Here is a 72089-nt window from a genome sequence, read left to right as displayed (position 1 = left end):
CAGACCCTAGAGAGCCTCTGCCACTCAGAACAGATAATGCTTAGCTTCGTGGACCTGTGGTCTGTCTCAGTGGAAGGCAGGTTCTTACATCCCTGTGACTGGCATGGCAAGTGGAGGGGAAAAAACAAGGCGTAATAAGGGGTGGAGCCAGGACTGGTCAAGTAGTGGTGAAGGTGCAATGAAAGACAAGGGAGGTTCAGAAAAGACTCATTTAGATTTGCATGCTTGGCATTTTGAGTCTCACACTGGCAGCTTAGCAGACACAGTGTGACAGCAGTTGTGATCCCCACACCTCTACAAGCTATATATTTTATTCTATGTGGTCTCTCAGTAAAGAAAAGGTTGTATTGTATTGCATTCCTCATGCATAATTTTGACCATTTCACGTGAAGCTAAATGCTGTTGGCAGGAATCAGCATCAATATATGTAGCATTTGGAGAATTGTGTTTTAGATCCAGGTAGATACAAAGCATATTATGGCTACAACAGAAAGATCTGTCCTCAGGCATTCATAGTGATTACCTACTTGTTCATAATGGGCTCCTGCAATCAGGGCAGACAAGAGTCTGCCTAGATTGCATAGACTTCAGAATGGTTTGGACCAGGGCCTTTTTTCAGCCGGAACTCAGTTCTGGCACCTTTTAGGTAGGTGTCACTGCCATTATAAGAGAACAAGAGAGGTGTTCATGGTGAGTTCCAGCACCTCTTTTTCTAGAAAAATAGCACCGGCTTGGACCAGCATCTCTACAGAATAGCCACTTCGGAAACTTCCAAATCAGAGTTTATTATGCAATCAGTCCTGCTCATGCATGGAAGGTTTTTGCAGTGTCCACATGATGTCATCTTCAAAACGCAAGTTCATTCTTCTTCTTTTTTTTAACACATTTAATCTGGATTTCCCCTTACCACAGAAAGCTCATCAAGAAAAAATAACCTATAAATCCATCTTTAGTTACTACTGGTGTAGAAGCTTGTCAGTGCTTTTTTGGGGGGGTCACATGTGTGGTTTTGTGTCATTGGGTGGCCTCTATCACTACACTCACCTGAGCACACCTGAGTCATTTTGTTTGCGATGAGACTGGCTACTTCCACTAACTGCTAGATGCTGAATGCACATTCAGTTTCAACATGGTTAGGAAGAGCTGTTCTCTCAAGCTCTCAACAGAGATTACCTTATGAACTGAACTTCATAAATCTGGCTTTAAGTGTAAGTGTGTGTGTGTGTGTGTGAGAGAGAGAGAGAGAGAGACTGTGTGTGTTATTACAAAGGTCTTGCATAACCTCTTTCTCACTCTTGTGCAAGCCTTAGTCAGGTAAATGTCACTCTAGTTGTGCAACACCTCAGCATTAAAAATTCAAAGCAACACAACTGGAAATTTACATCGCCCACCCCCTAAAAGCACAGGCCTCCATCTTGCATTGTGAAATATGTTAACTAAAGCTGACAACTTTAGTTTGCTCTGGCACACTTCCTGGGATTTTTAAAAAAGTTGTGCGTGTACAGGTAAAGAAATACCTCTGCCAAGAACAAAAGAAGGGAGTAGAGGGTGGAGGAGAAGTGACTACAGGGAGTGACAAACTCACACAAAACACCCCTGGACACACCATTACTGGTGTGGATGGCAAGCAGCACAATAGCAATGGACAGCCATGACTGAAAAAGTGGGAATGTGCAGAAGCCAACATGCCAATGATGCACATAGGAAAACTGGAGCTGAATGACTCCTACCCGAAGCACCCTTTGTTTCAGTTGCTATGTAAACACCTGCAAAAGGGCTGTGTCTGAGCTGCTTTTCTTGAAACGTTTTGCTTTCATACATAGTTCAGAGTACTTCCCAGTATAAATCTTGCAACACTTCTTAAAACTAGTATACTGTGGTCCTCCAAATGCTACTGAACAACTCTCAGCATCTGTATTCCATAGCCCTAGCTAGCACAGTCAATCAGGATTTGGACTCCAACAACATCTGGAGGGCACCAGGTTCCTCACTCCTATTGCTTACCATACATTGTTACTGATATGCTGCTGCAGTGCACACTTCAAGGTAAAGTGGAGTTAAGTGATTAAAACAAGCTTTGGCTAAAAACCAAGACCCTTTGCTCTGCCTCTTTGTGCCCACAGGTACTGGGGATCAATGGTTTCTAACAAAGGTAACACAGAAACTGCAGACCGTGAAAGATTTCTTTTCATATTTCTTGTTTGTTACGTACTACTAAATATAACTCTGCTCAGAGAGGAAGTGAGGTGGGGGTATAAATAGTTGCTGAGAAATCACAGGATATTGTTAGGTGCTGTTGCTGTGTGCATGGCTATTCCGCATTCATTATCTTTATGACTCCCTGAACTCAAGAACTTGAGCTGCTTCTCTTAACTAGACGGGGACATTTCTACCAGTTTCAGGTGGAACTCCAATTAAAGTGTCCACAGGTTGAGATGGATGGGGCTGTTGCTGCTCATTTGCTTCCTGCAAGAACAAGTGTTCACCCTGTTTCAGTCTGTACTTCTAACCGAGAGTTGTAATAAATCAGAAAGCCTTCCAACTTTTTGCTAGGGGTGCTGCCTGGTTGCTAAAAAGCCGGTCCAACATTTGTCAGGGTCAGGTTTCACCTCACCTACTTGTCCCAAAGGATTTGCCTGCTTCAGGTCTTTCAGCTGCAAGACCCTCAAGCTCACAGAGAGCTTGTACCTGTGGTGCAGCAAAAGTTCCCCATCAGTGGGAATTTCAAAGATGCTTGAGTTGACATGCCCTCCTCAATTTCCCACCTTATACACAGGGGGCATTTCACTGATTTGGGGTGTGGGCTACATACAGAGATGAATTTACCACTTTCTGTTGTTCAGCACCTTTAAAAAAACCCACCCCAGAATGAAGACAGGAACCATTGCCCTCAATCTGATTTGGCATTATGGCGATGCCTCATCATAGCTGGTGAGATATGGTTATGTGATAACTGAGCACAAATCTGAGCAAGTGCCATCTTGTGAAATGGTGGCCAGCAGCAACAGGAAGCACGAGTTATGTGACCCCCAAGTGAGCACAATTCAAAGTGACCTTTAAAGCCCCAAACTGCCTCGGCCCTGTATACCTGAAGGTACGTCTCCACCACCATCGTCCAGCCCGGACACTGAGATCCAGCTCTGAGGGCCTTCTGGTGGTTCCCTCGCTGTGAAAAGTGAAGTTACAGGGATCAAGGCCTTCTTGGTAGTGGCACCTGTCCTGTGGAACGCCCTCCCATCAGATGTCAGATAAACAGCTATATGACTTTTGGAAGACATCTGAAGGCAGCCCTGAATAGGGAAGTTTTTAAGTTTGATGTTTTATGCTGTTTTTATATTTTGTTGGAAGCTACCCAGAGTGGATGGGCAACCCAGTCAGATGGGCAATATATTATTATTATTATTATTATTATTATTATTAAATTATAATTGCCACTTTCACAACAGAAACAGGTGCTGGTGAAAAAGACGACCAGAGAGTGAAGTTGTGAAGCCTTTTCCCACTCCATAAGCTGAAGAAGTTCACTAGAGAATTTCCGTCTCAGACTTAATTTGCATCAGGCAGCAGAAAAGCCATGCTTCTTTGGAGGTCAATCAACTGAAGAACAGGCAGAGATTTTTTTCCCCCGGGGGAGGGGGACCTAATCTAAGAACCTCTGGGCTTCCTGAGAGAGCATTGCATAATGAATGCTTCAAGAGCCTGACTGAAGACCCCTTAATGTTTATGGAAAGATCTGCACTGACATGAATGAGCTCAAGGGTCAGGCTCTATGTCCATTTCTGAATATGCTCATGCGATGAAACTTATGGGGGAAATGCTATAGACACATGTTCTGTTTCTGTCATGTAACCTAATCCAATGAGCCCCACAGGGCCCAATGGGAGGAAGTGTGCACATTGGGATGCTCAAGGTTTTTGTTTGGCTTTTTCAGCAAGCCAAACTGATTCATGCTTCCTAGACTATTATGTGGATTGAATCTTTTGGGTTTTGCAATTCTACAAATTTTGCAATCTAGTTTACAGCTCAAAAAAATACCAGAGTGCTTATTTTAGGGTAAAATGCATACTTGAAGGAAAACAGCTGTTAAAAATAATGCAAATTCTAATGGAACGAACACAGGAAAAAAGTGGCATAGACTGGAAATAGACCCATCAAGCCACAGGATTGCAGCCTTAGCATTTTTTCCATGTGCTTGATCAGCATTGTCACTGGTTATGACAGCATTTCCCTTCCACCTACTTGTTTCACTCTTCTCTCAGCCTGAATGCGACTTGGGGCAGATGGTTTCATTATAGCTGCATAGAACAGGTTACCTACTAATGAGCCACAAAAAGTATTTGTCTCCCTCTGGATGGATTTCATACAGTCAACTGCCAAAAGTGCACTTTCTAACTACAGCTCAAACTAGCATTCAACATATGCTTTCCCAAAATGTTAAACTTTGCTTCTGCAATTACATGGGAAGAATAGTGCAACTTTATTTTATGTCTTATCTTTGGGTTGTAGCCAACTAAGCCCTACTCACAGTATACCCATTGAAATCAATGGGTGCTAGTTATATCTGCTTATTTTATAGATTTACTCCAAGAATTACTCAGTTGCATACAATGTTTTGCGCTCCGAAATGCCGAAACAAAATAAGGGGAAAAGTTTGCCCAGTATTGAGTCCTGGATCAAAATGTTCCCTGCCAGTTTAGCTCGGACTATGCATCTCAATTCTGAATGCTCCCAAGCCCCACTCTGCCCAAATCTTAAGATCCTATTTGGAGGACCTGCTCCAACTGGAAGCCACCACATAGAGGGCCTCTTCAGTGCAGCACAGTTTTGGAAAACTGTTTTTTACGCACTTATAGCAAGACAGCCAGAGAACTTTATGTTACGGAGTGGCACACAAATGCTGTAAGTAAAATAAAACAAAGCAATATTCAGGATTGCCCTGTACTGCCAAATATACATTGTTTTGGCGGGGGCGGGGGACAACTTGTTTTACACTCCCAGCCACTACTGGGATCAGTGCTGTCAAGTATCCCGTTTTCCCCGGGATTCTCCCTTATTTCAAGCAGTTTCCCACTGCTCTCCCTTATTTTTTATTTCCCTTAAATTTCCCGTTTTTAATGGAAGCAGCTCCTCCCCTGCTGGCCAGGGACTGGGTGGGAAGACCTTGCCTACTTGGAAAGAAAAGCCTCAGCCCTCAAAGCAAGTGGGAGCCGTTTCCCGTGCTTACAGGGGGGTGTATTCCTCCCCCTGCATCAGCCCCTATCCGTTGCCGCCAAGCCTCTCAGCCGGCCAATAGGGTTAGCTGGTGGGCGGAGCCTGGCTGCCTTTGAACAGCTGCTGCTTCCTGTCCTGTTTTGATGGGATCAGACAAGAAGACGATGGGGCTCCATCGCGCGGAGCACATGGCTGCCCTCCTCTTTGCTCCGCTCCGAGCCTGCTTGGAGTTTACATTGCTGCTCCGCCCACTTTTGCTTCTGGCTCCGCCCACCACTGACATGTGACTGTCCCCGGGATAGGTGAGACTGCTGATCCCTTATTTTCAAATCCGAAACTTGACAGCTATGACTGGGATAGAAGTTCATTAAGGCAAACAATTCCTTATGTTTCAGTGGACAGCTTGTGATGTGCATGGTGTTCTCCTTCACCACACTCCCAACTTTGTATTTGCTCCCTGAGCACTACCCTGCCCCCCCCTTTGCTGATAGCCCCCAATACTAAATGAAGTGAGCATGACATTGGAGTGCATATTGGTTTATCTGGATGATCAAGCACTAGTGCTTCGATGTACAGGGATGAGATGGCTGGATGTGCTGAATCAGAGTGCCCAATCAGCTTCAAACGGACAATACTGGTCGCTACGCTGATTGTCATGACTAGCAGAGGCCAGCACAGTCTAGCAACGGCTGGCGCAGAGGAAGGAGGAACAGTGACCAAAGCATCAAACTTAGGGTAGACATATTTCAAAAAGTAAAAACCAGGATAACCCCAAGTTGTTGAGCCTTTTGTTACAAAAAGCTGCAATTATTTGATTGACTTGCCAGGACAAAGTGCCGTCTTTAGGAAATCCCCCCCCCATGTCAATTCCGCCTTTGAAATCCCAGTAACGTCCAGGAAAATCCAGACGTATGGCAGCCCTAACCAAACTCTACTAGGTTCCAGAAGAAAGTGCAGCCAACTCTCTGGTTGCTGGGAGAAGCAGCGAGAGTCTATTCTGTGAAAATGGGATGGCGAGAGGAGGGAGCAAGTTTTGCTTCAGGGACATAGCCTTTTACTTGAGTGGGGGGTGTGGAGTGCAGGAAGAATAGCCATACCGCTTCACAAACAACAGAAAGATTGTGTGCTGTAGCTGAAAGAAGGGGAAGCAAAGCCTCTGAAGGAAGCCACATGGGGAAGGCTGCTGCAATTGAAAACAGTGTGTCAGCCCAGACATTGTAACACGGAAACACGCAGCTGAATGAACACTCCCCTTGTGCTGTGAAGAAGAGGTCTGGGAAGCAGAGAATCGAAAAGACTGTGTTGGTGGCCAGTAGCTGGACTTCTGAGCATAAGGAAGTGGCTCAGAGGGAAATTACCCAGGGAAAAGTATTGTAGTTTGCTCCTGACAAAGGCAACATCCTAGACAAGATTGGAAACAAAGTGTGCATGTGTGTCCGCGTGCCAAACCATCCTTTTGCTTCATGCTCCTTTCTTTCTTTTTTTAACAGCCCCTGCCTTTTTCATTCCTCTAGCTTTCTCCTTTTCTCTTGAGCATCCTGGGGAGTCTGGAGACAAATAACAGGGAATTAACTGAAACTATTAGGGAACCATGAGGTATGTGTGCAAACAACTGGCCTTTAAACTCCCTACATTCTCTAACAACTGCTGCATCACATGTTCGCATGAGTACCAATTGTGCAAGAATCACCCGCTGCACAGGGAACAAAATATTGCTGGAGGGAAAATGTAACATGACATCCCTGAAAAGGAAACATGGAAAGTGCCTGAATCTTCTGCAACAAATGAAACAAACAATTGCAAATGCAAAAAACAAAAACACTTTTATAACCTACATAGAATCTTTGAAGTCTGACAACCTATGGCTATTGCATGAATATCACGTTTCTTATCCCCTGAGTGCATATGCCACTGGAGCAGTATCTAGGAGCTGAAAGCAGTCCAAGTGGGATAGAAAATATCCCCCTTTCATGAATGTGTTCAAGGCTGGGCTGGGAAGGTGTTTATGCCCCTGCTAGCATAAAACACAATTTTTCCATTTCTTGGATAAATTATGTACTGCCATCAGTTGGAATTTGATACATTAATGGTTCCCCCCATGACTGTACTATTTCCTATCATTGGGTTAAAGCAGCTTGGGGGGCACTGAACAGAAAAAAATGTATGGAAGGGAAAGGGTTAAGCAGTCCTCCTCCAACCCCCTTTAAACCTGCAACCTCCCAAGGCTGCTCTAGGTCTTTAAAAAGTCAACATGTGTGATTTCAGCCTTGTCCTAAGGAATTCCATGCCATCAAATGATTGACTTGAATTGTGGCAAAGAGAATGCAGTCAACAGACACACACAAGGCAGCAGGCACAAAGGAATCTAGTGAGATTCTCTCGCCACTGAACACACCATTTCTCCCAGCTCAGGAAAACTGCTGAAAGGACAATTTTTGTCAAGCACAAGCTGGTGGGTAAAGGAGGACTGCAGGAGGATAGAATCTCAAGGTTATTCTGCAATCCACAGCCCATTTGGTGCTTAATTTGACAAATGTTTAAGGCTGCCCAAATGTTCATTAAGGACAACAGTTGTAAGAAGTGAGCCAGTGATATTAGACTGAACTGAAAGTGTCCTTTATTTCCACTTCCTTGCAACCACAGTCATTGTGAGGAAATGTGGTTCTGTCAACGCTGCAGGTAGAGTACATGTGGTGTACACGATTGTTGTTTTAGAAATTTTTCCAGCAAAAAAATGTTTGGAAAGCCCTAGTTCCTCTTCAGTGGTTTAGAACCCAACTCATATCCTCTGCACAGCTCATCCTGTAATCCCCACTTCTTCCCACACACCCAGGACCTGCTCCCCACAACCATTCCACTCCCTGTTTCTTCCAGCCACAACATTCAGTCTTGCAGTGGTGTAGGGAAGTGAAAGTCAGTTGCAATTCATGCCTTCATCCCATACTAGAACTGTGTGCAAATGGTCTCTTATGCCCTGCCATAATTTGTGGGCAGAGAAATTGGGGGTGCCATTTTCACCTAATTTCTACAGGGCAGCAGAGAATTTCTCCAGTCATTTGATTTCTCAGCAGCAGAGTTCACAATTAGCAGAAGCAGTAGCACAGCTTCTCTTTCCCTAAAGTTTATGACTATTACAGTGGTAGGCAGGTTTTCAAACGCCGAAAACCCGGAAGTAAGTGTTCTGGTTTTCAAACGTTTTTTGGAAGCCAAACGTCTAATGTGGCTGTCGGCTATTGTTTCCGGGGCGCCTGCACCAATCAGAAGCCATGCCTTGGTTTTCGAACATTTCAGAAGTCAAACAAACTTCCGGAATGGATTAAGTTTGGCGCTTTTGTTTTTGCTGTTTATTTAGCGTTTTTGTTTTTGAGGCTTTTTCGGTTAATTTGTTTTTGTGACTGTGTGGAACCCAGTTCAGCTATTGATTGATGATTACTTGCTTGTGTAACTGCAGAAATGGATAAAAGCCCCCCATCCAAACAATGACTATCATCAGTGCAGGTAAGAAAAAAATAATTTTAATTTTTATCATCTACAATACTGTCTTATTTATTTTATAATACAGTACACTGATTATTGCTTTCATTTTATGGATCAATGGTCTCATTAGATAGTAAAATTCATGTTAAATTGCTGTTTTAGGGGTTTTTAAAAGTCTAGAATGGATTAATCCGTTTTGCATTACTTTCTTTGGTTTTGGAATGCTTTGGTTTTGGAACGGACTTCCGGAACGAATTAAGTTTGAGAACCAAGGTACCACTGTATTTAATACAATTCTACACTGACAGGAGACACACCTATCCCTACCTGGAGATGTTTAACCTGAGACTTTCTGCATGTAGGGCAGATGCTCTACCAATGAGCTATGGCCCTTGCAGCTGAAAGTTGCAGCAGCAGCAACAGAGGTGGCAGCCTGGTAACAATTTTAGATCATCCATAATACCCCAAATCTAGAGTCATTCTGAAGAACTGTTTGTGGCAGCTGCATTCGCCCCTCCTCCCCAAACAAAGAGAAAAGATGGAGAACACTTAGAGAAATATCTGTGAAGTAACCTTCTCTTTATGGAAAAATAAAGAAAATGTTACAGGAAAATGTTGTCTTGAAAAACTTCTGCTCAGTCTACCCAGTATACACAAGGAATCCTGTTCTCCTTGCTGCAAGGGGACTTTATTTCAGAAAGAACTTTCTCATAAAAAGCAATGAGAAGATGGCTTTCTGAGCAACCCTCCAACCAAGGAAGCACAACTGGCTTTGGAAAAGTATCAAATAAATCAGCCCCCTTGATGTTGGAGAACATACCTGAGCATGGTGGTTGCCACTATTTGAGGCAAAAACAAGGAGATGAACCTATCTTTGTTTTTTCCACCTGAGCAGAAGACTATCCTTCCCAAGATCTTGCTATGCACTTGAAAGGGCAAGGGTTAAATCACTTGTTAGCTGTAAGAAGCCTTTCTCTATACTACTCTAGGTGGCTGCTGAGCCCATTACTCACTACCTGAGAGCAGAGACGACAGAGCAGTCTCCCTGCCTTACTTGCTCATCTCTCTCCTTGCCTGCTCATCTCTCTCCACAGGACTCTGCCGCTCAGTCAGGGTCTTGACATTTCACTGACAAAAAGAAAACAAAGCTCCCCTGCCAGGTGGTCACATTCTTGTCTGCAAGAAGTCAATTGGCATCCTGCTCATCAATATGTCTCCTACAGCAAACTGCTAAAGCCGGAGATCAAAAACAATGTGAGTTACATGCAGTGCTCCCCCCCCTTAAAAATGCTATGGGGTACTCTCATTTTGACTCAAGAAAATCACCATTTTATGGTTCAAAGTGGGGGAAATAAATACAGTAAATGAACAAAAATACAAAGATTCACAAAATGTTTAGGAGGCATGCGTACCCCTGCGTCCCCCCAAGAAAAAAAGCACTGGCTACATGAAAGAAAAAACTTTTCTTCTGGGTTGCAGTAGCTTTTTGTTAGGCTGACCAAAATGGCAGAATTTGTCTTCTGCCCTATTTCAGCATAGTTCGAAATGGGACTATTTCCACCCTATCTATATCAAGGGTGGGGAACCTGCTGCCCCAGATGTTGTTGGATCAAAACAACTCCCGTTAGCACACAGCCACAGCTACATGGACTGAATGTACTTGCAGCTTCCCATTTGCCTGGTCATGCATTTTAGTACATATGTAGAAGAGTGGGTTGCCTTCTGGTTGCATCTGAGATCTCCCGGTGCTAAAAAAAAACAACCCACCCTACTTTCAAGTAAGTGGAAGTGACATACTTCACCACAAGTCAAGCAGCACAGAGAAGAATCCAAATGTTATGAAGCATACAGTATATGACACTTATTTTAGGAACTTTTGACCTTGAACCTGAACAGAATTTGGCACTTCAAGGGGTAATGTAGTCAAGGGCAACAAAGATAAATCTCAAGTCATTTGATCATATCAAAAGGGCATTTGCATATTTATTAAAGTTATTACCGGTAACTTTGCTTACTTTGCTGCCTCCATCACATCCACAAACAGCCAACCAGCAGAGTTTTTCCATGTGGTGAAGGGAATGTTGATGCCTGTCCACAGGAACAGAGTGCTGGGACTCTAAGAGGTCTGCTGTGACAAGTTTGCCAGAGACTTTGAGTGTGGTCACTCTTCAAGAAGTGTTACCCTCCCTGGAGTAACAACTATTGAAAAGTCACTAATACTCAGGCGCTTTTGGAAGAAACTCTTGCACAATAAACCTACTTTTGCCAAATACCAGACTTTTCGCAACAAGTAAAGTGATACGAAAATGCACTGGAAAGTGTGGGACAACAGTTGTTTTGATTCAACACTGCATACCTCCCCACAAGTGAATGTTCATTAAGTATCACCAATGTCATCTAACCTGCCTGCAAACAAATCAGAATAAATGCTCAGAATGAAGGTCACCTAGAGTCACCTTCTTTTATTGTCTCTCCAGACCAAAACAAAGCTTTTCTGATCAGGCACAGGCTACTGCGGCAAAAGTTGGATATTAGGCGTACTTCATAACACAGCCTTCTGAGCCTTTGCCCCATGCAGTGCATACAAACAACCAACAGTCAGCACAAGACAACCAAGAAGGCAGGGAAAGTAAGTGGTATATATTGGAAATTTCAGAATCACACAAGTAAAGGAGGGTGGGAAGAAAGAAGGAATCATATTCCATGAAAGGCAAAATTTTGAGTCTCATAATGACTGTCACATCCACCCCCAAAATAAACAAGAATCTAGCAACACCTTAAAGACTAAGAAATATGTTGCAGCATAATCTTCCATGAGCAACAGCCCACTTCTGTGGAATGTATAACAAATGCCAGAAGTATGAACCAGCTCTTACTGCAGCATGAGGAGCACACACACCTTTCGCCTGCCTTAGAGATCCCCTGGCCTTCATTCCTCACTTGTAATCAGATTCATCACTTGTGTCAACTTCTCTCCACCTGGGAATCCAAGCCTATTCTCTTCAGCTCAAGAGATTTAACAGCAACAAGTAAGTCTGCAGATGTTTTATGGGCGTTCCTTCCTTGTGCAGTAAATTGCCCAGCAGGAAGACTCTAGGCTTTTTTGCTGTTTTAAGAAGGGAGTGATCAAGGTTGGTGTCTTTGCGAGTGTTGAGTCTGGGATGGTGTACAGGCATGCCCAAGGCCCTTGAAGATGAGAGTCATTAATCTGCAATGAGGATGTGCATATAAGAAGCAAAGGAAAGAGCTTCACCTGGGTTTCATTGATGACCTAATAATGTCCAGTGATGGGAGCAGCACTATATAGCAGAGCAGAGGGTGCTGCTATTATTTTGGTATAATCACCTCTGCATAAAAAGAGAGAAACCAACAGATAGTGCAGGGTGGGTGCTATCTCAGACTAAGGCATTTCATACTAGCCTGACAAAAGAGGAGCAGCTCAGACAGAAGACACTAAAATGACAGTCATTATTTTTTTTAACCTCATTAAATGAATCTACACCAGGAATCAATTCTTTTACTGGACGTGATAAAATGCATCTTGTGTTTCCCTTGGCCGGATAACGTACTACTATGTGCCAGTTTGTCAAGTCACACCCCACTGCCCATGGCTTGTTCAATACCCATATTGTCTGCTTTCCTAGAGGGGTTCTTGTTGAACTGTAAAGAAGTTGGTTGTGTCAGCATTTTGTATGGTACACTCATCCTTTTCAAAGGATCACACGCCTTCAGCCAGTGTCAATCAGTGTTATCACCACAGAGGTTCACAGAACTACAGCAGCATCCATCAAGAGAGGGTAGAGGGATGATTTTTATAAAGCCACAGCACCACTCCTCCGCTACACATAGAGGTGTGATTTGAAATTTCCATCCTTCAGTCTTTCCGTATCGTAGGATTTTATTTTATTTTTTTACTTTCGGGCTCAAGCAGGGAGACTAAACAATGTTTTGAAAAATGAAATGTCATTTATGGACTATGGGGATGAGACAGCCTGCAGCAAGGCTTGAGGCAGTGTTTCTCAAACATTTTCAGCTCTGGACCCCCCCCCCCCATTCTAAACTTGTTCTGCTTACCCTGAGCACAAAGCCAACCATCCATCTGGAAGGGCAAGCGCGCAGTGATGCTATGCACAGCTACTCATATGCAAGCCTAATGTACTGCAAGTGTGCATATGGACCAGGTCAAAAAAGGCTGAAGGCTGAAGACAGAAATAAGATCAAGACGGCCCAGAGAGTGCTCATTATATGCTCTCTGAACTTACCTTCAAACCTGAACTTTCAGGCATGCCAATGAATCAATCACAGGTTGGAGCCACTCGCTCAGTCTTCCAAATATACCCTGCTAGATCCATTGCTTGCAACCACTGCCACATCATCCTCCAATGGGGAAAGTTAAAGAAGTATTCAAAAGATTATGGATTATGTTAACTGAATATGTTAACCAAACACTGAGGTGCATATGCACAAACCACAAATTGTATGCCTGTGAAAAGCCTTAAAATGACTTCTCCAACATCAAACAAGGTGATCTTGGCAGTGCATTTATTGACCCAATCTTGCCTAAATCTACACACATCCTCAAACCAAATCACTTGGATATTCTTCCCAGGCAATGAGTCAACACTGAGAAACACAGAAATGGTACTGACACCACAATAAAAAGTTCCCATACAGACACTGTAGGTTGGTGTAGGCTGGCTACTTCTTTCTTTCCCTTTCCTATTTTTAATTAGTGCTTTCATTATCTCTACATCCTTGCCACGCTCCAGTCCACACAGAGCTCCCAGGATCCCCAGAGTCATGAAAAGCCTATGACTGTTCCACTTCAGACATCCAGGATGTCAGCTTGCCATCAATCCAACCTCAGAAGAAAATAGCGGAGAGACGACTGCAAGTTAAGAATGCTGCCCTTTAGTGAGCAGAGGTTCTGCTACTTGCGACAGCTAAGACTAGCCATCTTACTTTTACTCTGCGCTGCCCTTAATTATTTCTTCTTAGTGTCATGTGGGAGCAAGTGATTAAAGCAGAGGGAGTGGGATCCAAGGTATCAGGCTTCTATTCCTGGCTTGGAAAGAAAGCGAGACGGAGCAATTAAGAGAAGCAGGTCTCTTGGGCTCAGTTCACAGCTCAAAGGAAAGAGCAAGTGTTTGGGCTAGGAGGAGGGAAAAGTGAATGAATGAATGATTCTCAGAGATGGGTTTACTTTGCAAAGCAAAACTAGAATATAAACTCTAGTTCTATGCTCTGCATACATTACCCAAGTTTGTATACAAATGCCAGATTATTTTACAGGCATTTGTACATGTCTGCTTCAGCTAGCAATGTTAAACAAGTGCCAGTGGCTGGAGGAGAGGAGCTATTTTTGCAGTCAGAAGGACTAGAAACGGTTTTTTTTTTAAATAAAAAACCCCAAACTAACTAAGAAATCAGGGCTGCACCCTTAGAAGTGGGAATTTCAGCATCCGGCACAACTATTAAAGGTGAGGGATCCTGTTCTCTTTTCCATCTGCCCACCGTAATCATAACATGTTATTGTTATCTATTATTTATTTAATGAAGCTGAAGCCATTAGCCATTAGAAAACAACACAGAATAAAATACATTACACAGTTAAAATAATTATTAAAACTTGGCATTCTCTCAAATAAAAAATTGCTGTGTTGAAGAATTTTACTTGGTGTCTCCACAAAGCTATAAACTGCCACTCTGAAGAAAAATCAGCCACCTTTTCAGAAATGTAAGGGGACCTGCCCCCCCCCCCAATAAAAAGTTATCAAGTACCCATAAGCATAACATTGATCTTCTCAGCACCAAAAATTCAAGCTTTCAAGGTGCAATTGCAGGCATGTGGATAACACACAGACCTACACATGATCTGGAATGATGCAAAGGGATGCAGGCTAAGGATAATTCTGGATGTTATATAATACAGGCGGAAAAGGAAATAGAATGGGCTGGTGCTTCCTGTTCTCCCTGCATGTTCTCACAGTTCCAATTTGACATCTTCTCTTGCAGTCAGATGTGACAAGCCACCTCCCAGAGGTTACCATTCAAGCAACGCACACATTCACAAAGTTTGTCTATTTCCCTTTAAGCAGAGATTGGATGGCAATCTGTCATTGATGTTTTAAGTTGAGATTCCTGCATTGTAGGGGGTTGGACTTGACGACCCTCAACTATGATTCCATGAACAAATTTGTGAGATGAACCTGCATGGTCCATTCTTGCTGCACCTTCTCAAGGTTGCTTATTCTTCTACTGGCACCCTATGCTTCATCTCTTGGTCTATCTTGGATTACTCATAGTTTTGGAGCAAGCAGAAAACATGATGGAGAAAATATTGCCAATTGTTTTTAAAGGCAGAATTATGAAGCCTATTCTGACACAAATCAGTCCTTCAACTCCTTCAGTTTCAAAAATACCATTAAGAAAAGCTTGTTTCTGGAGGCAGCAAACAGCAAGCATGCTTTATTTTTTTAAGGGGGGTGGGAATCAATAACAGTTCTCTTGTAGAAATATAATGCATAGCATTGTTATTTTGTTTTCACTACCCACACCAGAAACTGAAATGGCTACATAGAACAATTAAGGGGCTATTGTGACTATTCTAGGCATTAGTACAGCTTTGGGTTCTGAGCCTGATACTGGTGACCAGGGGCACACTGGACCAGATCCCACAGCAACAATGTCCATAGAACCAGGGGAGACACCCTCACAGGCACCCTTCCCATTCCAACACCATAGGGAGTGCACCAAGTGGGAAATCATGGAGCGAAGGAGAAATGTGGGTTTTTAGACCAGGAGGGTGGCCCTTTTCAGAATCTCTAGTCCTCCAAGGAAGGGGGTGGAGCCTAACAGATGGGCTGGAGCCTGGAGGCAGGTGCTCAATAGGCCTCAGTTCACCACCAGCCCCCACAGAGGCAAATTCCTAATTCTCCTTGCTGCCATGCACAGAGTGCTTCTCCTTGGGACCAGAACAGGGCAGCCACTAAAATGAACATTAGGCTGGTCAGATGAAAAATGATAGGGACCCAGCACCTTTAATAATTGCGCAGGGCAGTGAATTTTAGCATGAACCATCTGTCACGCAAGGAAGCTTCCCAATGGATCAGCCTTTATTTCTCTATCAGATGACCTGGCATTTTGCCCAATGCTCCCACAAGCCTGGGTGGGTGGGTGGGTGGAAGAGGAGTCCAACTTTGCCTTCCCCAGTAGCATGGGGTTAGCAGCCTCTTAAGCCAGATCTCCGGTTAAAGGCCAAAGGGTTCAATATTCCCTGGACTTTCTGCCTAGTAAGAAATCAGCAGCAGGAGCTGTAATAAAAGACGGCAGTTACCCCATTTTCTTATCCTGGCTTAATTGCAATAGGGGCAATAAATAATAGATTACTCTCAGAGGCTGGTGTAGCAGCAGTGCTGCTGCTGCATAGCACTAGCCGCCTAAGCCTCACTGCCGTGGGGCTCCAAATCTATGCTGTTTAAGGCTGCTACACAGCCATATCATACAAAGCCAGGAAACCAACCAGTTTGGCCCCCCTGTCAAAGGCTAAACTACTCTGTCATTCAATGTGGAAAGCAACTGTGCATGCATCCCAGTTGTGGATTATGCCTCCTCCCTTCAAGAGGTTCACCTGGGGCCTTTGTTATAGTCTTTGCAATGCCAGGTGCAGACCTTTGTACTCTTCCAGGCCCTTTAAATTTGAATAATACATTTTATTGCATTCTGATATGCCTTTCTCTTCTAAATGGCTTTCTTGTTGCTATTTTCATATTCAATTTTAACATTTATTTTAGGCTGGTCTTTTTAATGCTGTTTTGATAATGTTTTATGTGAGTTTTTGTGATGTCATCCCCATTCTATAATGCCACAGCATTTCAGCATTTGCTGAAATAAGCTGAATACTGCTTAATACCACAGTTTCAAAGCGGCATACAACAGAGATACAGCCCAAAATCAGGGCCCCTCCAGACTGTGTTTTTGAGGAGGGTGTTCTGCAATATGTCATTGACACAGCGATAGTGCATTAGAGGTGGAATTACAGAACATCCGTACACCTACACCATTTTACTTTGGTTGTTTTGCGATGCTTCACTAATGCTACCCCATTATGGCCATCTAGGGGGCACTCTTTCAGTATAGTACAACAAAAGCGGGACCACCCCCAGAGTCACAGGATTTCAGCAGGAAGCTATGGGACATGCGCTACTGGAAACGAAGCAGTATGACCAACCCAAAACTTTTGAAGGTCCGAACAATATTAAAAGGAGGGTTGTGTAGAACCACCCTGATGCCACCATTATCACAAATGATCATGAAAGAACAGTTAAAAGGAGGCTGGAGAGGCTCTAAGTTATATTTAACCGTAAGATAAGAAAAGCTTCCTTAACATCTCTACTGAAATAAAATAAATAAATAAAAGGACTTCACAGGAAGCTCAAAAGAGGGGCGTTGTACAGAAGGGTGCTCCTGTGTACTTACCTTTTCCGTCACGCCAAGGATCACTGCTGGAGTGCCCTTTCCCTCCGATTACTTATTGCCAAAGGCTCTCCTCTACGTGTGCTGCATGCTGTTTTACTGTGCAATAACCAGATCTGCACTGGATTCTGTAAAAAAAAGACAAAGAACCAAACAGCCTGTCATAGCCAGATCTTATTCATTTATTTCAGTTCTTTAAAAACATTTCCTTTTTTTCAAAAGTGCATAGTCTGCTTTGGGGCCCTCTATGAGTGTGGGTGGGTGTATTTAATTGGGCTGTACTGATAAAGTGCCATAATAAGGCAAGCTAGTCTGGAAAAGGGTTGTGAGAAAGCTATTTCAGGGTGAAGGAAGGATTGGTAGGATTGCAAGCAGGGGTCCAGAGCAGCATAGAACCATCTGACTTCTGCTTAGAAACCTCTAGTTGAAGGAGAATCCACAGCCTCCTGAGGGAGTCCATTCCACTGTCGAACATTATGTTTTGGATTTTAGACAAGTTCAAAACCTTCCCCCCCAAAAGATACATTTCAGGTCTAGTCAGTGATGTGGGGCAGAAAACTTTCAGTTGAAAATTTTCTGTTTCACAAGTCTGTTAGTAACAATGAATGTACGCTAATTGCAAATGCAATATTAGGCAAGCTTAGCAGCTTCAAGATGTTTGGCTTTGTTTAATAAATACAAGCAATATAAACATGCTAAATTGGATCACTGAAGGGGTTGCCAACCCTTTGGGATCAGTAGACGCACATGGAATTTTGAGAAAAGTGCTCTGGGCACCAGTCACAAATGTGGCATAACAGAAAATGGCTGCCACCTCAAAAAGAGTAGGGGGTGGGGGTGGGAATAGAAAACTACAAAATGGTATAGGCCAGGGGTGGCCAACTTCCAAGAGACTGCGATCTACTCACAGAGTTAAAAATTGGCAGTGATCTACCCTCTTTTGGGGGGTTCAGGTCCAAGTTGTTGAGCTTTTTTTTAGGAAAGAAAGCCCTGTTTTTAGAGCTTCTTTAGGGAGCAGGAAAGCAACATTGAGCTTTTTTTAGGAAGGAAAGCCCTGTTTTGGTGGTTCAGATCATTTTAGGGGTGCAGGGCAAAGACGTTGAGGTTTTTTTTAGGGGAGCCAAAGTTTTTTTGCTTCTTTGGGGGGAGCCACTGATCTACCGGTGATCTACCACAGACGTCCAGTGATCTACCGGTAGATCACGATCTACCTGTTGGACATGCCTGGTATAGGCATGTTCTCACCCCCCCAGTCAATGGGGGGGCACTTCCATCAGCACTTGCTCACAGAAAAAAGTTCATTGCACCTCTCCCCTGTTCAGAATGGATGGAAGGGAGGGTGCCCAATTCTGGCATCTAGTGACACAATGGGAAGATTCGAGGGGGGTGCTCAATGTAGAAATGGCTGAGCCAGTACAAACAGGAACTGAGCAGGGAGATTGAATAGTTTCTTGAGTATTGTGGATTTCTGAGGGCAGATTTCCTGAGACCTTTCAAGGATGACTTAGGAGATACTGGTGGGTGTATTGTGACCTTGGGCTAGTCACACTTCTCTGAAGTCTCTCAGCCCCACTCACCTCACAGAGTGCTTGTTGTGGGGGAGGAAGGGAAAGGAGATTGTTAGCCGCTTTGAGACTCCTTCGGGTAGTGATAAAGCAGGATATCAAATCCAAACTCTTCTTCTTCTCCCACTGGAAACCCCTGCTGTAGGGGTTGCTATGATGAAACCTGAAGGTCCACATCACTGGGCCTTGTCACAAGCTAAAAGCAGAAGGTCTCAGGTTTGTAAGGACTTTTTCACAAGTGGATTGAGAGACAACATAGCCCTAGGCTATAGAATAACAGGTGGCTGCCAAAACTGGTCTCCTGAGGGCACCTGAGGATCCCATTTCTTGTGTTAGACTGGAACAACCAGTCTAACACAGTCTAACAACCAGAAAATTTAAGGCGTAAGCCAAAATATGGCAACTATACAATATTCTGAAGATTAACATACATTTTACATAATTTGAATATCTGCTGACATGGGTAAACTATGTAATTGCAGACTTTGGGGAATGACAGACTTCAGCTACTAATTTGATTAAATCACTATGGCACATACTGCCTCTTAAATTAGGTTATCACTTTGAATATGAATCAAAAGGAAATATATTCTGAACAAAATTTCAGCAGAATAAAATTAGAATGTTCAGTCCTTAAATTTCCCATTGTTTTGCTGTGTCCCTTTCATTCATGCATTTCACTGCATATTTGTTTCACTATGAACTCACGGATATAATTTCATAAAAAGGTAGGAGACCTGTAATTGAAGACATAGTCATTGTCATTTCTGTTAAACATATTAAGGATTATTTGTAGAAGTTATAGAATAGGAGACATTCTCCTCCACCTCTGAGCAATTTACAATCTAAATAACTTGCTTATGTTCTCTTCCCAATTCTGAAAAAGTCATACAAGAGAAATACAATGGGACTTGATTATTCAGATATTCTGTACTTTCAGATCTGGAAGTTCTGGTTTCCTTATTCTGCCAAGCAATATGAAATTACCAGTAGCAACCCAGTGGGAACTGCATTTAGAATTCAGATTTATTTTATTTAGAGGGGGGGGGACCCAGTCTGATTCACATTTGACTCTATATGCCACTCGATGTCACTAAATGACTTATCATTTAAGCCCTGCTCAGTCATACTCTGAACTCTGAGGGGTAGTATTGTCCCCTAACCTGATGCAATTTCAGCACAATGCCTGAAAGAGCCTATATGCTGACCAAGTGTGCTTATGTAGGCTATGTCTGCACAACAAGGACTCTGCCTATTTCAAGGGTGCCAGGTTACTCACAGGCCTTCAGGTTCTTTCAGACATTACAATGAACATGCATCAATAACGGGATCAGCAGGCACTATCCCAACCCCCTTCTCTATGCAAGTTCAGGGAGACAATGTCTAACAGTGTTTCCCTATAGTTGACATGTGAACTACTTCCACTGAGAAGCAGTTTATCTGTAGCAATTTTTCTGCACTGGCTATTTTGCATATGCAAATTAGAGGTCCAGGGAGGCGTGGGCCACCTCCAGCTGTTGAGGCCTCTAGCCATACTAAAAATAAAAAAACAACAATGCACAAGAACAAAATAAGGCACGCATACAGAAAAATAGTTGCTTGTTTATATAATCAGCTGAGCCTACAGGACACATTCATCACAGTCTAATCTTGTGTCATCAGAACACATATAGTTTTATTAATATTTCCACCCATTTCTAACTCTTCAATATGACAAAATTAATATCAGTTAACAAAACAAAATTAATTCCCCCCCACACCAAATAACTGCTCTTACTAGCAAAAATTTGGAGCTCTAAGCTGATAATGTGTGTCACTTTTTGATGAAATCTCTTTCCATCACTCTATTTCAAATAGTTACCTCATCAGTCTTACCCAGTAGCAGCACCAGATTTAAGGTGGTGCAGGTGGCTATCCTGCACAGGATGCCAAGCCAAGATGCATAACAACAACAATATATATTTATACAGGTACCAACTGAGAAGATCCATTAAAAAAGCAACTGTACCAAAAGGAATTATTGTGAAAATAAGAAATATTTAGGGGCAGGTGCCAAATTTTGTCCTCAGTCAGGGTGCCATATTACCAAAGTCTGCCCCTGCCAGTAGCTCCTGCAACACACAGCCCACATTGTTCCAGGCAGTGGGATGCCTGGAGCATCATCTGCAATTGTCTCTGGGGAAGTTTCCATTCTTTGTTGAAAGCATGCAGTGTGGGTGGGTTTGCTCTACTTCAGTTGGAAGAATAATTGCTGCAGGCTTACCGAGGGATAGAAGGAGGTGGTGAGAAGTTATTAGAAATTAGTAGAGTTGTGCCCATTACTTTCCAGAACAAATTGGTAGGCAGCAAGGGAAATAAAAACCACAGCAAGCGAGTGAGACAGGCATCATGTTCCAACATCTCACGCACGCCTGATTGATTTGAGGCCGTACATTTGGTAAGAGCTCAGATGAAGTACCTATTTCCAAGCCAGGCTGAAAAGATCACTGCAGCAGAACAAACAGTTTCCTCAAATGAACTCCCTGAATGTTCTCATTTGCCCTCAATTGGTGGACATTCCTCAGGTTTGGTGAAGCTTGGCAAGACCCACCCTACTCTGTATTGGAGGCGAAGTATTACATGCTGCTAAAAGTCTACATTCCTATAAATTCTTTTACGTGAGTCTCTGTGGTTTCATGTCTTACCAGCCCACTCTGCACTTAGCTGAACTCTTTCCTTCATGCCGCACCATTAGTGATTTGAATTGAGCTACATTTGACCTTTATACTAGGGGCCCAATCCAAAGACAGCAACAGAGCAACACAATGCATATTTAGTCAGAAGTAAGTCCCACTGAATTCAAATAAAATGTGCAAAGGATAGAAGCCACACCATGCTTAAGTCCCTTTAATATAAACAGGATACAATTAACACAAGTGCTATGGAGATCAATGGGGCCTGATTAGCATTTCCTGGTTCAGGTTTGGAGCTTGCGCAAATGGCTTGCTCCTTTGCAGGTGGGATCCAGTCACATACTGACAAGTTCAGTTTGGGCAATTAATGTGGATTTGCCGTCCATGTGCACCAACCCTGCTTCCAAACCCTTCTTGCAGTAAGTAAAGTGTCTTCTTGCAGTAAGTAAAGTGATGAGAAAATGCACTAGGTAACAATATATTGATATGATCCTGCAAAGCTTCTCTGCAAACTTTGTGCAAGCAAATCAGGATGAATAAACAGGTCACCAGGAACTGACCAGACAGCAATTGACATCAAATTGTCCTTGTATAGAGCTAATTTGAAATTTCTGAGGAAAGTGAAGAAAAATAAATGCTTGCTTTCCAGAGTCAGTATTGTAGCCTTCTATATTCATTTGCAAGAACAGTACAAATCATGTAGTTCATTATAAAATGGAAACAGCAACCTTTTGGCATTTAGCTATGCTAGGGACTCCACTGGTATCTGTTGGCAGCACAGATGCTTAACTGTGAAGACAGATGTACTTGTGAACAGGGGTGAGTGGGTGGCTTTCGTTGCAGAATGAGCTTTGCTTTTCTACACCTTCCCTCTTGCAAAGACAGGTGTAAAGCCTGGGCATTAAATCCCAATTGCTTTTGTACCTGCTCAGTCCTCCCTGCCCTTCCTTCCCAAACTTCAAGGAGGTACCGGTAATACATTTTTGTATATGTTCATATTCAATTAAAATCTTTGTTCAGACAAAAAACAATTCAAAAATTTCTCAAAGGGGGGTGGATGTTTGCTTTGCAAGTAACATGAGGGCTAGCCGATCACTGCTGTGCAAATCTGGAAATTAGAAAAATAACTTAAGTTGCACCTGAGCCTAAACAGTGATGCATATGCATTCACAATGGGCCAAGGGATAAAGCTACGCATGTCCCTATTTATCCTATGACTAGACTAGTCTAATTTATGTGTTGCCTTTTTCACAAAATAAATTATGTTCAAAGCAGATCACAACAAAAACATGGTTTTGAAACGTGGTTTCAAGAACAATATTTCCAGTAAGAATATAACTAACAGTTCAAGACATGAAAGTATTTCAGCAGCAAATTTTAGGGGGGGAAACACAGCATCAGTGCAGTAAGTATCCATGTAGGCACATTTCAAGGCAAACACCCGAAGTGTAGGAAGCATTTTAGGGGACCAGAGACAGTTAGTATCTCTCTGGGACTGAACTCAAATCTGCACATATAAGATGCAACTAATCAATATGCTACCATGGCAACTTTGGGGCTAGTTTTAACATCTAACTAGCAAACACACACAAATGCATTCTAAAACAGGGGGGTTACTATATCGCAGCTGGGTTCCAGGCACCTGTCTCTTGGTCAAACACCACATGAGGGAGGTCTCATTGTATTCTCCTCACATCATCATTTTCATCAATTTGATTTATTAACCACCCTTCACCATAAGGTCCCATTATTCAGTGGTGTTTCTGATGCAAGGCGTGTTCATGTAGGGCCGGGCCCTACATTTTGCAGCATACCATGCAAGGTGCTGGTACTACATCTTAAACAAGTGAACAATCCAGTTCTCCAGTCCCAGGCTCTACTGGAACTGGCCCAATACATTTTGCTGCCTGAGGCAGAGCAACAAGTCTCTCCCCATCTCCCGGGAAGCGGCATATCTCCTGGGAAGCTGGTCATATTATTTTGGCAGCCAAGGCAGAAAATCTGCATGTGGTTTTCTCTGGCAGTAAAAGTGAGGTTACAGGGAACCAGGCAGAGGGCCTTCTCGGTAGCGGTGCCCACCCTGTGGAATGCCCTCCCATCAGATGTCAAGGAAATAAACAACTATCTGACTTTTAGAAGACATCTGAAGGCAGCCCTGTTTAGGAAAAATTTTAATGTCTGGTGTTTTATTGTGCTTTTAAGTCTGTTGGGAGCTGCCCAGAGGGGCTGGGGAAACCCAGCCAGGTGGGCAGGGCATAAACAAGTAAGGAAGTACAACAATAAATTAAATAACTTAGCACTTCCCTGCCTCATTCCAGATAACAGTAGGGTAACAGCCCTAGCTCCTTCATCCAAACAACTTTGCTTTGCAGTGTCCAGTCCCTCTCTTAGCAAGGCCACCCAGATGAGGCAAGGCAAGCTCAAAGTGAACAATGAACTGAAGGCTTTTATTCCTCCAGGGCCGGATGACCCCAGAAGATAACTTCCTTTCTTTCTCAAGGAGAAGGCATTGAAGGAGCAGACCTCTGACGTGGATCCTAACACTCTACCTCTTTCTGCCAATTTATAGCCTTACTTCACAGAGAATGGAGTACTTGACTTGCTTTTCCCACAAAAGAAGTAGTAGTACAGATCCAACTTCTGAACATCCTGATCCATGTCAGGTTGTCATAGTCTAATGGGGGCAAGATGCTCCTTTCTGTTATCATTTTTCTATAACACATGAAACAAATTGCTTCTGTAGGCTCAGTGCCTACGCAAGCCTTAGCTTCTTAATAAAGAGTAGCATACATGGCATTTTCACCAGCTTCCACAAAATACTGCATCCAAAAGTGCCAATAAAGAAAGAAAGGTATAGGAATACACAGCAAACAACAACAAAGCCCTGTGGATTCTGCAATTATGGACTCATAGTTTTCTGAAGTTTGATAGATTTTGAACCAGCATTCATACTATCCCTATAAAATCTGACCAGTAGCTGCTAAGAATTATCATCTAGAATCTGGAAATTTTCACAAGCTCAGAGAAACCACAGTTTCTGCCCTTGTGGCCTTCACAGTACCTCCCACACAGATACATACATCACTTCTCAGTATGCAATTCTTTGCAAATGAAATGTGCTGCAAATTCCGTGAGTAGGTCAACTTTTGATGCTAAACTTACGCTATTTAAATTCATTTGAAAAGGACCCTTTCATAAGCAGCTGTAGCTTATTCAGATATCCTTACTGCAGATAGGGCCTACTGTTTCTACTACTTATCACCATCATCGCCAGGGCTAGGGAAATAATACTGAATTCATGGAAATCTAACTGCAATAAATAAATAAAAACTAGCATATCAAACTGGCAACACAAAAGTGGGGAAAACATGACCTACGACTGAATATGCCTACATTCATGTTCCAGGGATACGTCTGCATTTTGACAATTTGAGTTCTCCCTGTGACTTGGCAATTCTTACACTGCCATACTGAAGAGTATGGCTACCCCATCGAAAATCAGGTGAACAGAGTTGAGTTGATAGTTAGGTGACGCAGCAGAGATCTAATCACATTAGAAGCCTCTTGTTGAGTAGGCCTAGTGCTATCATGCACTTTTAAAATTCCTTCCATGCAGAGATGGCTGTTGCCTTGATATGCAGCAGGAGAGCACAGAAAAGTTCCCTATCCTGAAAACCTAGGAATACAACACAGAATCACTATCATATTTACACATAAGACAGGGAAGAGCAAGTGAATGATGTGCCCAAAGCCACACACAGAAAAAGTGTGTATATGAGTCACCTGCCCATCAGTGCAACCTACTCATATTCTTTGTTGGACCTGATGCTTTTCGGCAGAACAAGAAGGGCAGCAAAACCTTGCTGTGCATCTTTCTTGGAAATGATTGAACACCCTCTCTACCTCATGCTGTGTTCTGTCATCACCCCAGCTTCCCCAAGTTCACCCCCTTTTCTCTCCCTCTTGCTTTTGAAAGTGTTGCTAATTTCTCAAGGGCACCAGAATCAGAGTTACTTGCATGCAGAGAAATCTTCAACCTGTGTGGGAGATTGAACGGCTGCGGCTGCCTCAGAACAAGAGATCCGAGAGTTTCAAAGAGGAAGAAGAGTGGGTGAGTGGAGTAGACCAAGCACAGGAACAAGATCTGAATACATCTGAGGTGGGGAAGAATACAAATTTTAATTCACTCTGTATTTCTTACAAGTTCTCAGCACTGTTCCCTTTGTGGGGAGGAGTGGCTTATGTTTTGTGACATACATATCTGCAAATTTATCCATCAGCTACCGTATATACCCGAATATAAGCCAACCTGAATATAAACCGAGGCACCTAATTTTCCCACAAAAACCTGGGAAAGCTTATTGACTCGAGTATAAGCCGGTTCACCTTTGCCGCTGTGGAGGAGGAGGAGGAGGAACGAGCAGCCCGAAAGCAGCCCTTTGGGCTGCTCCTTCCTCTTCCTCCTTTGCCAAGTTTGCATTTATGCGAGCAGTTCAGGAATGGAACAAGCAGCCTGGGGAAAGTAAAGAACCGCTGTTCTTGTACGCTTCTTAAGGAATGGTTGACTGGGGAGAGCGGGTGGTGGCACGAGCGGAGAGAAAGGGCTTCTTTCTCGCCGCCCCCACCGCCTGCCTCACTCAAGTATAAGCCGAGGGCAGCTTTTTCAGCACAAAAATTGTGCTGAAAAACTAGGCTTATACTCAAGTATATACAGTACACAGCTCCTTCCATGGGACGTTGATGCAGCTCAAGTTGACTCTCTGAACTGATGGGAGTGGGGAGGGCACATTCCCAGATCAGCTTAGGTTAAATCACTGTTTTATAATAATGGACATCAGAAAAGGGCTACCCAGTAAGATGTAATAAATGGCTATTTGGAAAAGGTCCTTTACAGTGGTTTTGGAATACTCTCCTTCAAAAAGCCTTGCTCGGCATCTGCTCAGATACCTTTCTGACATCAGGTGAATATATTTTGAACTACAGTCGTACCTCGGGTTACGTCCGCTTCGGCTTACGTATTTTCGGGTTACGTACTCCAGTAACCCGGAAGTGTTTTGCGGCGTGCAGATGCTTCTGCACATGTCCACGTGGTCTGCACATGCACAGAAGCGCAATATCACACTTTGCACATGCGCAAAATAGACGCTTGGGTTGTGTACTTTTCGGGGTGCAAACGGCACCCCGGAACGGATCGTGTACGTATCCCAAGGTACCACTGTATTATACTTGGATTACTTTTATGCTGCATTTATAAATATGCTGTTGTTTGCAGATTACTTTAATATATTAGTTATTTAATTATGCTTTTAATAATTTTAGCATAAGCCACTATGATATTTTAAGGGCAAAGTATACATCTAAACATGTGGCGCTGTGGTCTAAACCACAGAGCCTAGGGCTTGCCGATCAGAAGGTCGGCGGTTCGAATCCCTGCGACAGGGTGAGCTCCCATTGTTCGGTCCCAGCTCCTGCCAACCTAGCAGTTCAAAAGCACAAAGTGCAAGTAGATAAATAGGCACTACTCTGTCAGGAAGGTAAACAGCGTTTCCGTGTGCTGCTCTGGTTCACCAGAAGGAGCTTTGTCATGCTGGCCACATGACCTGGAAGCTGTACGCCAGCTCCCTCGGCCAATAAAGCGAGATGAGCAGCGCAACCCCAGAGTCGTCTGCGACTGGACCTAACGGTCAGGGGTCCCTTTACCTTTTATACACCTAAACAAGAAATATGCGAACCATTGAACAGTTAGAAAAATAATTTGTGTGTGCTGGATACACCATTATAGGGCAGAAACCTGCCCCATTAACTGATATAAGTGTTGTACTCTTTAGGTGTTTTGAAATGCCATGAAAGTGTCATAAGGCTGACAGGAGCACCAGCTATCGACACCTTCCTCCTAAGCGCCTACCTATTATGCAAAGGTACAGTGTTTTCACAGAAATCAGGGTAGAGTCTGGGTTATTGGTTGCATCAAATGCCTGAAAGTCACTTCAGAAGCATCCAGCCTCTAGATTATAGAGCAACATTAGCATCGGTGGGTACCTTTAGGGCCCCCTGAGTGTGCATTACTGGGAAGCACATAATTCTACTATGTACTTAGAACCATAGAATTGTAGAGCTGAAAGGAACCAAGCCCAACCCCCTTCGGTGTAGGAATATGCAGGCGGCCTATATGGTGATCGAACCCGCAACCTTGGCATTACCAGCAGCATACTCTACCTAATTTGAGTAGGCACATAAATCACCTACAGATCAGTAGCAGGCATTGCCTCAGCAGCATGAAGTAGAAATCACTCTCCTCTTGTGTTAAAAAAAAGCCTCTGGGAACAATCATGCAACATGCAATTAGCTATATCCCCACATAGGATGGCAACAAAGATGCCATTAGCTCATTACCATAACACTACTAATTGTATAAATTAATCATTCATAATAGGAGGCTAGGGTGGATTAAGAGCTTAAAACGGAAGGCTGCTGGGGTGGTTCATTTCCCAATGGCTTGTTCTCAATCTCTAACAGAAAACACTTTGAGGGAATCTCCTTTCCTGCAGGAAGGCAGGGGAGCTTAACATTTAAAAAGAGCTCTTTCACTGTGTTGCACTGGATTTCTTTCCACCTCAGCATAATTCTGTGCTGGGTCCCAATTTGAGTGCCCGGGGGGGGGGGGGGGGCACATTGCTTGCACAGCCAATGCCTTTAAAGCGTCACAAAGTACCGTAACCACAGCTCTTTAGAAACTGTGCAACAACAAGGCCCATGGACAGCATTAAGAAAAATCTCACTGCTGCACAGAAAAGTGCTGCTATTGTTCCTGCCCAGGGGCCCAAGGAGATTTATTGATATGCAGGGAGGGAGGTCCATATATGAGTCAGGAGAGGAATTAAGGTAGAAATTTGCTGGGCTGGGGTACTTATTTTCATGCTAGAGATAATACTGCTTGCAAATGGGGGTGCTCCTCTTTCTCTAAAGAGAAATTCCTTTTTCATAAGAGCAACAGATTACTTCTTTCAAAAGCTCAAAAGTATTTCCCCTTCAAAGTGCACCCAAAACATATGACTACCTTCAGAGTGCACATGTGTGGGTTTGCCATCAGAGCTGGAGGGATCTCTTCAAACTCAACTTTCCAGGCTTCCAGCCTTACATTTGCTGGGCGTTTGCTTCCCCCTCGACTGAAAAGCCCAGGATTAAGGCAGCTTCTGCAGTTTTCATCTAAGGCTGTCAAGTTTTTGTCCTGATGTCATCGCCTCCTTTATGTAAGTACTTGAGATCTTGGTTTTACTTTGCATCCAAAGCAGCCTAGAGCCCACATAAGCAGGTTGAATGAGCCTTCTCTGTCCCAGTTAGAAGAGCGAAGATAACCCACATGCCTTGGGGCTGGGGGAGGTTAGAGTCAGGCTCCCCTGCTCCACACATCAAGAAAACCTGTCTTTTGAAATTGAATAACCATTTTTTTAAATCAGGGACAGAAATTTAAAAAAATATGAATGGGAGCCTGTGAGGAGAGGAATGCATTCCTTTTGTCTAGATCTCCCATTATAGCCCTTGCCTTTGTTTTCTTTCATTATCCCGGAAGCCTCTGATTAGGCAACAACATTAAGGACTGTAAGTAAAAAACACTCCAGAATATACCTGGCATGGAAAAGTATCCATATTCATTCCTGTTGTGAAAAAAAACCCACATTCATCCTGATCACTAGTTGTCAAACAGACAAGTCTCCTCTGTGGCCCATCCTGTGGACATGAATTGACAGATTCAAAGTACTGGAGGAAAAACAATATACATCTGTCACTCAGTTAAATCAGGGTTCTTCAATACTGGGTTCCAAAACATTGTTGGATGACAATGCTCATCATCCTCAACCAGCTTAGCCAATGGTCAGCTGCAGCAGTGGTAGACCATGGGGTCTAAAATTTCAGCGACACTCTGTGCAATGCCAAAATTTGGTGCCCCCCACCTCGTGCACTCCATTCCTAATAAGAGTTGTGGTATCCCTTTGGGCTCTGTGCTCAGTGCAACCAAACTGATTGTACACCCCTAAATCTGCTACTGGCTGCAGTTCAAAAACATCTGGGGACTCAAGGCTGAAGAACATTGCATTACAGAATTCTGAGTACTGGCAACAACCGTTTTGCATGCGTTCAAAGCATGTGCGGTTGTGCATGTACGCATCACCACAACCCGGAAGTGGCTGGAAAAGGGGGTGAGGCAGGGGTGGGGCAGGGGGCATAATGGGGCAGAGCAGGCATACAATGCTCTGCCAATGTGTGCAGGGGTCAGGAACACAACCCCCACTCAAAACATTCATTGCTTGTAAAAGAGTTTCAGAAGAATGTGTACTGGTAATCCACTTTTATTATTGTAAAGAACACTGCTGATGTTCTAAAATCATTAAATCATTAATGCATTATAGCCACATATGTATGTGCTACACTGTCCAATTGGTTTAATTATAGATTTAATCATAGAATTGTAGAATATGCAGCTGTCCCATACGGGGATTGAACCTGCAAAGATGGCATTATCAGCACCATGCTCTAACCAACTGAGCAATCCAGGTGGTGTATGGCTGAATATACTCAGACCATAACCTACTACAATGCAGAAAGCGAAATCAGGCCTTTTGGTTGGATCTATGCTATGCAACTTATTAATGAGGAACAGAGGATTCAATCTGGAGTGCATTTTCAGTTCATGCTGGGTGCTGCTCACCATACCAGAAGCTGTGTGGGAGCACATAATCCTGTACAGTACTAGGGTTGGGTGTTTGGGTAACTTCACTGACTTTGGAGGATATGTCAGACTGCCTCCATAGCAACATGAATGCTTCAAGTTTCAGTCCGAGATTCAAGAATTTACACACCAGCAGAGAAGCAATCCCAAGTATTTAATACACAGTTATGCATATTCACCATTTTCATCCGGATGCAGCATTCATGATTAGGAACAAACTTCTTAGTGGAAAAATAAAACGGGAACTTTACCTTGTTTGATAACTGAGAACAAGAAGGTTTTGTGACAGAGATGGAAGTAGATATATGAGGAAAACAAAGCAGACCAGGACATGGGAACTCACTCTGACACACAGACATCATTTTTAGACCTGTATGACAGTTTTGTAAATTAAAGCTTCTAAACTGGTATTTGCTATCATGTCTAAAGGTTTGTGGAAAGGAGGTGTCTAATCAGGAAAAAAGATAAATGCACTGAGAAATGTAGAGATGAAACTCAGAGATACAAACTGCCTCCAATCAGACAGGGGCATCAAGCATCCACCTTTGATGCTTTCAGACAAAGCTTGAACAAATAACACTTTTACCAAGGGAAGTAGTGGTTAGGATCACACTTTCATGAGTTCAACCATGGTTTGGTGACACTTGATTTCTGGTGCACTGTACCTTCCTTTCCCTTATGGCCTCCCCCCACCCCTTTCTCAAAATGTTGATGACCAATTCACGGCTTCATACATAAACACTACTTCCCATCACAATGTAACATGCAAATAAACCTAAACTAACTTTCAATGCTGCTGAATATCATGTGTGAATCTCTGCTGCCATAATTACTCTTCAACAAAATGGACACTAATGAGGCATGAAAAACTGGAACATACAGAAACCAGTACAGAAACATTTCAGTCTCCATGGAGACTCCATCCAGCTTAGAAATCACTAAATTTCACAGTTTGTGTGTGCTTCTCAGATTGCAATTGGTGCACTATGAAGTGAAAAATGTTTGTTCCTTAAGAGTCTAAACACAGAGGAAAGCTTTGCCCCCTCAAAATATTGCCATTTTATTATAAATTACATTACATTAATTATAATACATTAAAGTTAAGGATGGAAGAAGAATCTGTTTTACATGGATTTATACATGGAAATCAAGTTTTGCCTGGATTAAATTGCCCCTTGTATGAATCACCCACTTATGAAAGAGCTCTTCACTTATTGTCATACATGCAGACATATATACACTATGTATATTAGAAGTATAATACATATGAAAAAAATCATGCCCTACATGGTTGAATATTTCTGCAGGATAATTTTGCAAGTATTAATACGTAAGTGTTTGTATACAGTTTATGTGTATTGTTATATGCAGCTGTTTACTTTAAGGGTATAATAAAAAAAAATCCAGTTCTTGTGCAGATCAAAGAGGAAAATGATAATTACGGGGGGGGGGGGTTGCTATAGATAAATTCAACATGGAAACTTTCAGAAAACCGCATTCCTGCAAAAATTCTAAGTATCAATTCTTCTGCAACCATTCTGGCTACATTGTACCCATCCTCCAATGATCAGGATACATTTTCCTGTTATCTTTTCACTTCTTGTTATGTTTGATTGTTTGTTATGTGAGCGTAAGAAAGCATGCCACCTTCTCAGTCCTTGCTTGGACTGAAATTTACAAGGATCTTGTAATGATACATTGTTTAATTGCCTGTTTTTATTATATTTGTTCTTGGTCTTAGTTGTAGTTTTATTTTTTTACAGAAAGCACTGCAAGCTGCTTTCAGTTTTCATTAGTGAAAGATGGAGCACAAGTGTTGGGGGCATGGAGAGAGAATAAATGCATAAAGGTTTGCGGCTAGTTTTTTCACCATTACAATGATGAAGGACTTTGGTCATATTGCAGCTGCTTCCTGACACACGTCTTTAATACACAAGCTGGGAAACACAAAAGCTAAACAAACGAGTTTCTTAGGTCCCATTGAATTTTCTATTTGCAGTAATGACCACTGAAACCAATGCTATTTACAAATACACAACTGTACAATTACTGGTGAGCACGTACAGCCCCATCTCCATAGCTCAAACACACAAAAAGCTATATTCCATTACCAAAATTGCACAATTGCTCTATTGTATGATGATACACAAGATGTTGGGACTTTGTAAAGAAAAGAAAAATTCTTCTGCTAAAGAAAAATAGGACTAATCCAGCCTAAGTAGTTTGAGAAAACTTTGGAGCCCTATATGTAAACTGTAGCATAAATTGAATGTACAAACTGGGTTTGATAAGAGCCGTTACAGCAATTTCTGGCAGAAGTCAATAAACTGTAACACGCATCTTACAGGGGGAAGGAGGCTTTGGGCATGCTCAGCAAATCACATTTAATAATTCCTTAGTCCTGTGCAACAATTATTAATCACTTAACAAGAGATTCAGCCCCCCCCTGGCTTTGACCAAATATTAGGAATGCTCCACATTACATCAATTTGTGAAATGTCTGCAATGCTGTATATTTCATGTGGAAAGAGGCACACACCCTTTCTGTTTACCCTTATCTATGTGTACATACACACACTGTGGAAATTCAGGATCATTCACTGATTCCCTTGGCATGAGTACACAGTGTACCCATGGTATGACTCTAACACTCTGAGAGGTACACAGGAGATACACACACCTATAAACTGTGTATGCCAGGGATATGCATGAAGTGTGAAGCAGTCTTTTGCCACAGCAAAGTCAACATCACTTCCAGTGTACAGAAATAGCCCACACACACACACACACACACACAACATCCTAGCAAGAACAATCACACACACCAGATGCTATTTATCTTGATCATAAAAGGATAAGAGAGACTATAATGTTGGGTATAAAACTAACACACCAAGAGAAATCTGCATTAAATATTTTCAGATGTGAACATATTGCCACTCATGTTAAGAGAGATGCTTAAAATGCACTCCTAATTCTTAAATTAGAGTAAACATCTGTTAAGTAGTTGTTGTTTTTTCCATAATCTTCAGCATAGTGAAGTGGTTACCTAGTTGTGAACAAACTGTCTGACAATAATCAATAACAACAAAAATTAAGCTATTTCATTATAACAGAATTAAAAAGCAGCAAATGCCACCATTGCTAATAACAAATGCCTAAACCGAGAGTCCTCTTACCAGCTTATATATCCCCTCTCCAAAGCAAAGAGAATAATTTTACACTGTTTCTGAAAGATATTCAGGCTATGGCTTGGGGAGATCTCCAAAGGAAGGAAGACTTGCTGTGGATCTGGCACAGAGATGGTTGTTGGAAGCCGAGCACCCAGAGACACAATTCCATCCAAGATCCTATCACACATCTCTGAGAAATTATTTTACTTCTACTTCTAAAGAAGTAGCCCTAAGGAAATGTAATTTCCTCCCAGAGCCCCTGTCATTGCTGTAGGCCTGCCTCTCGTCCCTCTGCTCCAGAATCCTTTCTGCTTCTAGATTTAAGTGGAAAGGGGAGGCATGCCAAAGCTCACAGGGATGGAGTTAGGTAGGAGGAGGATTAGCTCAGAAATAAGGCAAGCTATTTTCTGGGGAATAGCTTGGTTTATTTCTGAGAGGATCCAATGCAAGCAACAGTGGTGGGGAAAGCAGGGAAAGAAGCTCACTGGTACTTCAGTTACAGGTACCGGTAGGTAGCCGTGTTGGTCTGCCATAGTCAAAACAAAAGAAAAAAGGAAAAAAATCCTTCCAGTAGCACCTTAGAGACCAACTAAGTTTGTTCTTGGTATGAGCTTTTGTGTGCATGCACACTTCTTCACAGTTAAGAATGCCAGATTTTCCCACATAAAGAACTCCCTGCAGGTAGAAAGCTAACACATTGAGATAAAGGTATTGGATTACCTTTTCTTGGAGATGCAAGCTTTCCATATATGGGGAAGCAAGTGATGGTTTTGCGTTAAGGAAAAATTTGAACATGTCATCTCCCACATGCATTCTGAGTGGCAGCACAGTTTCAGGAGGAATGCCCATGTGTTTCCTAAGCTCCAAGTAATCCTGACAGAAGGTGACAAAGCATAAGGTAGGATCCTTTGACACCCTGATTACGGAAGCAGCTGGGGTCAGATTAGGTGCGAGAGCAGGCCAGACATACTTTTGCTTAAACTCGGCCCTGCCCACCTGACAAAGTAGTCCACTGACAGTGGGGGAACTGCTGGCAGATCCAGTTCCCCACTCCCTAGGAAAGGATGGAAATATTAAGCCAATTCTGTTTTCCCATCTAGGCAGCAAATATTTGGAACTGGGTGACAAAGCAAACCAACCTCCGCAATCTGTCATACTGGAGAGAATTTGGATTAAGCTCTGCCTGGATATGTTGTTGTTGTTGTGGTTGTTGTTGTTGTTGCCACTGCTGCCGGAGAAGAAATTCTGATGATGAAGGCACCCATCCAAATGGTGGGTGGAAACTACTGCTGATGGTATCCCTGCTGGCAACAGCCAGTGGACAGACCTGGAACCAGGTGTTATGGGGTTGGCATAGGATCCACTGCATCCTTCTGTTATGATTTGGACCCCTTGACTGTAGCAGCCTGGGAGCTGGTATGGCAAAGAGACATTCCCCCCTCCCTGCTACCAGCATATGCAGCAGGGCTGTGGATGTGGACCCACCACTTCATTGAACCATCCCTCTGCTAGTCAGGGGTTGGGATTGTTCTCTGAATGGCAAATTCCAAAGTTCACCACCACTCCAGGGGCACCAAACCTAACCTCCACCAGTAAGTTTGATTGGGTGTCCTCACACACACACACACACACACACACCACTGCAGTCTTCTGCTGAAATGAGGACCTAGCAGAGCACTTGAACTCCACCTTCTGCCCAGTCCATCAAAAGTCCTGCTCAGTCTCCTTGCAGTTTGTGAATTGAGATTGGCTTCTGCAGACATGTTTTCAAACTTATCTATGCAGCAATACAGGTTAGAAACAGAGATTAAGAGGAGAAAGATGAAATGGAGCAATTTAGGATGCTGGACTCTTTGCCAGACACAAAGTTCCTTGCTTCTATAATGCAAATGTTGATGCACATGGTATTGACATCTAGTGGGCAGGGGGAGCGTCTGGGGAGACAGCAGCTAAGGCACAGGAGAACTGAACTCCCCTCACCCAAATATCCCTTTTTATATTCAAAATAGACCCTGTGCACTGCTTTGTAGATGATTAGAGCAGGCACATGCACAACAAACATAACTACACCATCACATATCATTTGACCTCATGTCTCATCTGGAGCTATTTCAATTGTGCCAGGCAATACTCTGGCAGCTGACATTGTATGTAATAGCTAGACTGATTTAGGCTAGCCTTTTCTGTGTACCCATCACAATTCCCTCTGTTCCTCTTTTATCTAATCTCTCACCTGTTTCATAAGAACATTTCTCTATTGTGCTTCTCTAGTGGATGCCTTTGATGTGCTGCTGTCTTCAAGAACCACATGCCTTTTCTTACTTCTGCTTTTCCCCCCAGAAAGATTAGATCAAAACCTTACCTAATTCCTTAGTCCTGACTGTGCATCTAGGTTTACTTCCCTGTCTGTCTGAAGCAAATTCAGTGCATCAAGGTGTGCAGATATGAAACAGTCAAGTCTAAGACACAGCATCCTTTGCTTTGCCTCACTAGCCCTCCAATGCCCACTCCCCACATCTGAAAAAGAGACTGCTACAACTTTGGCCCTACTCATCTCTCTGCCTGAGTGTGGTTAAGGTAGTTCCAGACACGCTCTGCAAATAATCCATACAACATGAATGTCTGTGCAGGGAGGTAGGTGGCAGAGAAACATACTGACTACTTCATACAGAATGCAGGGATAATGAAAGAAAGCATCTGCTGCCCTCTGGCCCCGGTAGAAGCCAAGAAGATAAGACAGTTATGAACACCAGTTTCTCCCACTCACTTGTGGAAATCTAGAAAATAAATTTAACTGTATTGCTAAGCAATAATCTCTCTCTCTCTCTCTCTCTCTCTGTGTGTGTGTGTGTGTGTGTTAGAGAGTCAGAGAGTCCATGTGTGTGTACACAAAGAGCCATTGCTAGATACTAAAAAGTCTCAGAGCACAGGCCCATTACACAAATATGCAGGTGGGGGTGGGGAAATGCATGTACTAACTTATATATACTGATGCAGATTTAGGTCTCTTGAGCAAATTAATTTGGGGTGTCTGTGGCTGGGGGGTCACAGCACTTTGTGTCATGCCCAGCAACCCTGTAAGCAATTTTTTTAAAGGTGGTGGGAAAGAAAATCTGGGGCTCAGTGCAAAAGACCTGGTGTTTGGGATCCCTAGACTGCGCCCCCAAACAACATGTGCATGTGTGTGTGGGGGGGAGGTGCAACAAGAAAGAGGCACTCATCCCTGCTGAGTTTTGGAGCAACCAGTGCTGTTTGGGATTGTGCCACCTAATTCTGCAAGTCTGTGTTCTGCTGCTAGGAGTAGCAAAGTAGCAAGGCTCAGCAAGAGGACTGGCATAGTCCTTGTGTGGCTTGTGAGGGCAAGGCACACCAAATGAGCATTCATGATATGTGACAAGTCCACCATCTAGAAATACCCCTAAGATCTGGATTAGGTTTCATATATCTGGGACAAGGTGCTCATACCCCCTATCTGAGACTCAAGAATGCTCAGGCTGATATGGAGGGCTTGAGCAAATTCCTTTCTATTGGCTTTAGCTTTCCAATTCAGGGCTCAGGCACTTCTGAAAGTAGCTCCCTGACTATTCCCAAACATGTGAGTGATGATGCAGCCATTCACTACCAAGCCAAATTTTACTCTTTGTATGCTCAGAATCATTCATAGTACTGGGGTCTCAAAACAGTTAAGACATTTCAAAAGTAGATGTCTAATGCAGATACAGTGGACGCTCGAGTTATGAATGCGATCCGTGCGGGAGGCGCATTCGCAACCCGCGCCACTGTGTCTGCACACGCGCTTGACGCATTTCGGCACTTCTGCACATACGCAAAGCGCGATTTAGTGCAGTTGTTCTTTCCAATATCCAATGTAGATGTCATACTTCAGTAAGAACAGCTTCGCATTGCCCCCAGAGGAAAGGCTGTAGGGTTGGAGCAAGTGGAGGATGCAACAGACATGACAAGGGGGGGGGGAATGCCACCTTAAAAAGGTGGCATTTGATTGGAATTGTTAGAAGATTACCTATAGTTCTGCAAAGCCTAATTGCCTGCAGGATTGAAATCCAGGCACTTTCATCGACAGCAGCCACCAGGCAGTTTTCTGTTTCTCATTTCCCTTTGCAAAAAAGGGCACTGCACATTAATAAGGGGATAAGGGACAAATTCAATAGGCAGATTGCACAAACAGATTCCAATTTCCTGGGGTGGGGGGAACCAGAAGAGCACTTCAGTAATTTGCTTTTCTTTTTACTAGATAGATACTAGATGAAAAATGGGGCCAAGTATATGGTATTGGGTGCCCAACACAATTGATAAAGAATCTATACTGGTCTGGTTCACACATCACATAAATCAAGCCATGCTAAGCCAAACCTTAGTACAAATGTGCGGGTCCTTGGAGAGGTGATTGCAGTAGTTTTGCTACTTCTCTGGCCCTCGTGTTGTGATGCTGTGATCTAAGCCATGGTCTAACTTAAAATGTTGCTGTTCCAGACAAGCCATGAGCTGTGACCAAGGTTTGCTCTTGAGTTTACAGTTCAAGGTTTGTCCGGAGGGGGCAAACTGAGAGCATCTGTTCAGACAACTCAATAAACCATGGCTTAGCTCCTGGCAGCATATCAGGAAGGCGGCCAGGGATGAAGCAAAGCATCCATTATCTCCTCTCCAGAGACATGCACACTTGCACTAAGCAAGATTTGGCTTAGTGTGATCTAGGCCACATTGTGTTCATTCCTCTGGGCCTCTACTTTAAAGGGACTCTCAATATCATTTTTTTTAAAGTACTGAAGGAGACAAGGGGAAGCTTTCTCCCTACAATTCTTCACATAACTCAAGCAACTGTTCTTATTAACAATGTTATTACAGTACTGCACCTGGAAGGTATCAAGAACAACTTGGACCATGATAGGGATTTTTTGCTCCACTGAGAGTTTTGTGAACTTCAGGAAGCCCTGCCTTTTAGCTGACCAAAGTCTGATGTGTGTAACAAAGCCAGAAGGAAAATGTGCTTTTCCATAGTGTCCTGCATGCTAAAATATCCGTTTCCAGGAAGGCAAAATGGCATTGAAGATGACAAAAACGAGATATATTTTTTTTGCATGAAAAAGATAATATTCTCTTATCAAACTGCAAGCATGGGTTTTACAGCTAAAGCTATGAAGTACACCTCCATATATAGATTATAAATTAAACTCAATGGCCAGAAGAACAACCACAAGTTTTTCTTTCATCAGGGATACATAATGTTTTGCCATTTGGAGTTTTTCAAAAGAGAAAGGGAAAGGGTCCAAGGTCCCAGGCCACAGGCCACAGGGAAAAAAGAATTTGAAGGACACAACACTGTCCTAAGACAGGCAAGGTCAGAGTTTCGACTTCTATCTCTATTCTGAAGCTCCACGTGAAACTTCAAGCAAATTCATATGCCACAGGGCACTGTTTTTATACTGTGGGCAGTAATTTTCCTTTGTGGTTTAGAGTGGATGAGCTGCCTTGCATGAGGGACCTTGGAGCTAGCTGCTAGAGGGTGCTACCACAATACAGTACTTAAAACCAATCAGATTTGCATTGTGGCAGCTAAAATGTCAGAAACTGAAACAATCCAGATTCTAAAATGCTCATAAGAATATGCAGCCACAGCTCTGTTAATATAAGGAAAGCACTGTAACTGGATGTAGCACAGTAGCTTCAAGAGTGCCATATTTTTCCGCGTATAAGACACCCCTGTGTATAAGACACCCCCTATTTTTGCGGATTCCAAATTAATAAAACACCCCTCAGCAATACCCATGTATCCAAGACGAGCCCCAATTTTAAACCTAATTTTTTGGTTATATTGATCTGCTCCCCCAATAACTAGTGATAACTCCCCAATTTGCCCTTCTCTTACTTTTGCTCACACAGATAGATTATACAGGGGAAATGCAGATTATCAGTGAGTGGCTGCAGGTTCAAATCCACATTCTTAAGGGATCCTGCAAGAACAATATCTTATGGAATTAACCACCATGGGAAATAAAAGTCTCTGGTCTCACCTCACTTCAGCTTCTTTATTGCCATGTTCAAGAGAAGAATTGCAGATTGAAATAAACTGGCAGAAAGTCCATAATTCCCAGGATGACCTTTTGTACCCACACCAATAATAATATAATATAGTTGGGGGGACCTTAAAGTTCATTTAGTCCAGTGGTACCCAAACTTTCCCCCCTCCCAATGGCAACATGAAGATTGCTAAGGGTCTTGGCAGACCACTTAATGATTTGCCTGCCTGCTGTAGCAATTGTAATGTGCAGTAATAGATTGAATTTTTATTGCTTCTTTTATTTCTTATATTGCATTTTGTTGTTTTACAACTTGAATTCAAATTGCATTTTATTGTATTACAGCAAATAAAAGAAGCAATAAAAATTCAATTAAAAATCAATATATTAACTACAGACACATTGCGGACCACCTGAATGAAGCTCATGGACACAGGTTGGGAAACGCTAATCTAGTCCAACCCCTTGCTAATTCAAGAAACCTACTACTACTACAGCGTATTTTAAAAAAACAAATTATTAAAGATTTTCTTGGGTTACAGAAATACGTGCATTTTCAGGTCGTAGAGTCTTTTCTACAGATCAGTTACATTCGATGCGAGACATCTGATGAGCAGAGACTAGGTGGTCACCCAATAATCTCTAACAAAAGGGATTCCATTTGTCATGTAGCGTTCACAGAAAAACACAGTAGCATCAACAATTCTGTCAGAATAGGAAGCAGGGTGACTCAAGAGTAGCCAACACAGTGCTGTGGTGCCCCCGTTCTGACACTGGCACCACTGGCATTTACTTGGATGGTACAAATGGTGAGGTCAGGGTAGAACAGAAGCCTTGGCAAAGCCAAACTGGTGCTGCCATCATTGGCCTGCCTCACTCCTCACTGTCCAGGTAAGCAGCCATGATGCTAGTGTCAGAAAGGTGGCTCTGTGGGTAATATACCTAAAAGAACCTGGAATTCTTTGATTCGAGTAAACAGGGACGAACACCCCAATATATTAGTTATGAGGGAACAACCTTTGCTATTTGATTGTGTCAACAAGCCTTGACTAACAACATTCCTCCAGTGTACTAACAAATCCCACCAGTTCTGTTTTTTTTAACTTCCTTCCTTCCTTCAAGTTAGTCAGGTTCAAAGTGGATTCTTCCTCACAGACACTAAATGTAGCAGCTGCTCCTACTCATGGAAAATTTCAAAAACGCTGATGCACTATGAATAGCCAACTAGTCAAAAGTTTAAGGACGTATAAAAGGCACTGGGAACATCGTGCAATATGCACTCTTGCAAGAGGCACAAGCCAAGAGAAGGGTCAGAGCTTCATAGAATGCTTGCAGAAACTGAACACGCACCTGCTCACTCCCTTCCCATTTCAGCACTTGCAATAAATGTACGAAAGGGATGGAATAGAAGGGAGACGGTCTTTTAGACAACCTGTGTAGCATAGCAACAGTAGTGAAAAAGGTGTTGCTTGCAACAGCACAGCTTGGCTCTTTACAGACTACTTTCATATGAAGTGCTTGCTCCAAGATTATACGAAAGTGGAGCCATCCCCATCTCTGAATGGCACAGCTTCCTCCTCTAGCTCTACTTCCAGCTGAAGGGAATGATGAATACAAATGAGAACAGAACATACTGATGTCCACTGGAGAAAATGCTTGCAGTCTAATATTACTATTTAAAAAAACAACCACCTTTGTGATGGAAGGAAGGTCACATTTGAACAGATTTCCTATTCTGCTCCCCATGGTTTTTTTCACTGTCCCTTTGTAAGTCAGCTGCTAAAAATGCCTAGCAGCTCCACCAGCTTCCTTAATACCTTATATACTTGTCTTCAACTTTATTAGAGCCCATCATCCTTACCGTAACAATTTCATCACCCCTAAAGCAACATGCCAATCAACTCCAACTCACTTGGCTGGAAGAAATTAAAAATTAAAAACCAATGCCAGAAGCCTGAAGTTTCAAGGCACCAGGTCTTCCCCTTCACAATTAATGCCAGTATTGTGCTCATCCATCTGCAAAACTCACTCTCCCTTTTGTTTTCTTAGAGAGAACAGTCAGTTTAAACACCCCTGGCACAAATTCTAGTCTGGCAAGGCAGGTGGTTCCAGTCTTATGCATTAGCTCATGTTGCTTAGGGAATCTCTTAACTCTATGGAAGAAAACCATGTCAAATAAGTATTTTAAAGATAGTTGCTCCATGAACTCAGAAAAACAATGGAGATGCTGGAGGAATCCAAAATGTTGTATGAGCAAAAGATTGTGCTTAATCTTTTAGATTAACTCTTGCTTGGACATTACATCAGGTAGCAGAGAAAAACAGAAACCTCTGAAGAATAGGTTTGAAGAATCTCATACTCGATTTCCAAAGCAGAGTTCCTTCCCTTCCTTCCTCCTCTCCTACAAAAGCCAAAGTTTGTACCTGACAGAAGTCCACCTCAAGGGGTCTGGAGGCCAGGATAATATGGTTTAAAACAGGGGCCCCCAAATTAAGGCCCAGGGGCCGGATGCAGCCCAATCGCCTTCTAAATCCAGCCCACGGACGGTCCGGGAATCAGCGTGTTTTCACATGAGCAGAATGCTTCCTTTTATTTAAAAGGCATCTCTGGGTTATTTGTGGGGCCTGCCTGGTGTTTTTACATGAGTAGAATGTGTCCTTTTATTTAAAATGCATCTCTGGGTTTTTTTGTGAGGCATAGGAATTGTTCATATTTTTTTCCAAAATGTAGTCCGGCCCCCCACAAAGTCTAATCCCTGGTTTAAAAGATATGGGAGGCTTCCAGGTGAACACAAGACTCCCCAGGTTACATAATGTCCAACTTCACTATCTGAATGGTCTGCAGGCATCAAAGATTTCAGATAAACCAGCATGCACCTAAAGATAGACAGAGGGCATGGCATGGTGTTTTTAAAACACACAAGATATGAGGATAAACTTGTGAATGCTCCAAACCGCAAGTGGACCCTACACAGGATTGCAAGCTCCATACAAAATAACTCCATCCATGCACGCAGAAAGCCAGCTATTAGAGAGAAGGCTGGTCCTTGTATTACCTCAGTAACGGGCTAGCTAGCTTTCTGTGTGGAGGAATCTGTCACCAGTCCTCTCATTTCATGGGGGGAGAGCTCACACCTTCCTTTTGCCATGTCAAAACTTACCCACCTCCTTAGACCCAGGCAGGTCAGAGGTTAGGTTAACCTTCAAATCCCAAGGTCTGTTTGGGCTGCTGCCTTCTCCCCAAAACCGAGTTAGTTCCCCGAGTCTCCTCCGGGGTCTTAACTTTCTTCCCTTCGAGAGCCACAACACACAGCCATCGAAAAGCGCACCCCTGAGAGGCGGGCGAGCAGCCGATAAGGAGCAAGCTGGAGAGCTTAGCTCGAAGGGGGCCCTGAAAGAAAAGGCGCTTGTTCCTTGAGCCTCCTCCTCCTCCTCCCCACCCCTCCTTCCCGGCGTCGCCCCACCTTTGCTCTGTTTACACTGTCGCGCCGCCGAACTGAAATAGAGAAACGCACCACGCAGGGCAGGAGCCGGCGTCGGCGATGGCTTACCGGCTCCGGCTTCGAGGGGCTCCCCTTCGAAAAGCACCCGAGCCCCACTTCCACGCGCCCGCGCGTCTCGCCCTTCCACGCCCCCCCCCGCCCCCACCTTCTCGGCCCCGGCTGGGACTCCCGGGTCTTCCTCACCGGCCGACCGAGAGCAGAAAGCAGAACTGGCGGCTTCTGGTTTCCAGCGACAACCTGAGGCAGGAGGAGGCGGAGCCACGGCGAGGGAGCGACCAATCCTCCCGCGGAAGACTTGGCGCGGCGCCGGCTCCTCCTCCCGTCGCTCTGGGGCATCGGGCGTGGGGTGGTTTGGTGTGTTGTTGTTTTTTGCTGAGGCTGCAGAGGGGGCGCGTCTGCATCCCCCCCTCCCGGTTTTAGAGATGCCGCTTTGCGTTGTCAGCGGCAAAGCGGCGCGCAAGGCGGAAATTCAACAGGTGCTGCTTTTCGTGGAACCATTTGCTCAAGGGGTCGGGCTGGATGATCCTTGGAGGTCTCTCCCAGCTCTACAATTCTATGATTCGGTGGCAGGGCATCATCTTTGCATGCAGAAGGTCCCAGGTTCAAACCCTTCCCCTCCCCAATATCCAGGTAGTGCCCAGGGCCGGATTGAGGTTTGATAAAGGTAATGGGGCCCTTTATATGTCCAGCTGTCCTTTGTCAACAACAAATTGTCTCTGTTTTTTGTGTTGAATATATTGTGTTGTTGTTTAGTCGTGTCTGACTCATACTGACCCCAGGTGGACCAGAGCACACCAGGCACTCCTGTCTTCCACTGCCTCCCGCAGTTTGGTCAGACTCATGTTGGTAGCGTCCAGAACACTGTCCAACCATCTCCTCCTCTGTCGTCCCCTTCTTGTGCCCTCAATCTTTCCCAGCATCAGGGTCTTTTCCAGGGAGTCTTCTCTTCTCATGAGGTGGCCAAAGTATTGGAGCCTCAGCTTCAGGATCTGTCCTTCCAGTGAGCACTCAGGCTGATTTCCTTAAGAAGTTGAAAATATGCTATATGGTAATTTATGGACCTGATAGGTATCTCAAGCCATTTGCACATAACAAAATATGTATTTTATCAAAGTAATTGTTGAACTGAAATACAATTAAGAAAAAGTATATTAATAATGAATTGGAGGGGGGCAAGAGAGTGGAGCCCTAAGCTATAGCTTGTTTAGCTTATACGTAAATCTTGTGTATTTACATTCATTCACTAGTGCCATAGGAGCCAATTCCTAGGGACCAAGGTCCCTTTGCCCCTCCCCAATAAAATATTTGAGGGGATCACTGCCGCCCCCTCCAAGTTGATGGGCATTGCCATTAAAATAGGGTGTGTTTGCCACATCTTGTGATTGATTATGTGGGACTTACCTGCCTTCTCCCTCCCCCCCAATTTTATTCAAGTTGGGACCCTTGGGTAGTGCTTGGAAAGACCCCTAGCCTGAAATTCCTGGAGAGGTGCTGCAAGTCAGTGCTGGCAATATGGAACCAGATGACCAATATGCAGCTTTCTATGTTCCTGAAGGGATTTAGCAGATTTCTGGAGAAGAAGGATTATCAATGGCATGACAGATAAATTAAAACCTCCAGGTTCAGAGGAGAGGTAATTTTCCACTGAAAACCATGCATAGGGGGTGGCCCCCAGTGGTGCAGTTGTTTAAACTTTTTCTAGATGAGCCAGTTATTTGATTATTATTTTGCATTGTTTTATGGTGTTTCATGCTTTATTACGCCTGCATAATAGCTTACTTACTTCATAAAAATTATATGCCACTTGGCTGTAGAAAACCTTAAAGCGTTTTATAAAAGCAGCTGATTTTGATATGAGGAGGTGGTCTATAAATATTTCTTAATATTGAAAATCTGTAACTGGCTGGGTAAGTACATGGGTTGATGGATTGGCAAACTCATTAGCTATTATGTCACTGAGTCAGGATAACACAGTCTAGAAAGATCCCAGGAGCTCATAATTTAGGTACTCATGTTGGTATAAAATGACATGAGAAGACAGAGACGGGAGTAATGGAAACCCTTGGATTCTGGCTTGGTTGCACACAATATTGCCATTCTGTAGACATAAGGGCAGGCTTTGGGTCATACAGGAGATCTGACTGAGGCCTGGTCTCCTCTATTCATTTCAGGAAAACAGGGCTGGCACCAGGATTTCCTTACTCATGTTATCTGCCACTGCTGAATTGCACTGGGCAAAGTATTTCTGCCGTTCCAAGGACAGAAACAACAACATGAGGTAGATCTGACAGCCCTGTGATCATTTCCAACAATCCAATTCCCCTTTTCAATAGCAATGAAAACACAAGCCTATTATTTTGTGACTTGGCTTTTGTATTCAGTCGCTTCCCCATTTTTCTGCAGTGGATTTTGTTGTCTGCTTTCTGCTGCAAAATGTTATTTAAAAGCAAAACCAAACCTAGCTTCCTCCAAATATAGATATCCACATCAGACAAGTGAAGGTGTGAACACCATCAAAATTGAAATTATTTAATTAATAATCACCACCACCACCACCACCTCACTCTCATTTTTTATTGCATCCTTGCCATCACAGGAACTGGAATAATTAATTCCAGGCTAATATCTAACCTGAAGGAAGCATAAGGTGATTTAAGAATCCAAATACAAAGGAGAGGATAGAAAACATAGACTACCGGTATGTTGTGATTAACATATGGAATGACACCAGGATCTTGTAGCAGGTAGATAATGATGCAAATGGTGATTATAAATGGAAAAATCTGCATGTTGGAATACAAGGCAAAGAATGTTATTAAAATAAAACAAAGTTAGCAGGAGCAGTGCTCCCTTATTCCCTAAAGCAGATAGAATATTTTGCTTTTGTATTTGAATAATCAGGTGTTGTTTTTTTCTTATTTAGATTTGGATGCTACCAAAAGATGCTACTAAAAGACAGAAGAATGTGCACACAAAATGGGAAAGGAGATTCTCCCTCCCCCCCCAATAATACACAAATTATTTGTGGAACTCATTAGTATCCATCAGTAGCTATCATCAACCAAGTTGGGTGAGAAATGTGATTACTCCCCCCCCCCCAAAGCATTTTAAAGCATGTAAAACTTGAACAGCATGCTTCCCCCCTGCTGCATTGTTGAAAGAAAACAGTTGCATTTCAGATCAGAAGTCCAAGGTATGTTTGTCTATACCAAAGGCTGAGTGAGAGCCCCTGAGCTCGTCTCAGTCAAAAGAGAGTTCATTCATCTCTTCTTTCCAGAGCAAAGAGTGAAGCCCAGTTAATAATGTCCAAAATCAAGTATATGTTGGTGGTGGAGATCATCCATGTTCTGCTAACAAAGTTAATAAACATCTATCAAACCCATTCAGAAGAGTCTTTTTTTCCTGCCCACTGGCAACTCTTTAACATTTGTGTTAACTTTTCAAGCAAAGCCACCTGCCATACCCATTTATATGCACTCCCTGAAAGTTCTTCCAATTACATGGCATGAGTTTGATGGCTTAGCAGCTCTTTATGCTTCAGATCTAAATCAAGGCCTATATATAGATTTAAAAGCACCAGCTGTGGAGAGGGGGAGACCCACTGACCTGTAATGGAGCTGGCTTCCTGAAACACCTGCACCCCAAATAAAGCCTATGCTTGGGTGTGATTACTTATTTGGTTTGGGTGGAAGGAATGCATGTAACATGCACAAATGATGCACACAACAACATTGCCTTCAGGACTAAAACTGATAGTTCATTCAGGCCTTTTGTATGGCAGCAGCTGCCCTTTGGAACTCCCTGGCATTGCATACCAAACAGGTGCTCTCTCTATCATCTTTTCAACACCTGCCAACATTCCTCTTTCAAACAAGCCTTCTAAAATCCCAGCTGCTATCCGTCTATTAATTGAATTGATTTCGTGTATGTGATGTCAACATTTTACACTCTCTTTATATTTATAATGTTTGTTGAATTGCCTTTCTATATGCAGTTGTTTCAACTGTTCTACATACAGTAATTAGCTTTGGGATGCCTCAAAGGAAGTGGTTTGTAAATTAAATAAATAAACAAAACAATCCTACTTTGAATCGCTCTGTTTCTTGTGCACTGCCTATGAAGCATCTGCCACCAGGCCCTGTCAAAAACGTGCAATTGAACCAGATGGAGAAATAGGTTAAGCAACATGCATGTTACATATATTTTAAGCTGCAATCCTATACTGGGAATGCATCTCATTGAACTCAATGAGACTTATTTCTGAGTAGATATGTCTATGGTAAACACTACAAATAGCTTGGATGCAAAATGGTCTGACTTCAGAAGCCACTTAGGAGAAATGTGCACCTTGTGAGATAAATACGCAGTTAAAATGTTGACATAGACATAGAACTGTAGAGTTGCAAGGGTCCTCAAGGGTCATCTAGTCCAACTCCCTGCAAATGCAAGAATCTCAACTAAAGCATCCATGACAAATGGCCATCCAACCTCTGCTTAAAAACCTCCAAGGAAGGAGAGTCCACTACCTCCCAAGGGAGACCATTCTACTGTTGAATAGCTCTTACTGTCAGAAAGTTCTTCCTTATGTTTAGTCAGAATCTCCTTTCTTCCATGCTCATTGAGATACAGGTCTCTTTACATTATTTTATAACCTACTTTGAGGGTGTTTAAAGTTAAAAGATGGGTTCAAAAATGCCCAAGGTGCATCAACATTAATGCCCGCAATGGCCCTCTATTAAAACCAGGGCATAGACTGGCACAATGCCACAAAACCATTAACTTGTTTAGTTTACTAAACAAAACTGATCCTGTGTGAGACATGAAATAATTCTACGAGCTATCATTGAGCTGAGACATGAATCTTGCGACTGTGTCACAGGAACTATTTGTTGGACCATAATGTTAATTATATCATCATCACCAGTGGCAATGAGAGCCTAAGCCTGTAATTTGAATGGAAGGGATGCAAAAAGAACCTGCTGCTTATCCAGAAAACATCAGCTATTCAGAGAAATCTTGAGGAGCAGTACTGGAAATGATTACTGCTTCTGAAAAGCAGCAATAAAAGGACCCTACAGATTATTCTTTGTACCTCTGCATCTCATTTTTTGTACTGCTGGTGTTTGTTATGGGTGGCGCTGTGGGTTAAACCACAGAGCCTAGGGCTTGCTGATCAGAAGGTCGATGGTTCAAATCCCCACGATGGGGTGAGCTCCCGTTGCTCGGTCCCAGCTCCTGCCCACCTAGCAGTTCAAAAGCACGTCAAAGTGCAAGTAGATAAATAGATACCGCTCCAGTGGGAAGGTAAATGGCGTTTCCGTGTGCTGCTCTGGTTCACCAGAAGCGGCTTAGTCATGCTGGCCACATGACCCAGAAACTGTATGCTGGCTCCCTCGGCCAGTAACGCTCCGCAACGACACGACTGGACCCTAATGGTCAGGGGTCCCTTTACCTTTACCTTTACCTTACCAAGATTTTAGTAATATTCTCAATCTTCTTCCTTTGCTCATTCTACTTAGATTGCACATTCTTTTGGCAGAGACCATGTTACTTTCAAGCAGCCCTAGAACACAGTGGGAATTAAATAAATATTATGGAGAAATAATTATCCCGCAGCAAGAAGACTTGGGTCATCTGACTTAACTCCTTCTTAACATTGGTGGCCTGCAGCCTAACTTTGTATAAAGTCCTTTCAAATAATTACATCAAATGTTGTTTCTTGGCTTCTTTACTGTGAAATGGGATATAGGAAGTGTTATACAAAAAAGGCCAAACCAGGTGACATTGTGTGAATGAAATTAACATGGCGAGCGGCATGGGGGATGGGTGGAGAAAGAATTTTATTTCCTACAAAAGTTGCCTTTCTCAAGGCCAGTACAGGATTCCCTTCAAATGCAAATAGCAGCTGTGTGTGTGTGTTTCATCAGGATCACAGCAGAAGGGAAAAGATGGAGCGCCACCTCTCCACTCCTTCAGCCATTTACATTTTTTTTAAATGTGCACTTTAATTGCATCCACAGAATTCACAAGGAGCCTCATTTGGCCCCTAACAAGAGCTGGACAAAAAGAGAGAACATCCTTGCCATCTTTGAAGACACAGCCTCTGAAAATACCATAGATAAATTTAATGGAAACCAGGTCTCTTTCAGATGGAGTCACTGGGTGGTAATAAATGCACAGGCAGAACAAATTCTGCTTTCATAAGGGGTCTTCTCCCCCTGCCCCACATGTACCCCCCCAATGTTCCCAAATCTGCTCTGGAGAGATGACAGAACCCCCAGAACAGGTTTAGGGTAGGCGGGGAGCAGTTCAACTGCTGAGCATACTACCAAATAAATTGTCAAATCTACCTTGTTGTTGGGTTGGGAATCAGTAGCTAGACATAACATAGGGAAGTGTGGCTAGTTCAGATACTGCCAGGTGCCTGCCCTAAGTCTGATGACTTTTCTCTGGCAGACTCGCTGTGCATAGAGCAGGTGTAAGAAAGGCAGCAATTTAGCAGGTGCAATATTCCTATCACTTCACCTCCATGCTGGGAAAAGTTTATGTACCAATTTCCTGCCTTCAAACTATTATGACACATGTGTGGTAGATTGCTAATAGAATAACTGCTTTATGATTTATCATAAGGCAGATATGGGCACATCTGGAGGTTTTTATTTTGCAGTTTGGAAGGGATATGATCAGAATTACATTATAACCTGGAGCTGAGACAAATGCTATTCATTTGCTGTCTCTCTTGCAATTGTGAAAGGTAAATCAGCCTTGTTATTTTATCTGTCCTTATGAATGTTATAGGATTGTTTTAATTGCAGCTTCTGCTGTTTATTTATTTTTTTAGTGGTTTATATATTTATTGAATTTATTTTTTATTGTATTTCAGCCAGGGAGTTCTCTACCCCGCAGTGAAACCAAACACAGACCCTTCTCTTTCTGTCCCTTTGAATTTGATGATTCAAGATGGCCTTAACAGATTGCAGAACCGGGCCCAAACTAACAAAATAAATTTTAATAGGGACAAATGTGAGGATCAGCACTTAGGCAGGAAAAACCACTAGTATGTGTAGAAAGGATCTAGGGGTCTTAGTAGATCACAAGCTTGACATGAGTCAACAGTGTGGTGCAGTAGCAAAAAAAGATGTTGATGCTATTCTATGCTGCATCAACAGAAGTATAGAGTCCAGATCAAGGGAAGTAATAGTCCCACTCTATTCTGCCTTGGTCAGCCCACATCTGCCTGTGTCCAATTCTAGGTACCACAGTTTAAGAAAGATATTGACAAGCTGGAACATGAGCAGAGGAGGGCGACAAAGATTATCTGGAAACCAAGCATTATGAGGAATGGTTGAGAGAGTTGGGTATATTTAGCCTGGTAAAGAGGAGACTGAGAGGAGATACGACATGGAAGATGGAGAAAGTAGGAGAGTAGGAGCTGAACAAATGGATTCAAGAAAGGAGATTCTGACTAAACTTCAGGAATAACTTTTTGACAGTAAGAGCTGTTCAACAGTGGAACAGAGCAGACTGAGGTTTCTAAGCAGAGGTTGGATGGTGGTCTGTCACTGTCATTGATGCTTTAGTTGAGATTTCTGCATTGCAGGGAGTTGGAATAGATGACCCTTGGGGTCCCTTCCAACTTTACAATTCTATGATTGCAAAGTTTGGCACTAAGTGAGAACAAGTTACATTCAACACATTCCTCTCAAATCCACACTCCCAGCCCACCTAACAAGAAAGACCCTGGGGTTAATGGTAATATTTTGCCTAGCTATGGAATCTGTCTTACTCAGGATGCCTACCCAGTTACCCCATGCTAAGTTTTCCAAGAGAGGGACTAGGAAGCACAGATTGATAAGAGTCACACACGCGCGCACACACACACACACAGCGCATGAACACACACATATGAGATCACTAAACACAGCTGATGTCCAACCAACATTAGCATTATTCTGCAGTATTGTTGCATCTTGCATGCTCATGAGTACATGTCCAAACCTGTAATACTGCTGCTATTTCTGCTTCTTCATTCCAGGATTTTTCAGACTCGTTTATGATTCTTTTAAAAAAAATATTACATATTGCGTTGTCCTTGTGCTGCTGATTTCAATGTGAGTTTTTAAACTGAAAGGCAAACTGTGCGCTTGCTTTGGATACAAACTGGAATAAAGGGTCTGCTTCAATTAAATCTGGTATAGAAAGTGTGAATTCTCTGCATGGTCTGTCTGCATGGCAGGAGGCTGTTGTGGGCTGCAATTTCATGCAGACTACAGCTATTGCAAGAACTAAAAAATGAGACAAGCAGGAAAAGTACAGTAAAGGGGAGGGGGAAGCAGTTGTTATTTAGGATCCCAGGGATTTTTATCACTTGGTGTCCAAACAACTTACCCCTCAGTCACAGCTCTGATAAGTGATCACACTGATTATCACTTAAAGCTTGCATCAGTGGAGAATTAATATGAACTCCTTAGTTTCCATAATCTTACATTGCCATCCAATCCATGTAGAATACCTTCAGCTTATATCTGCTTCAGAAACGTGCTTTTTAGAGAGAATAGAGGCTTGTGTTGCAAGGCAACCAAGGCCGGCCCTGCCATTAGACAAAATGAGGCACCTCTCAGGCGGCATATGTTGGGGTGTGGCGGCAGCAGCCCCTGATTGTTTCTCTCTGTATGTGGGTACACCTATAACTGCTAAACAGCATGACTTTGACTCCTCAAACTGGCCTGCTGCCTCAGGTGTTGCAGAGGACACTATCCCATCACCAATACTGAAGGAAGATTCAGCTGCCTGTCAAGGCTGCTTGCCTACTTGAAATGTGGAGGTGTACCATCTTGTCCACCTCAGGCAGCAAAATGTATTGAGCTGGCCCTGAAGACAATATAGAAAGGGCTCAGCATGTATTTTTCCACCACAGCCTAGATCAGCCAAAGGTCAACATGGACTGCAGCTCCAAATTAGCAATGTCAGCAGCTGCCATCAGCTGGATTTCCTGATGTTATGGCCCAGCCCTTGAGTTCCTGTGGATTTACCAAGCCTGTGGTAGATTAGGCAAGTCCAGACATTAGGTGTGAACGAACTCTGGAACTGGAAACATGTTTGTCTGCTGTGTTTCCTTAGAAAACCAAAAGCAGCCTTTAATCCTTACTTCAGACAATAAGAAAAAAAAGAAACCAACTATGTATCTCTGTGACTGGGTCTTAAGAAGAGGACATTTTCATTAGGCTCTGGGGCTTCTTTTCCTAGAGTATGTTTGTGATGCCCAAATAGCCTTTCAGTCAAAATGTGAAGAAAACAATACTCAGTCCATCATTATTGATTCCCCTCTAATCCGAAGCTCCTTCAGGTGAGAAAAAAGTAGTTTCAGAAGACAAGTCCTGATGAATCCAAGTGTGGTGTTCTGGCCTTATACAAGGGAGAGTGATGATGAAACACTTAGTTCCTTGCTCCCTCCACCCCATCTTTCTCTGCCCTGGCCAGAGCACTCCCCAAATCTGCTTTGTGTCATTGTGGGACCCTTCATAACAGCATGACAGGTGGTGTTGGGGGTGAGGAAAATTGGTGAAAGTGGCCTCCTTCCCTCTTCTATTGAAAGAAGCCTTCCATCAGTACTGGAAAAAACTCACACAAAGAACTTTGCTTTGATTTAGCAAGCTCAATTCTTTGACAGAAACACCAGAATGTTTAGGAAACATCAGTATTTTGAGCTGGATGCTTTTCCTCAGGTCTAACCAAATCATTAGGCAGGGTGAAGCGACCACTGATGGCAGCTGATTTGGGGCATCATGGAAAGGCAACAACTTTCCAGGCACAATTCCCCCATCTGCCGCACAGGGTGTGTGTGAATTGGGTGGAGGTTTCCCTACACCCAGCCTACAACAGCTCCAATGGCCTGTCCCCACCAACTGACAACAGTGACACTCTGCCAGCATGGATCTCCTTGTTCCACTGGCTGAAAGTGTGGAAGGGGAGAATTATCTCCATTGGGAAGGACAACACGAGGCATTCTGGGAATGAGGAGGGACTGAGCCAGCCTGGAATTCACTGGATCTTAATTTGGCCCCACAACACTATTGGGCCAGATCCTGACCTACTTCCTGTGCCAGCTCCAGCATGGTGTAGCCCGGAGCAGTCTTTTCCCTTGCCTTCTCCTCCAGCCAGTGTAAGTGTCAGGGCTGTAAATTTGGCAGTGGTGTGCTACTGTGTCACACCCTGCCTGGCCACAGTTTGAATTGCTTTATTAATGTATTGTTGTTGTTGTTGTTGTTGTTGTTGTTGTTGTTGTTGTTGTTGCATTTTTATGCTTAGGGAGAGGTGCTTGTGGGATTTTCAGCCTCTGGTGCAAAAATGACTCAGCCATTCTTGGGTACTATGGACCTTGATCATGGGAAGAGAGCTGGCCTGGCCCTGCTGTCATCCTGTTAGTCACATCAATGTCTATGACTTTCTTTCCCCTTTATTCATGGCATTGGCTTCTGCTGTAATTCACTCCCCACACCCAGAATAAGGTACAGGTGGCTTTCTCCTGGGGCCAGTATTCTAGTTATTAAGCATGCAAGCACACAACAGTGAAATAAATACAAGCAGCTCTATAGCCCTGAGGATTTAGCACTATGATATAGAGAAATAATGAACCCTTTATTTCACAGCAGCACTGTGTACCCTAGACACATTATTCTCTGCGTGTCTAATCTAGTCTGCATGTAGCAAAGGCACCTCCTGTTCTCTGTTCAAGGGCAATCAGTCTTTTCCCCATCTGTAGCTTCTCCTCCTGCTCTAGCAGAACAGCCTTGCTGTCCCCCAGCTGCAATCATTCCTGGAGGAGTCCCAGCGAAGTGGGCTACAGATGCTCGTGGACATGTTTTTTTCTCTGCTCCACCAAACGTGCTTGTTCACAAACATGCTTAGCTGCAAGAGGAGCAACCACGAGGGATCCCGAAAAGCGACTTCCCGCTTTCCACGGCGTGCTGCAGTTCCCATTGCATTTACACTCTGAAGCAGCACAGGGCCCAGCTCAGGAAATAAAGCCCATCCATTCACTTCTCAGCCAAGCTTCATTATGCAAAGATGCACGCTTGAGCATAATTATACCGCTCCCTGATTTTAGGAGTGGGAAATATTAGCTTCATCCTTCCCATCTCCCTGCACCATTTTGGGAGCCCATGGCTAATTGCAAATGCTGTTAAATGTTTTAGGTTCTTCAAGCAGAGCTGCTGCCTGCCAGGAGTTTGCTGCATTGGAAATAACTGGCAGGGGGAAAGGATGTGCAGGACACCAGCCACTTAGGTCACCAGTGATTTCAAATAAAACAAGCATGTATTTACAAAATACATAGATTCGTTTGGATGTTTCACTATCCAAATAACTTCAGAGTTTATGGAGGTCCCTTTGAATGAGGCTACCTTCATAAGGAAGAGGGTGGAGGTGGGGACTCAGATGATTCCCCTCATCCCTTCTCCAAATGACGCCTTTGTGAAAGTGGTTCCCCTTCCCTACGTACGTAAAATGAAAGGACGCAGGAGTTAAGTTACACCTGCTTATATGTAGCATGTAGTTCGACCCCAAGCTGCAAATCTTTGGTCATCCAAAGGGGCTGTTTTGCTGTGAGGTTGCAAGGCTTCTGAGCGACTTCTGTAACTTTTTGTTGTTACACACACACACACACACACACACACACACACACACACAGCTTGTAGCTGTATTCTGATCTTGCCTAGTGTTTTGAGGCACTATGGCTGCTTGCCAAGTTGTATTGCTTCCTCTTTCAGGTCTGTGGAAGCACATTTCTAAGCTGTAATAAGAATATAGAAATGAGCTCATTTCTCAGGATGTCCCCACCACCACCACCACCACAAAAGTCACATGCACAAATAGATCAGAGGGTTTCCCCAAGCTGAGAAAGGAGATGTGGAAGCTCAAATCCAGGGCCAAATGTGGCCCTCTGGGCATCCCTGACTGGTCCTTGAAACTCTCTCCAAGCCACACACACCCCTGGCCACATCCCTCACCAGACCTGCTTTGCATCCTCCTTGTGTGTTTTTGCCTGGCCGATAATGCCCTTGCCTGTCTGCATGGAAGAAGCAGCATGATGTGTTGAGTGCGAAAATATCAGCCTACAGTACAAAGGCAAAATTCACAGTGATTGCTCTATTTACTTTTGCCTCTGGTCCTCCTGCCACCAGCGTGCATCTCTTGGAAGGTTGTCCAGAAGGAAATACGGCCCCTAGGCTGAAAAAGGTTCCCTGCCCCTGGCCTAAAGGTTTGCTTCCCTTTTAATACAGACAACAAATCCTTAGATATTGCCATTGAGGGACACAATCATTAATACAGTCATACAAGTAGATAAATAGGTACCACTCTGGTGGGAAGGTAAACAGTGTTTCCGTGTGCTGCTCTGGTTTCACCAGAAGTGGCTTAGTCATGCTGGCCACATGACCCAGAAAAACTGTCTGCGGACAAACACCAGCTCCCTCGGTCTGTAAAGCAAGATAAGCGCCGCAACCCCAGAGTCGTTCACGGCTGGACTTAACTGTCAGGGGTCCTTTACCTTTTTACCTTAGATCTCAAACACCTTGGCACCAAAACAATTGAAACCTGGAAGTGAGTTGTTCTGCTTTTTCGAACGTTCTTTTGGAATCTGAATGTCCAATGGGGCTTCTGTGGCTTCCGATTGTCTGTGTTTTGGTTTCCGAACATTTTGGAAGTCGAACGGACTTCCAGAACAGATTCCGTTTGGCTTCCAAGGTACGACTGTACATGGTTGTGATGTGCAGGACAGTTCCTGGACTTCCAAATTTTGTGAGTCTGCTGAGAAGGAGTCAAACTAGTGTGTTACCTATCTTCTGGTGTGGTTTTCATATACGCAGCCATAGGAACATATATGTATGTAGTTATAAAGTTATGCATTGGCTGTAAAATAAATGATGCATGTCTCATGCACCCACACACCCTGCTATATCAGGGAGCTCTTCACCTCATTTTGAATGTTCAATGAGAAGCCTAGGTATTGCTTCAATAATCTAAGGTATCCTGACTGTGACCTTGGACCACAGGATAAAAATGTAAGTTCACGATGCCTTAAACAAAATAATTTAGATGAGAAAGGGCAACTGAGAGGAATTCATGCTCTATTTTCCAGCAAATCTTCCCTCTCAGGTTAATTTTAACAGTGGTTTCCCAGATTCAGTACCAGAGCCTGTGTTCAACGCCCTGATACAGTTCCAGTAACAAGAAAAAGAGAACCTCTGAGTACATTAAGAGTGCTTTTTCTTTATTGTTGCACCCCACACATCTGGCAGAAAAGTGAGAGTGCCGGCCATTGGAAAGTATGGCTTTCAGGTAGGTTTGAGCTGGAGCATCTTATTTTAGAAACTAATAACAGCAAGATCTCCTAGTCTTACATATAGTCCCAAGCTAAGTCTGCCACCAGCAGTGATTCATTCTCTTCCAGCTGCACACACTTATTATTTTATTACACATATAATTCCATGTGATTAAGTGTTCTGAGGGAAAGTGGAGTCTTCCGCACTTCACCCCGGCTCTTTATAAATCATGCTTTTGCAGAAAAGGAGACTTTGCTCCACCTCTTACAAAGGAAACAAAAACGGTGTTTCAGAGATTGTTACCGTTTGCGTTTGCTTATATAAAGTTTGGCTATCCTTGTTTCTCAAAGAAGCAAAGATCACATGGGGGAAAACATGAGCAACATGTGCCCCCATGCTCCCAACAGAGCAGATTTAGAATTAAGGGAGAGGAGAGGGAGAGGGAGTTCCTGCGTTCAGCCAGAAGTCCTTGCACTAATGGAACTACTTTGTTGGACAGCTCCCATCAGGGTTTTTTTGGGTGGGTGGAGATTGCATCATGAAGGCAGCCTTTGCCAAGCTGGTGCCTTCCAGAAGTTTGGGACTAAAACTGCCATCAGCTCCTGATGGAGGGCACCAGCTTGGCAAAGGCTGCATGAACCAATGGTTTTGGGTTTTTTAAGGTATGGGGGCCTATTTGTCACTGAAAAAGGAAAGTGCATCAGCTGTTACACCCCAGCAGTTCTCCTCCAAGCTAATATATCACAGTCCTGCACATGCAGTATTTTTCTCTTCTTCCAAAGCAATTCTTGGTTATTTACAGGGAAATTGGTTAACTTTCAAATTCTTAATCACAGAAGAATTAATTACACAGGAGCAGAAATCGAAGGAATTACCTCTCATTTGTCATTAGTAATAGCCACTAGAGCATGTTAATCAACAGTTCTGTTATTCCACGAACTATGTATGGCACCGTGAGCTCCTGAGATAAAAAGCTGGGGTATAAATTCTGTGCACGTGTTCTAAAGTCAAGGGGAGCTGCACTGTACAGAAATACTTGAAGTTAATCTGAAGTTTATAAAGTCCAGATTCTTGGTCCTTCCCTTGCCCTTTTCTCTGGCAGGTATGCAAAGTCCAGTGCACCTTTTCCATAGGGAGAAAAAATCCCAGGAAGGACAGAAGAGTGCAAGAGCAAATGTTACCAGCCTTAGCTGCCATAGAGGCAAAAACAGGGGAAGAATACCCTAGCTTAATGGGAGAGGAGATGACTTGCAAGCAGATGATCCCTTGTTCAACCCCTGGCAGTTTTTAATACTGAGGTCGTGCTCAACAGCAATATTTACCTGATTTAGTTTTGCCCAAGAGTGAGAAAGAAACCTTGTTGTTGTTTTATGATAAAAAGAATGTATTGCATTAGTTTCCAAAGCAATCTCTCACATGTAGTGCAGGGAGATCTTGGGACAAGAAGCTCTTCCTAACTGGGTTCCTAACATTCAAACATGCTTTCAGCACACAGCAGTCAGTGGAAATAGGCACACTTGTATTGAGCGTCCAGGAGCAAAATGGCATGGTTTTGCCCAGGCAATGAGCAAACGGCCTTGGGGTTGACATAGGACAGCAGCCACCCACCCCAAATGCACCAAACAAGTTTTCACACTAACAGAGACTGCAAATGCATAACAGGTTATTTTTTTTACTCACTGGATTTCCACATTTCCAAATTTGCACGAACTGTGAACAACAACAACAACAACAACAACAACAACAACAACAACAACAACAACAACAAAGACACAGGTTGGAATTTTGATGAGGAAGATGTTTGCGGACTCTGAAAAAGCCTTGTGTGGATGAGCAGCACTGATTCCACACTGAACTCCCATCTAGAAACACCTCACAGTTCCCTGTATATTATGGCTGTTGCATTATTATTTTTTGTAGGTATGTCTATTGTGAAACTGGTAGTAAGAATTACTTTAAAAGGATGTTCATGGAGCTAATCTGAGAAGCCTGGACTCCTTTTTTTCCTTAATAAGGGAGAATTCCTTTGAAGGCAGAGGCAACACCACACCTGTATGGGGAAACCATCTCCTCCAGAATCCTTTGAAGCGAACAATAGGTTCGTTCATAGAAGGCTTAAACTCGGCTGTTGCTCCAGGAATGGGAAATTACATATCAGAATCTCATGTATGTAATTAGACAGTGCCATTGCGATAATGGGCTCAGATACAGGAAGGCTCAGGTTGTGTTTGAAGAAGTGGCGAAAACCCCTTCAACACTGGTTCAGGAATAATGCTGAGTGGGAAAGTTTATACAGGGAACAAATTTATATGGGAAACGAGCATTTCCATAAGGATGGGACACAATTCACCATGCTTTAATGGTCAGCATTTGTTTGTTTTCTGATGTTTGTGCCGCAGAAGTATGGATGGGCAGATTCCAAGCTCAAGGACAAAAAAACAGTGAGTGATATTGAGTGTTAGTCATACTCTGAGTAGACCCACTTGCAATTAACAGACAAATAACCAAAGTCTATATTAATTAATTAATTTACACAATTTAAATACCTCTTGATTGTAATGAGAACTCGGAGCAGCTTAGAAAAATAATAATTAAAACATTAAAATTTACCTACAAAAGACAGTTAAAAATATATTTACCAACTTTCAAAAACTAATTAATACCAAACCATGATAGATGGCCATCCAACCTCTGCTTAAAAACCTCCAAGGAAGGAGGGTCAACCACTTCCCAAGGGAGTCCATTCTAATATTGAACAGAATATTGAACAGAAAGTTCCTCCTGATGTTTAGCTGGAATTTCCTTTGAACTTGAATCAATTGGTTTGAGTATTGCCCTCCGGAGCAGGAGAAAACAAGCTCACTCCATTGTCCATGTGTCAGTCCTTTAGCCATTTGAAGATGGCTATCATATCTTCTCTCAGTCTCCTCTTTTCCAGGCTAAACATACCCAACTCCCTCAACTGTTCCTCATGAGGTTCCCAGATCCTTGATAGTCTTGGTCACCCTCCTCTGCACGTGTTCCAGCTTGTCAATATTCTTCTTAAATTATATCGCCAAGAACTGGACACAGTACTCCAGGTGTGGTCTGACCAAGGCAGAATAGAGCAAGGTGGAATCTACACAGATACAAGAAACGCTGTGAAAATGCTTTTTTTTAAAACGTTTTGAAAAATACACTGAATTTTGCATGGCACAGTGTTGCCATCTAGTGTCACACTTGTATATTGCACTTTACAAGACATTTAAAACGTTTTGTTTGCAGCTCTCGAGACTATTTGAGTCCCAAGACTATTATTTCCCTTGATCCAGACACTATACTTCAAAGCAGTATAGAGGATGAATCAATAACACTGGCTATACGCCAAGAACGTCAATCAACTCTGCAGCAAATCAAAAATCAAACCAGCCACCCTCATATTTCATCTAGGGTGTACACCAGAGCTTTCCAAACTGTGTGTCACAACACATTAATATGTTGGCTGTAGTGTGTAGGTGTGTCACTCAAATGCTCGCAGTGCTCCTCCTGGGGTTGGAAAGGGGTTGGTTTAACCTCCAGTTTGCTAGTAAAACCGAATTACTGTGTCGGGAAATGATGCATGCCTAAAAAATGTGTCACCAGCATGAAAAGTTTGGAAAGCTCTGGTGTATGCACTCTCCTTGTTCCTTTGCATACAACACTGACATCATCAGGCCCCCTCCAGATGTTGTTGGACTCCAACTGCCATCAACGTGGCCAAAGGTCAGAAATGATGGGAGTGATAGGCCAGAGGGCACCAGCTTGAGGAAGAAGGCCAGGGAAAGAGGTGTGTCACCTTTCCAAGCTCTGATAAACTTTCCCTCAAAACAGTTCTCAACTCTTTCCTAACCATTAGTTCCCTTTCAGGCAACATCTCCCAGCCATGATTCCTGGGTCATTAAGCAGAAATCTGCCAGACACAATGAATGGCTGGCCAGCAGCCATAACAATATTTTCGTTTGCTCTGAAGAAGTGTTGCCCAACTGCACAAAACCAGCTAGGTAAGGTACCTACAAATTATCTTGCTTTTCTCCTTATAATGACTGCTTGCCTAGAGCTCGTCTCTCACCTTCAACCTACCTGGACAGTGCATTGTAGACTGTGGTGCTGTGCATATTAAGGCCCACTATGCTCAATGGACTCTAATTCAATGTGCATTTACCTGCCAACTCATAGATAGGTATGCCTAGAATTGAGCTGTTAATTGCCCTCTTCACATAATCCAGTTCACATGATTTATTAAAAAATGCCTTGAAGGGCTCTTAGCTGAGTATCAGAACAGGCAACAGGACACTTAAGCAATGTATGGAAATGCTGCCACCGTGTGGCATGTTAGGTTCACTACCAAAGATTCACAAAGAGAAGGGGACAACAGAAGAGATGGTTGGACAGTGTTGTGGAAGCTACTAACATGAGTCTGACCAAACTGCGGGAGGCAGTGGAAGAAAAGGAGTCGGACATGACTAAATGACTAAACAACAACAACCACAGATTCAGAAGGCCACACATGCTCCAAAGAAGGTTTTGAATTGTTCACAGAATTTAGCACATTTCTGAAGTGAAGGCTTTGGGTTCTAAAATGTATAATATGTTGACTGACACGCACCAGTATTCTAAATATCAGGGTAGGTTTGTCTGCACAAAAATGTTTTTTTAGCAGGTGCCAAAAAGAGTACACTGAAAGCACCTGCCTGATATCAAGAGGCAGAGAGTTCCAAAGTTTAAGTGCTTCCACGCTAAACTAATCTTACAAATGTGGAACAGGGATTGTGGTGGCACCTGTAACTGTACCAGTTCCTCAGATTGAAACAGTAAGGTGATCTCATAGGTAAACTATTCCCAACTTGTCAAGGAACTACAGCTAATTGTTGAAATGTAGCTCCCATCATCTCTGGGCACTGGCTATGCTGACTGAAGGGATTAGGAGCCCAAGACCTGAAGGGCTCCCATCTGATGCCTTTTTGTTGTTGTTCAGTCGTTCAGTCGTGTCTGACTCTTCATGACCCCATGGACCAGAGCACGCCAGGCACACCTATCTTTTACTGCCTCCCGCAGTTTGGCCAAACTCATGCTAGTCGCTTCGAGATGCCTTCTTACTTACCATCAGTCCAGAGGATGGCATTGGCTCTCACTTTCCTCTTCCCTAGTCCCAGTGTTGCCCTTGTAAAGCGCAGAAGAGTGGAGGATGGGACAAAACTTGTTGGCTTTCCCTGTCTTTGGCTCTGGCTCCCCCTATTGTTGGCTTCCCTGCCTGGCCACTGTGTGGATACACAACCTGACTGTCTTCAGGCACAATGGTCATCTGCAAGTGGTTGGTGTTGCAAACCTTGTTTGCAGACTTCTTTGTAACATGGAGTTAGTCTGCCAATGGTTGCCAGAAGCCACCAGGATGACCAAATCATATTCACATTTGAGGCACAGTAGCATTGATTACTGAGGGGCCTCGCCAAGCATCCACATAAATACCAGGAGATTGTACATGGTAAGACAGATGATTGGTATAGCCCATATCCTGTATTACCCATAATACCTCATGTGCCACCAGGAGGCAGAACTTTGATGGGCCTTGTGACATTGAAAGGAGCTTGAAAAAATAGAATTGAGCTGTTGTTGGTCTTATGGCCTGCCAACACACACGATGATCCTAGTTTAATGTTAGCACCTCATGACAAGCCAAAGAAAAATTACAACAAATAACAGGGGGCTGTCCAGACATCCTTTTTCAATAACCATGCATTCATGGTTATTTGTACTCATGATGATATTAGGGTGGCTAGAAGCAAACCCAGTTTCAATACTGTTGGCACCTGCAAAAGTTTCAGGGCTAATATAGTGCTTTGTTACCAGTCTGTGGGTGCTCTGTAGCTTCCTACTGAAATCATGTAACTTTTCATATCACATATGTTCCACCTTTGTTGTGCTACAGGGCAAGAGCAGGAAGATGGTAGCAAAAGTTTTACCTACTTTGCAGTTGACCCGGCTATTGCTCCTGTCGTGCTGCCGGTGGCGGTGCTTTCCTATTTAAATTGCACACTATTCTTTTGATTCCATTTATTATCCTAAATATAATATGTATTTTATTTCACAACAGAAAAGTTTGTGCTTGACAGCTTAAAAAGCAATTTCAGGTTGCATTTTTTGAAAACAACAACAAAACTTCAGTTCTGGAGTATAATTCTATCAACACGTGAACATTTGCTTCCAAATCCTTATCAATACCCCCAGGGCCGTCTTAAGTAAATCTGGCGCCCTGGCGCTAAGATCCATCTGGCGCTCCTTGCGCTACGCCGGGCAGGGCCAGGCACAGTGGGCAGCTGGAGGGTGCAGAGGGGCAGGTGGAGACACTGCCAGCTGTGCTCCACCTCCGCCTGCTTGGCCGAAGAGGCAGCACAGCATTGCTGTCCAGGGAGCCCTGGCTGCAGCGCCGAAGGGAGGCTCGCCAACGGCCTCCCCGCATCCGCAGCCCGAGAAGAGGTGGGTGAGAGCAGTGCTGCTGGCGGGGCTGGAGGGCACAGGTGCCCTCCTCAGGCCGTGGTGCCTTGCGCCAGTAGCCTCAGTGGCTAAGACATCCCTGAATACCCCCTGGATTCCTTCAGCTTGTGCCCCTTTGAATCAATAGGAAAAGACAATGGCAAGTTCACCCTTTGCACAATGCATGTTGAAGGTGTGAAGAACACGACGAGGACAAAGTTGAGCTGATCCCGTTGTGCCATCTTTGAGACTGGAAGCTACGGCAGCAGGAATTCTCTTAATAACTAGACACGGACACAAAGGGCAGAAAGCTGAGAAGTAAACAGGGACATTTGGCAAATACAAATTTAGCAGAGAATTAGCACCAGGCCTAATAAAGAGCAGCATGAAAAGCTGCTGTTTGCCATGGGAAGCATCAAGCCCCGGAAATTAAAACTCTGGTGCCATATGCTGAAACAAGACCCATGCATATGGAAGGAGCTGGCATTCTCCACAGAGAAACTAGCCGTATCGTCGAGGGGAGTTGGACATCTCTGGGTACCATTTCCAAGGAGAGCCGCTTGAGGGCAGACTTGACACACGCTGCCTTTCCACACTCGCTTTTTTCGCCCGAGGAAGAAGTCAGTCTTTTAATTCCTCCTCCTCCTCCTCCTCCTCCCAGCACCAAAGGGAGCAGGACAGTGACACAGGAATAAGGGGAACCTACCGAGGCGAGGGATGGCATGTGCAACCTAACGTACTAGCACAGCTGCCGAGGAGCTGAGCCAATGACTGCGCAGCCAAGTCCACCCATCCAGTCCTGCTCTCAGAGCCTTAAGTTACTGCTTTGAACTACCCTCCTTGCTCAAAGAGGAACATGATGATGATGCTCAGTGTGAGTGGAAAGGAAGACCCTGCTGACAGTTAGATGACATGGCCCCTGACAGGGATTGCTGCTGAGAGGTACGTGGCTTCTTCCACAGGCCGAAAATTCAAAGCAATTGCCTTGGGGATGCAAGCTAAGCGCCAGCATTATTAGAACAGTATTATTGTTTTCATTTTTAAAAGCAAGGAAAAATCTGGCTTCATCTAAAAATTATCCATCCTGTCCCCTCACTCCACAGCTTACAATGCTCAGCTGAATTGTGCATTTCTTAATGTTCCTGGCGATGCTCGGTGCAGAGGCTCAGAGTAGAAACGTCAGGGTACAGTGGGTGGGTACCTGTTAAGGCTGTTAGTTCTGGGTGAAGGTTGACTTCTGCATGGCATGAAGGTTATGTGATGTACAGGGGTGTCCATGTGTGTAGGTTCTGGGTTTAATGCTTCGCACTGAGATCTCCATAGTAAAAAAGCATTTCCAAATTGATGAGCATATGTCCCAGTGGAGGTATATGTGTGAGAATGTGTGTCCACGGACAAGCAGGTCTTTCTTCAGACGTAGGATTGCAGCAAAGTTTCTATTGGGAGGGAGTTTTGCAATGCAGCCTCTTATAAAATCAGCCCAGGGACCCGTGTTGAATAAGAAGCTGTTTCAAATCCTTCTCCTCCCTGCAACACACAGGCACCAGCTTCATATGTTTTCTTCTAGAACCGTGTCTTTTCTCTGTCAGTCTGTGGGACACAGAATAAATTCTCCTAGCCCCCTCTAAAATGGGTAAGGGATGCTAGTTTATGAGGGCACATATGCAGTTTCTTCAAAACTGCAGCAAGAAGTGACGGAAAGGGCAGAGGGATGCAGTTCAACAACAGAGCAGAATAAGGCACTGCCATATAGCAACAAATCACTGCTCATGTTGATGCCATATCCTGCTTCAGGGTCAGAGGGAGACACTGAAGTGATCCCTTAATGTTATTGTCACATGATGGTCACATGACGCATTTACAGAACGGCAGCTCTCAAAGCACAGAGAGCTAACTCCCTCAGTTATTTCTTTTTTAAAAAAAGGAGTTTTAAACGAGAGATGTGGTTCTTGATTCAATGTGTATGCTCACTCAGCTCAAGATTGCTGCAGTATGTGTGCGACAGCGACTTTTACACTTATAGGGTGGTGTGGTAATAATTGGACAGATTTTGATCTCTGACCCAGATATTGTCATTCTGGTGATGCAGATAGCTATCTCAAACAATCACTGCGTCTAAACTGATATATCAGAAGTTGCATTTGCACATTCTTGCAGAAACTAGTTGGGGCTTTATTGTTGAAATTCTATAACACTTTCTTAGGAGTCACACCCCACGAAACTATCTTCTGAGCAAACACACCCAGGACTGTGCTGGAATGAATCATTATGGAAGGCACATTCAGGGACCCTCTGGACGGGTGTTTTTTGCAGGTGATTTCTGGAACATGTCATGATAGAATAATAGTACGTTGGTGACGGAGTTATACTGGACTCCACTTTGGAGTTATACTAGAGATCATTCTGCATTCTTAGTTCTGTAACACTTTTTCAATTGCCACATTCACACCATACATTTAAAGCACTACGATGCCACCTTAAAATGCTTGGCTTCACCCAAAGAATTATGGGAGGGGTAGTTTGTTAAGGGTGCTGAGAGTTGTTAGGAGACCCCTCACAGATTCCAGTTCTCAGAGTGGTTTAACCATCAACCCCTCTTCACGAGGAACTTCACAATAAATTGTAGCTCTGTGAGGGGGATAAGGGCCTCCTCAGTGCCCTTAAGAAACCACAGCTCCCATAATTCTTTGGAAGAAACCATGACTGTTTAAAGTGGTATTGTAGTGTTTTGAATGTATGGGGTGAACATGGCCAATGCCGGGGCATTATTGCCATATGGAGGGGCACTCTTGCACTACAGTGCAGCAAAAGTGGATTAAAAAAACAAAACAACCTAGAACATTTGCTGTATGAAAAGTTACAGGATTTTAGTAGGCGCTTACAGATATGTCCCTGTTGCACACAAAGCAGTGTGACAGTGCCAAAAGCTTCGCAGGCACAAATGGTATTTAAAGTGTGATCGCATCTAGCCGCCCCACATCATGAGTATGAATCATGATGAATGCTCAGTGAAAAGGACATCTGCAGGGGCTCTCAGACAAGACATAAAAGGTACATTGGCATATAGGTACCTTGGAAAGCAACGGAGTAAGCCAGACAGCACCTGTGTTCAGTTGATCGTTCCGATGCACATTTTCATGTGCTTCCAATGTACATTGGCAATTCATAAAAGCATCCTGTTAAAGCTTCCAGAGATGTTCAAGCCTGTGGGCGGACAAATGGAAAATCCCGTGGAAATAGAAACAGGTCTCACACATTCCTACTCTCACACACCTACTCAGCCGGTGCTCGCAGAGAATGCCGAGTTCTGCCTTGACAAGACTTCAGTCTGCAGGATGTCTGCTTCTGATGTTTGTTCCTCCAGATGGCAGGGATTCATCCTAGCGCCTGGTAGGCAGGGATTGGCGCTTGGGGTCAGCTGACCAAAGGCTCAAGCAGACTGCTATTGATGGCATGAGATGGGACTTTAAACGCACCTCGTTTATGGAATCACTCATTACAAAATTAGTAGAGGGGTGTGTGTGTGTGTGTGACTGATGATTCGTCAGGACCACAGCATGTGGGAAGAGGTCCACTCTTTTCTCTCTTGCTGCTCCCCCCACTCTTAGTAGCAGTAACAGGACACTGGTGGGGCAGAAGAAGATACCAGAGCCTGACAGCTGGGAGCCCCAGTTTGTTGCTCACCTTTCTGCTTTGCTGACATTTGCAATCTTCAAAAGGAGCCCTGCCCAACATAAAGGCCTTGCTTGGGCCAGTCGCAGTCTCTCAGCCTGACCTACCTCACAGGTTTGTTGTGGGGGGTGAAATAGAGCCAAGGGGAAAGCTGTGTGCACCACCTTGAGCTCCTTGAAGGAAAGGCGAGCTACAAATAAGTAATAATAACTAATAAAATATTGCAATGCACTTATTATAAATCTATACTGTAGTGGTATCGTAATGCATTTATTATACATTTGCACTTGAAACACTGTGTATTGCTTACCCCGTCTCCTAGAGCTGGAAGAAGGTGCAGGAAGGGCAGCCCAAATGATCAGGGTGTTAGAGCAACTTCCTACCTGGAGCGGCTACCACATTGGGAGGTTTCTTGGGTTAGAAAAAAAGATGATTTTTTTTTTTGGGGGGGGGGGTAGGATAGAGGCTTATTACATGATGTATAGTGTGGAAAGATTGGGTGGAGAAAACCTGGATTTAGCCAATGAAATGTATCTGAAGTAGTTTCAGGAGTGACAAAAGCCAGTACTGTATTTATTTGTGTGGTGCACCACTGTTAATCTGTGGAATTCATTGCCACAGGATGTGGTGGTGACCACTTGCTTAGATAGATTTAAAGGGAATATAATATACAAGCACATACATTAATGGAGGAAAATCAACTGTTGACTACTTGCTAAGGTGGCATAGGGAGTGTGTGTGTGTGTGTGTGTGTCCCATCTTTCTCCCAGTTGGGATATGTGTGTGTGTGTGTGTGTGTGTCATCTTTCTCCCAGTTGGGATATATGAAACTTTCCTTCATATGCTAGTTGCTGTGGAGCAACAGCAGGAGAGGGCAAATGCCTTCTTGTGGGCTTCTCAGAAGTGTCTGGCCGGTCACTGTGGGAAACAGGATGTTGTTACAGTAATGAACTCTGGCTCAGAGTGGCTAGCAGCCTGCCCATCTGTCCACACATTCTCCTTTCCAAGGGTCTCACTCTTGCCCCCTACTGACTAGAGGCATGCCTGGTTGCTTATACCTGACAGTAAGTCCCACATAATTTGGTGGGTGTTTCCTTCTTGAGCATAAGCGCGGGTGGCGCTGTGGTCTAAACCACTGAGCCTAGGGCTTGCCGATCAGAAGGTCAGCGGTTCGAATCCCCGCAACAGGGTGAGTTCCCGTTCCTGCTCCTGCCAACCTAGCAGTTCAAAAACACATCAAAGTGCAAGTAGATAAATAGGTACTGCTCCAGTGGGAAGGTAAACGGTGTTTCCGTGTGCTGCTCCGGTTCGCCAGAAGCGGCTTAGTCATGCTGGCCACATGACCCGGAAGCTGTGCGCCGGCTCCCTCGGCCTATAGAGTGAGAGGGCGTCGTCCGCGACTGGACCTAATGGTCAGGGGTCCCTTTACCTTTCTTCCTTCTTGAGTAGACATGCATTGCAGCGCAAGCAGACAGTTTGCTCCCTTCATTAGTACCCCCAACACAACCAGTTGAGGTGGGCTGCCTTTCCCTACCTCAGGGGGGCAGGGAACCTCTCTGTCTGGCTCACCTTGCTTCATACCCTCTTTTGAACTTGACTGGAATGCATCCTTGAACTCAGATGGTCCTTGCTTGCCTGGAGGGAGGTCAGAAAGGGATGTGGGTAGAAATGAGGCTACTGTACAAAGATACTGTTTGTTCATATTGCTCTATCCCCTTTTGCCTCAACCGCCATGGAAGGGAATGCTGCCCTTGTGTGGGAAATGGTTCCTCATCCCTGCCCTACCTGACGCTAAGACTATTGATTTTATTCAAGAAAGAACTTAAGATGCTTCCGAAAACTGTATAATGAGCAGGAATGAATGCCCTTTGGTTTCCCAGAGGAGGCCCCCTGGCTCTTGAGGAGTTCCCCGATGACTTGTCCTCTAACTGCCAGATTGTTGGTCCCCAGAGTATTTGTTTTCCTCTCCCCAAACCTCCTGGTCCTGCACCTAAAGCACCAGAGACTTTTCTCCTGGGGTATGTGACAGGAAGGGAAGTTTTCAGCACAGTGTGACACCACCAGCAACAGCAGCCACCACGTTCAGGTGTGAGGGAGACTGTCCCTCGTTAATCAGCATTTAATTAAAGGACATGCTGACATTTGGAAATCAGAAGCAAGTCTCCTGTGTGGGCTGGCTCCCTCACTTGCCTTCTCTCTGAATCACATGCTGACATTTTGCCAGACGGCCATGCATTTGTCTCCTTCCCCCTTTCAATTAAAAAAATAAACAGAGGAGGAGGAAAGCTGCACTGCTGCTCCTTTGGGAGAAGATGATGCGAGGGCCTAGGAGGCTCCGGCAGTCAATGGCGGGACTGCGCGTTGCTCTCAACAGTCTGTCAAGACAAGGAACGAGCAGACAAGTGCCTAATTACTCCTTGTTGTTAGCCATGCCAAAAATTCCTGCTAGGCCTTGTCTAGACAGGGGCGCAAAAGGTCGCTGTCAGCTTTTGCTACCATTTTCTAAAAAGTATAGTGTAGTGAACGCAAGCATCCCTGCATGTCATGGCTGAAGCATGATGCTTTCCTTGTTGCTCTTTGGATGCAATCCTTTGTGCACTGACTTAGGCCCACATTCTACCGAACTAGATTCTATAGCAGGGGTCAACAAACTTTTTCAGCAGGGGGCCGGTCCACTGTCCTTCAGACCTTGTGGGGGGCCGGATTATATTTTGAAAAAAAATAATGAACGAATTCCTATGCCCCACAAATAACCCAGAGATGCATTTTAAATAAAAGCACACATTCTACTCATGTAAAAACACGCCGATTCCCGGACCGTCCGTGGGGCGGATTGAGAAGGCGATTGGGCCGGATCTGGCCCCTGGGCCTTAGTTTGCCCACCCATGTTCCACAGCCATACTTTCCCCTTCTCAAGCATATGTAACATACCAGGCACCTTTTCTCCTGCTGGTAAGGTCAAGACTGTCCCATAATATCAGTTGTGCCGGTAATATCTAATGTAGATTCTATATTGTCAGGAAACTAACCACTCTTGCCTATTTATACAAGTTGCTAGAAAAACACAGATCTAGTTTTGGGGTGGGTGGGTCAACTCATGTTAATTTCAGGGGCTTTTAAAAATATGGATTGTATCCAGCGAAGTCATCCTGTTTGTACAATGATTTCCATTTGCTTAACTGGACTTCCTTTTCTTCTGCCCCCCATGCATAGAAGCCAACTCCTAGGGGCCAAGGTCCCTTTGCCCCCCCATAAAATATTTGAGGGCCTGGATGCCCCCCCCAAGTTGGTGGGCATTGCTATTCAAATGTTGTGTTCACGCCACGTCTTGTGATCAATTATGCATGATGGAAGGACTTACTTGGACCCCCCCAATATTTTATTCAAGTTGGAACCCCTGCCCCATGTGCCCCCCCATGTGCTCCAGAGAGGGTTGGAGAACCCCCAGAACAGACAGGGAGAAGCGAAGGAGAGGAAGTCCCCTTGTGCAGGCAGAAGTTCTTGCACTAACGTGGCAACTTTGCTGGATACAGCTCTGTGTATTTATTTTAATTAGTGGCAAAGGGTTTATTGAAGCCTCATGCCGTGGAAGAGATCTTGCTAATTATGGATGCAACAGAAACCTGGCTTCATAAACTATGAAAGGTTTTTTCTCGTTTGCCTGAGTGAGGGAGAAACCTTGAGAGGAATGTATAACAGCAGCCATGCATTTATTTCAACACATAAAGCAAAAAAGAACACCTGAACAGTCAAGAACAATTCCCCCTCCTGCAACCAGGTGCCTCAACTGTGCTATTTATCTTTCAAGTGAACATCTGCAGCAATCTGGGTGAGAACTCATCAGCCAGGCTGCCCTTACCTTCTGAGTGGTAGGTCAGCCGATCTGGACGGGGCTTGAGAGTGCAGCTCAGGGTTGCAACCTGAAGCTTTGAAACAGCTGAGCCACATCCCAAGCACAGTTTTCTTAAACAAAGACTACAACAAATCCTGAAACAGGCAGGTTGCTGTTTCCTAACCCAACTCCTGTGGTGTCCTGGTTCCTGCTTGAAACATGCAAACAGTGGCTGTTACTTGTTAGTAAGAAAGAGATCTTTATTCAGGCAGGCAGTGGTACAGGCTCAGCAGCAGACACAGTGTTCAGGAGCCATGACTCTGGGGTTCAAGAACAGGGACTCTTCCAAGGTCACACCCTTCCCAGGCCTTGCTCTGCACCTTCCTCAATGGCCTTTGCATGCGTAGAATGTGTCCTTGAGCTGCCTCTTGCTTGCCTGGATGTGTGGTGTGTGTGTGTGTGTGTGTGTGTGTGTGTAAATGTACCGGTATATATGTGTCTAAAATGACATAATTGCTGAGTGAGGGATGCAAAGTAGAGATGTGGTGAAGTTTCATCCAGGGTTTACAGCATCCCCATTCCTGAGGTGCCTGAAACGCTGACACCACACTGCAAGAGCATCCTAGATTGATGAGCAGGTAGACTCTGCAGTCATTAGAGGCAGAAGTCCCATCCAAAACTTCAAGCTTGCTGCCATCCAACTGCCTTTCCAAACTCCCAGCCCCCCCCCCGTCTCCGCATTAGGTGCTTCCTTCCTCCCACACCTTCTGCTACTTTTGAAGCTGGTCCAGAGTTTTTGTTTATCTCTGAACCCATTCCAGGGACGGAGAAATGCAATCAGCAGTGAGCGATGGGGAGAGGAAGGCAAGGTGGGGGTGGGGGGTGGGGGGGAGCCTTCACCATTCGCTTCCCCTCGGCTGCTCATTTCAGCCTTCTTTCAAGCAGAAATTACTCGCATTAATCAAGGGAGAGAATGTGTTTGCAGCCCTGCGAATCTGGTGCCGTGGAATCAAATTCCATCAGTGGCAGCGGGAGGACAGGAGCCTCTATCTCTGTCACACATGGCCTAATAGAGCCATCACCGGAGGAAATTGGATGTGAGAATTCTCCCAAATAAATCTGCCCTTAAAAATACCAGATCTACATGACAAATGGATGCTCGTAACAGAAACCAGTTCAGATGTCCAGTGTGCCAAATCAGTATGGATCACCTTGGCAATAATAAGCATTGGCCAAGGCACGCGGGGGGGGGGGAGAGGTTTTGCAGAGGAAGGGTCTTCTAAGTGGGATTATTGCGACAGGCTGCAAGAGGAGAAGGGGCACAGCAGCTTCCTTGATCACAGTGCAGGGTATAAGGATTTGGGGATATTGTTGCTAGGTTAGGCGTGTGGATTCTAGGATACTAACATAGGAGCCAGGACTTCTGGGTAATGTATTGCTGCTGAATTAAGAAGCAGCTCTCAAAACCTTTGTAGGGGGGCATTTCCCTCCAGTCATTCCTCTCCCCACCTGGTTTGGGTCTTCAGCAGTCAGGTGCACATGTTGGCATATAGCTACCCATTCTCTATGTTCGTTCCAAGAGACACTATGAAGGTTCCCCACCCTGCTATAGTGCCCTGAATGTAAGTATTACATTTGAATTTATTCACCTACCCCAGAACACTGAGACGGTACAGAGAGGCAACTTTGTTACATGCAAACAGCACTATTAAGTGCATTGTCCAAGATCACAGAGGGAGGAGGGATGGAGCCCTGTTGCAGAGCAGCAAAAACAAAGAAGTGTCTTGTGGATTAGCAGATTTATCACAATGGACCAGAGCCCACTTCATCAGAGTAAGGAACTGAATCCGACCTCTCTCTTTTTGCAGCTCTGTTTAGCAGACCATTTTTCTTCCATGACATAGAAGCAAGGGGAGTTAATGTCCCAGGTCTTGCT

Source organism: Lacerta agilis, chromosome 6 (genome assembly GCF_009819535.1).
Source record: "Lacerta agilis isolate rLacAgi1 chromosome 6, rLacAgi1.pri, whole genome shotgun sequence".
NCBI lineage: Eukaryota > Metazoa > Chordata > Lepidosauria > Squamata > Lacertidae > Lacerta > Lacerta agilis.
Note: the sequence above shows the minus strand (reverse complement) of the source record.